The 70,689-nt window shown below is 49.3% G+C and overlaps 2 protein-coding genes and 1 pseudogene across 2 annotated transcripts in view; all 3 read left to right on the top strand.

Moving 5' to 3' along the window:
* The window catches only part of Dnah8 (dynein axonemal heavy chain 8), a 252,532-nt gene extending 249,670 nt beyond the window's left edge, over positions 1 to 2,862 (top strand). Inside the window, 1 exon segment of the mRNA XM_047558191.1 lies at positions 2,575 to 2,862. Within this exon segment, the coding sequence (XP_047414147.1) occupies positions 2,575 to 2,862 (288 nt within the window).
* A 16,786-nt stretch (positions 2,863 to 19,648) lies between these two features.
* On the top strand, positions 19,649 to 19,732 carry LOC124989857 (uncharacterized; annotated as a pseudogene).
* Positions 19,733 to 22,474: 2,742 nt separating this feature from the next.
* On the top strand, positions 22,475 to 55,166 carry Glp1r (glucagon like peptide 1 receptor). The gene is made up of 13 exons (XM_047558844.1): positions 22,475 to 22,571; positions 29,796 to 29,892; positions 30,748 to 30,855; positions 37,682 to 37,800; positions 38,097 to 38,203; positions 41,994 to 42,147; positions 42,689 to 42,848; positions 47,390 to 47,450; positions 47,896 to 47,965; positions 48,068 to 48,156; positions 48,521 to 48,659; positions 49,718 to 49,759; positions 54,999 to 55,166. The coding sequence occupies exons 1-13, from the start codon at positions 22,494 to 22,496 to the stop codon at positions 55,164 to 55,166; spliced, it is 1,392 nt and encodes a 463-aa protein (XP_047414800.1). The 5' UTR covers positions 22,475 to 22,493.
* Positions 55,167 to 70,689: the final 15,523 nt, after the last annotated feature.

The raw sequence follows: 70,689 nt of genomic DNA, 5'->3' as shown, positions 1-70,689 counted from the left end.
CTCACAGAATCACCCAGGGCAGCAGAGTAGTGCTGAGGGCAGTAGAGACCACCTGGGTTAGCAGGCTGGATCCAGTTCCAGTAGCGTCCCTTTGTCTTTGGGACCTGGGTGGAAAGATGCCTGGGTGGGGGAGGAGTGGGTGCTCCCTTTGAGATAAGCAGGTGCCGCCCAGACCCACCGCTCAGATGCTGCATTGCTCAATTAGCTTAAGCAAGTTCTTTGACTTTTTTGTGCCTTGACTTCTTCATGGTTCACTGAAAGAAGTTGTGGGAATTTAAATGTGATCCTATAGGCTTGGTGCTGGAGGCCCCCGCCCCCATAGATACTCATAAAACTTATTTCCCTTTCTCTGGTTTTCATTTCCTCATTTGTCCAAAAAGGGAACTGGATCAGATGATTCCAAGTTCTAAGTAAGTATCTGGCCATTTGATAACAAGGATCATCTTTCCTCCAGTTTCCAATAATGTGTTCTTTATTTCTGTCTGACACCTCATCCCCGAACACCTTGAACCTCTAAATTTCCATCAACCTTTCTTCAAGGTAATTTAGGTTCTTTCTGTGACATGACTCAGAAGATTCTTCCAGCTTCTTCCCATTACACAATCCCAAAGTCATTTCCACTTTGCAGGTCTTTGTTACAGCAGAGCCCCTACTTTTTGGTATCAAAATCTCTGTGTTTCCCAAGGCTGTCACAATAACATATCACAAACCAGGTGACTAAAAACAACAGAAATTTATTCCATCACCGTTTAGGAAGCCAGAAGCCTGAAATTGAGGTGATGGCTGCATTGGCTGCTTTTAGAAGGAGTCTCTGAGGGAGAATCCTGCTCCATGCTCTCTCCTAGCTTCTGGTGGCTGGTTGCCCACAGTCTTGGCTGTTGCTTGGTTAATAGATGCATCCTGTCAATCCCTGCCTCCAGTGTCACAGGCCTTCTTCCTTATGTGTATCTCCATGTGTCTTCTCTTATAAAAATATTAGTCAGATCAGATTTAAGGCCTGCCCTAACCCACTAATGTCCTAATCTAAACTAATTATATCTGCAAAGTATGCATTTCCAAATAATTGCATTCTGAGGTTATTAGATGGACATGAAGTTGGGGGTGACACTCTTTATCTGCCACACCTTCTATGACTTTATAAGGTCCTGAGATTGAAAGAAACTTAGAGTGGGATAAAATTCACTGTGGGCTGGTTCCTACATTGCTCATGTAGATAATTATCAACAGCCAAGTTAACGATGGTAACCACATAGCCTGGTTTTCTGGGACTGTCCATGATTTTGCTGTGAAACCAGTGGCTTCAGTTTGTGGTTCAAAAATATATTCCTCATACACTAACCCACATAAGGGGATTCCAGAAAACACTTTGTGACTAATCTTGTGGTACTTCATTATGATCCACATTCTCTTCTCAATACCGCATCTTCTCTGGAAATGGAAAAATGGTCACCATCTTCTACATAAATGTACTTTATGAGCTTGCATGTTTATTGGAGCTGCCTGTGATTTCCTCTCAGCCTTTCTTTCTTTCTTTCTTTTTTTTAATGAATACATGTTGTTTGGCTCCCAACTGCGTGCAAGATAAAGTTCATACTCTTCATCTTAGCATTCATACTCCTCCCTAGCCAAGCCCTGACTTTTAACCTTTGAACCTTCTGTTGAACAGAATGGTTGGGCATCTCCACCCATCCTGCCTTTCTTTGTATCATTGCCCCTGCCTGGGATGCCTGCCTTCTGTCCTCTGTCTTTCCAAACGCAGCCCACCCTTGAGGGCCCATTTCAAGGCCATCCCTCCTACAAAGACCTTGGAGCATTCCCTCTCACGGTGACCTTTCACCTCAGAAGTCCCTGCACTTGCTCTCAGAACTCTTCATCAGGTAGCTCCAGTAACAAATATGTGCAGCTATTCACTTCAGGTCTTTGCTTAAATTTTTTTTCCTGTATGTTGTGTCTCATCTCCCCGATTAATGGCGAGGACCACTAGGATAGGTCCTGTACTGTAGGGGAGACACTGGGGAGTATGTTCAGACACAGGGAGAGCAACTCCCTCACCTGGCCCCTTCACGCCCCTGTCTGTACCACGCCCGGCCTCTGGGGGCGCTGTGACTCTCCCGCTGGCTGTGCAATCGCCCTTCTCCCTTAAGTTGAGGTTAAGCCTCGGGTTGGCTTGACCAGCTCATCTGAGATGCACGCGACCTCAGCTCCAGATCATTTGCCCCACTCCCTCCTTACACCGACTTAAACAGGACCTTTTGGAGACTTAGCTTCCCGTACAGGTGATTTGACACCACCTCCCTGCAACACCCACCCAACGCCCTGCACCCCAGGAACAGGAATATTTCCACAGTGCCAGCCTCTTCATATGCCACAGAGGAAAATCGGGCCCAGTGTTTCACTAATAGGATATTCCCAGTGGTGCTTTCTTCCTCTGGTAGCTTTTTAAGACTGGCGTATGTTTTCTTTCCAAACTGATGAAATTTATAACACTAATGGGTGTCCATCTTGCAGCACCTAAAAAAAAAAAACAAAAAACAAAAAAAAAAACACCTATTCCCTTGTGCTTGACTCCTGCAGGAAGGTGTGTATATTTATGGGCTGTACATGGACGGAGCGTCCTGGGACAGACGGAATGGGAAGCTCACAGAATCCACCCCCAAGGTGCTCTTCATGCAGCTGCCAGTGCTACACATCTTTGCTATTAACTCCACGGCTCCCAAGGACCCCAAGCTGTACGTGTGTCCTATTTACAAGAAACCCAAACGAACTGACTTGACCTTCATCACTGTGGTATATTTGCGAACTCTGTTGTCCCCGGATCACTGGATCCTGAGAGGAGTGGCCCTTTTGTGCGACATCAAATAAGTTGGTTTCCACCTGCAGAGGGCACCAGGAGCCTCGGGGAGGGGCCATGTGTCTTTCCTCCCTGATAACTGCTGGATTCCAGTCTGAATTAAAAAGTCCACGTTCTTCCATTGCTTGTGTTTCTTCTCATATCAATATTCAAAAAGCGGATTCTGAGTTCTTGCTTTTTATTCTAGGAAATTAAAGTCATTATAATTACTTTTTTAAAGATAAAATCCTATCTTCATGTTAGAACACTTTGGAAGGTTTGAATTTTAAAAACCAAAATGAAGTGTTAATATCTTAACATCCTAAAAGGAGCCTAGTAGATGAAAACTTTTCCCTCCAATTTAAGCCATTTTTCCTCAAATAAAATTGACCTGTGTCTGGGGCTTGTGCTTTTGCTCTGGGCTCACTCTTCCAGTGCTTGTGAAATGGACCCTGGAGGGGCCCAGCGGTGCCCTTCAGGAGTAGAGCTGGGTGGTGTGAAGTGTTTGAAATGGAAAATCCATGGGGATGGCTACTCTTGTCACTGGTTTTAATTTTACTTAATATTATTTTGTTTTAGTTTTTCAGTGCTCTTCAGGCTCAGGGAACTCTGACTCTGCAGTTCTCCCTCCCCACCCCAATTCTGCAGGAGATAATGAAACACATTTCTAGGCAGCAAATGGAGAAGGAAAAACAAACTCCATCAAATGAAATTAGGTTACATGCTGAATGTCTTAAAAAGCAGAGTCTTTAAAAAGTGAAGCTATTTCTTACTCTGTAGTTAGTCTGAAACTCAGTATGAACCTTTATTTCCTGCTAAAGGAAATTGTCAATTTAACAAAACAGATGGGTCCTATATTGAATGCTCATGCCGCTTCAGGATACTGAAGAAGTGTCTCTCCTGGTCTTCTCATCTGGAATCCTTTTGCCTGCCCCCAGCTACAGTCACCAACTTCATTCCCTCTGTCCTTCTGCAGGAGGGGAACGTTCCAAGTTGCTGTGTTCTCTCATCCTCTGTCTTCCTGATTACAGATACAGATGGTAAACACATGAGATAGCCTGGCAGTAGCCCAGGTTAGATATCCAGGGAAGTCATAGTCTACTGGTTTCCAAATAGTAGAAAACCTGTTATGAAATTCAATTTGTAACAGTGGCCCCTGGTATGCTCCTGAAATCAATTTAATGTCAACACCAAAGAACCTTTAAAAAATTATAGCAGTTTAAATAATAAAGTAGCCACTCCCCCACCCCAAGTGTTTCAGCACTTCCCATGGCCAGTACATACACACGCCAAAGCAAAGGTGGCATTCCTGAACAGAGGCTAGAATTTGGAAGCATCTGCCAGTCTGGGTGGACACAGGAAAGTCAAACACCCTGACGCTACAGTGAACCAACCTGCAGCTCTAATATAAAACACAGGTTTTATTCATATTCCTTGTCCAGTTCCTAAAACAATTGAAGGCAAATGCATAGTCTATACCATGGTAGGTTTTTAGAGAATCATGGTGAGGTTCAATGTTTTCTAATGACTTGGGAAGGATTGGGGAAAGAGATGGAAAAGATGTGAATCTAGGCAAAGGTCATTGATCAGACTACTTAAGGTCACACAAGTACCATTTCCTGGGAGCTCTGCTGTGGCTGATGATTTTGCTCTGAGTCAACACAGGTTGGGAGGGGGCAGGAGGCCCAGCCAGATGAGCATCTGGCAGTGCCTCAAAATGGTCTTCTTTATGGTGGGTACTTCTCAGCTACCCATAGTTCTGCTCAGAACTGGCTGAGACCCAATTCTGCTTTCTTCCTCTGGGCCTAGTAAATGGTTTCCTTAGACTTTTTGAGGCATTGAACTTCCATAAACACCATAACCATGTTCTCTGCAAAATCGTTGCTCTTTTACTAATTACATAATTTGCCACACTTGAGCAAGGGAGACCTGGTGAGCATAAAAGAACAAAGGACAGAGGACGAGATGGGTAAGCCAATTGAAACTGGGAGAAAGGGAGAATGATTTTTCCTCCTTGGAATCAGTCCACATCTTCTCATTGTGTTCTCAGCAAAATGAGCAGTGAGATTTATACCTTCGTTGATTTAAAATGTTATTTAGTTTGGATTTTACGTAAAAATAAGACTGGAAGAAAAGTGTCTAGAGATGTAGCTTCTCAAAGGGATGGATCTTGTGGGTGATGTTGCATCAAATAAGCCACACTCTCTGCCAGCAGAGACCTCGGGTGAACAGAGGTCATGGGTGAAGTTCATAGAATTAGAACTCAAACGTTGAGGGATGAACAAGACAAGGTAGCATTTCAGTTTCATAGATGTTAATAAGACAGTAGGTGTATGTCCTAAGGAAGGGAGCTGCATGAGAGAGAATATAAAGATAGGAAACTACAGGGAACGTACCGAGACAAAAGTCAGACCAAGCCTTTGGTGAGTTTCCATCATCTGGAGCATCCACTGCAAACACAGTGCCCTCAGTGAGCTGGCCTGAAATAAGAGTTCGGCTCTATTGCCCACCCTGTCACTCAACTTGCTCAATGGCTTCTGCCTCAAACTATTTGATGTTTCCTAAATATTGCACACACCATCACCTTGTGCTATTGCCTCTCAAAGAAAATCCCCTTGTGTGGAGCAAATGGAAACTTTGTACATGGCTAGAGGCTGTGTACAACAGTACAACCATTTTGAAAATGGCCGGGCAGTTGCTTAAAAGGAAACCATATAGCTACCATATGACCTAAACATTTCACTTTTAGCTGTTTACCCAGGAGAAATGAATCCCTACAAAGGTTTATGTACAAAGTGTTTACAGAAGCTTTATTTGAAATAGCCAATAGCCAACAACTGGAAACAATACAAATGCCCATTGACAGGTGAATGGATAAACAGATGTGGTATATCCTTACAAAAGAATATTACTCAACAATATAAAGGCACACGGACACATGGATGAGTTACAGATAATTATGTTGAATGAGAGAAGCCAGACTCCCCCCCACCAAAAAAAGGTCATAATGTGTGATCCATTTATATAAAATTGTAGACAGTGCAAACTAACCTGTAGTGAGAGAAAGCAAGGGATTGCCTGGGAAGAGGGGGCAGGAGAAAGACTGCACAGAGGCAGGTGGACAGCATTTCATTCTCTTGATCATGGTTAAGATGATGGTTTCATGGGTGTCAAATTTAACAAGTTGTGTAATTTAAATGTGTGCACTATTTTGTACTTCAGTCGCACCTCAATAAAGCTGTAAGGAAAGCTTTTCCCATATCACCTGATCTTCCTTCACCCTCTGTGAGGACTTCCATGACCCTCTACTCCTCTTCTAGGCAGAAGGTGAATTGCAACTGAATTTAGCAATTTTATTCTAGGACATCTATCTATCCCCCCACTTTATAGCAAGCTTCTGGAAAATAGAATCTGTCTTTTGAAGACCCCAATAAGTAGTGACAGCATGGAAGAATGAATGAACAGCAAGTGACCCAGTTTGGCTGTAGGCAAAGGATGGGGAAGGAGGGAGTGTCAGGTGGGAGGCATGTTGGTAGGGTCTAGAATACCACAGATGCTGGGGAGCCATTGACGGTTCTGGACTGCTAACGAAATGAAAATGGATAGATCAATATTCTAGACCAGGCAAGATGGCATGAGGATGGAATAGAAGTAAGAGCAAGTTATTTGAAAGATCGTATGGGAGGTGTAAAATTTGAGGATTCAGAAAACTGAGTTGAAATGTATAATAGTCTAAATGTATAACAGGCTAAAGATACAACTATTTATAGCCTAGGGAGTCTAGTTGGAACTTTCTGCCATTAAAACTTGAAGGAAAGATCTGTTTGCTAGCCAAATGCTTCTAAATAATTGCCAAGGTCTCTGGAGAGGATTCCAAGGTCTGTGAGCTCACTGATGCTCACAACGCTATCCCTGGTTCAGTAATAATGTGTGGTGGGTATGTGCTGGGCACAGGCCTAAGCGCTTGGTGGGAGTTACTCCACATGTTCCTTATGCCAACCCTGTGAGGTCAGTGCTGAGGCACAGAGGAGCTCAATGAATTACTTGCCCAGGTTTTCAAGCTAGTGAGTACCAGAGCTGGGATCTAAACCCAGGCTATGTGGTCCCCATCCAAGCTCTGATGTGTTCTGCAAGACAGTACTGGGTTTTTATAACCAGAGTTCTGATGGCATGGATCTCTAAAATGCATAATGGTGCACAGAAATAGTACATCTGTGTTTCTCTGACTTGTTAATTTGAGCAGCTTTCATTATATGAGCAGCTCTTATTATATGAATAGAAAGGGTAATGAACATAGAGGAGAGACTATAAACCAATTATCAGCATTTGTATGGTGTTGAAATAAATGTATGTTTAAAATTCAGGGACTTTGAAGAGAATTAGTGGGTTCATTTTAACACAGTTTTTTTCTGGGCTTTCTGGAATGTTCTGGACCAGCAAGTGCCTGGTCTGTGTAACTGGAAGGAGTGTGACTGCAGAAATTAGCTCTAAACTCCAAGTGAGAAGACATAAATCTAGACCTGGGACACAGGCCTCTGCCAGGCTGTTTCCTTGTCCACCTCCAAAAGAAGAAGTAATTAAAAATGTATTTTAAAGAACACAATTCAGCATGAGATAAAAGAGCTCAAATGTGTGAAAGAAAAATCCACTATCCTAAATGAAAAAACAGGTTTTGGAACTATGGAGACTCTTAATTTTAAAAGGTCAAAAAGCCACTCACAGTTAAAGTAACTCAGTGACTTTATCCTAGGTGTCTAATAAAATCTTCAATGACTTTTTTCATAATGCTTCTTAAAAACTATTAATAATTAGACTAATCATAAAGAGTTCAAAGATACAGCAGCTGACAGGATACCACGACACTCTAGGAAAAAGACCTGTAGCTTGAATCCAGGAATGTGCGCTAGTATGGATGAGTCCATCAAGGACTACCTGGGGAAGGGTTTTAGACATTGACCTGTGTGCCTTTTCTATATTTGACAAAAATTATCCAGTGTTTTAAATAGCTATTTTGCTGCTGTGACTAAATGGCCTGACCAGTACAATTGTAGAGGAGGAAAGGTTCATTTGAGGCTCACAGTTTCAGAGATCTTAGTCCATAGAAGGTGGGCTCCATTCCTTGGGGCTCGAGGGGAGGCAGATCCTCAGGGTGGAACAGTGTCGCAGAGGAAGCAGCTCACATCATCAGGAAGCAGAGAGAGACTCCACTCTCCAGATGCAAAATATATACCCCATAGCCACGCCCCAATTCCTACCTCCTCTGGCCACACCCTACCACTTTAATTAATCCCATCAGGGATTAATCCACTGATTGGGTTAAGACTCTCACAACCTAACCATTTCTCTTCTGAACCTTCCTGCATTGTCTCACATGTGAGCTTTTGGGGGGCACCTCACATCCAAACCATAACATCTTGCTTCCTCCCTCTCGTATGGGTCAGGTTCTCTGGAAACAGACTGAAACCCAGGTTTGTGTGCAGGTTCCTGGAAAGAGCTCTTGGGCACAGCTCTGTGGGGAGTGGAGGAGGCAGGACAGGACAGAGGGAGCTGGGGGTCAGCAGAGTCACAGCAGACTCCCTCAGGACTGAGCAATGGCATGAGGATGGTTCCTGGCCAGCTGCTTCACACCGGGGCCAGGGGACCCGGCTGCAAGAAGCCCATGGATCGCAGCCACTCTCTCTGCAGCTGAGGACAGCCTGGGACCTGCTGGGTAGTCTGGCGGTACACAGCAGCCATGGCTCAGACTTCATCTTCCACGTCCCTTCGCTCTTTCTTCTCATCTTCTTTCCCGCCTCTGTTGATTTAAAAACTAACCCTGAACATGTTTTCCCTTGCTTCCTCTTCATACCCTCCTTGGAGATCCTAACAACTTAATCGAGAGCATTCCTGACCTCTGCACGCAGACTCCATATGCCTGAAATGCAGAGAACTTTCCAGAATGTCTGAAGTGGGGAAAGAGGCATGAGGCACAGGTGATTTCTGTCACTTCTGAGAGGCTGGGGAAGAGGAGGTCCCTGCTTGAGGAAGCTCCTGACTAGAGAGATTTTGAAAAGACCCTAAAAACACAAACACAACCAAAACCTGAAAACCTCTCTTCTTAATTGCTATTTTTCACAGAACCACAAATTCCCTAAGACTCTTTGAAGGATAGAGCTATAGTTTGCCGCAGAAATATTACTTTCGTACCTTTACTGCATGGGGAAAAACTCACCAACACCATTGCTTCTATCTTCTAGCATCTGGCTTAACTGCAAAAGGGACCCCGTGGTCTTTGAATGCTCAAAACTTGATTTACATACAAATCTTCTGAGATGCGTATGAAACTTTGGAGTAATGCTGGGAAAATAAAAATGTTCTCAGGGCACCCTGAATCGACACTAATTCCTTATAAAAACTGTTGGTTTATAGACAATTACCCTAACCCATTCCATTCTACCCCAAAGCAGCCAGCGCACCAGGGGCTCACAGTTGGTCGCATCTCTCCAGGGCTGGCAAGATCAGTCTTCTTGGGAACATGGCAAGTGGCAGGGTCACAGAGTTACAGTTGTTTCTTTATAAGCAGTTTTAATTGAGCAGGTGTCCCCAGGCAGCAAGGAAATGCCTCCTCGCTTCACACATGGATTGTGCGGGCAGCTCCCGGCTTCTCTCGTTCTTCCAAGAATGAGACTGATTAATTAAAGCACCCTCCTCTCTATTTCCAGGTGAAATCTTCATTTGACCTGATGCAAACATTCAACGCTCGAGCCTCTAATTTCCTGGCACCTTCACAGCTTCTTCAAGACGGTGATTATGAATGTGGGGGCTCATTTCCAGTCTCCCAGCTGATGAATCCATGGGTATCTCTGTCACCGGAACCCCAGTCTCTTCCAACATGTGACTGAGGGTTTCAACCTGTGTCTGAGGGATAAGGACATCTGTCATTTGTGGTTTCAATGTATGCCTTCCTGAATGCAAAGCCTCACTTTTCTATTGTTCCTCTTCTATTGTCCCCAGTAAAGGACATCCGGTGTCCCATCATGATAAATCCTGAGAGGTTGGCAGGCAAATAGAAAATGTTCTTCTCTCCCTCTGCCTCTCTCTCTCTCTCTCTCTCTCTCTCTCTCTCTCCTTCTTCTCCCTCCCTCCCCCCTCTCACTCTTCCCTTGTTTTCCCTCTTTCTCTTTCCCTCTCCTTATCTCTCCCTCTCTCTCGCCAGAGCTGAAAACTAGCTGTTTGGCATTTAGCTAGAATACAACCAGAAGCTCTATTATGTGTCATCCCCTCTCCTGGGAAAGCAGTCACTTTTAGTTTTTTTCCACGTTCATGGAATTTTTTTTTTTTTTTACAGAATAGACTTGCCCTTTCTGCCTGGTCTGTTTTCTCCGAAAGCTGGTGCCAGTCTCACTGCCAACAGCAGCTGTGGCATTCCCTGGTGGGTTCCAGATCCTGAGTTCCCCTCTGGTCCCTCCTCTACCCAGGAAACCCTGGGCCTTGGGACTGCTAGTCTAGCAATGAGCTGGTGGATTTTCTTGAGCAAGTACCTTTTTTTGCTGGGCCACTGGGTCTCCGAGGCTCCTGGAGGGCAGGGCCTGACAAAGAGAAGGTTGTGTTCCCACTCCCCACTTGCTCGTTTTATTCACCCCAGGAACCCCAACAAGGGAGAGTGGGTGGCCCCCAGATCCGCAGGGCTTCTCTCTCAGGGCCGGTCTTCTCCATTCTCCTCCTAGCTCCAGAGGAGGGACGTGCTCTCTGAGGGAAGCAGAGGGCACAGGTGGGAGGGACCAGGATGCTGCCAAGTCTTTCTCATGACGTCCAACAGCCTCAGAACATCCAGTGTTGCAGGGTGGCAACACCAGAGCTACTTGCCACCTGTCCCCCTAAATGAAGTGTGTGAGCAATTCTGTCTTTGGGGGAAAAGTCTGGACTCCTTTAACACTTAGAGTAGCCTTCACCCCCAGCATCTTTCTGGGAAATGAACTTGACGGACACATAATGCATGGCATTGCCCACCCAGCCCCTGGGGAGCTCAGGCCACTCCTCACTCCATTCTCATCATCCATCCTGTGATGTAGATGTCTCTAGGTCAATTTATGTATTAATTTGTCACTTGGTGCATAATATTTAGCACTGCGATAAAAAACAAATAAGCCAATCCTATGAGGAATTGATTTTCCCTTCCACATCTGTTCATGAAGACATAAATCTAAAGTTTTGCTATTTTAAAAGCTTTCAATGCAAATATAATCTAAAATTGCTAGGCTTTGAAGTTGGGCTTTTCTGTCAAAAGATGTTTATAGACCTGATCCCTGGAGCCTGGCCACTCATCTTCTGCCTCTGGGTTCCAAAGACATCGATCACCTCCTGAGGTCTGTTCCAATTCGTTGCTACCAAATAAGGTAGTGTCCTGTGTGTGTCTCGCACACGGCAAACTCTGTACCAATCTTCAGGAGAGACGTAAGAGTGGCTAAGACATGGGCCCTGCCCTCGGGCACTTGGGGTAGTAGAGAACATCAGCTCTGCACACATGACCATGTAAGAAAGTGGTCACTGCCCCAAAGGTGAGGTGCTTGGGGAGCACACGGTGGGAAGACTTGACTTTTCTTAGGGAGGATCAGGGAAGACCTTTGGAGACAGTAGCATTTAGGCTGAGCCATGAAAGATGGGTAGGATTCGCCCCAAGGAAATAAGAGAAGAGCACCCTACAAGGAGGGACAGCAGGTCAAAGGGAAGTGAAATTAAACCATGGCAGAGTCTGTTTGACTGAAGCACAGGACATAGGATGGTGACAGCTGGAAAGGAGGCGGAGAACATTGTGGGCATGACCATGAGGATTTCCCTAGGTCGACTCTAGGTGGCATGTGGTAGTTTTTAAAGCTCCTTTGCATGTATTATCCCATTCAATTTCCATAACAGTTCTGTAAGTAGGCAAAAATTACATAGATTTTTTTAAAAAGTGAGACTCAGAAAGTTAAGGTGATCTGTGTTGGGGACAAAGGCAAATAGCAGAAGAACCAGGAAGAGCACTCAGTTCTCCCAGCACCCTAAGCAGGGCTTTGCCTCTAAGCCATGAAGTTGTAGGGAGTCTGCAAGAGAATTTGCTTTGTAGAAACTTCTGGTACAGTGTGTGTGCATTTCTTGTTTGTGGGTTTGCTTTCGGGTTGAATTCACTGATTTGTCTTGTGTAAAGACATCACATGTGGCCACCCCTGGATATTCTGCAGAGGTCAGTGTGTTCCTGACAGGGAGACTCAGGGAAGAGTTCCTTTCCAGATGCCAGAGCTACGGGTCTCAGATATGGCATCAAAGGTGTCTTTGGCAAAGCTGGCAGAGGTGTAACTGTCATCAAGCCCTGCCCGCAGTAGCGGCTTTCTGGGCAATGCCAGAAGGTCAGACATGAGGTACATTAGCATGGAACTGCACTGTTGTGTCACCATGTGTGGGTCCATATGGAACTTACTGTGTTTGTCCTTCAGTAGTCCAGCCTCATCAGAGTAATAGAGAGTATGGCAAGATTGTTGTCCTGCAGATGGCACTGGGTACCTCCTTGGGCCACTCATCACTTAGACTGGCAACACTGTAAGTCCCTGACAATCAACCTGAACCTGGTCTACCAGACAGCCGCAGTCTGCTTTTGCACAAGCAGGATCTTTAGAACCTTGACTCAGGAAATGATCTCAAACACCTTGATGGGCAGGGAGAAGAGGTAGATCTTCTGGGATTAGATCTTCAGGTCCTTGACGTGGCAACCTGGTTCGCTATTGGGAACTCATTCCTCACCCTAGATTTGCTTCCCCAAGCTCTGGGGCTTGAGCCTTGGTGTTGAACATAGCCAAGACCCGAGCCACAGCTGTGCAACAAAATTTCCTCCTGGTCTCGTGGCCTCCCCTCCTAGGGTCCCAGGGTGCTCCAACCCCTCCAACAGCATTGGCTTCTCCAACTTCTGCTGTCTTCTCATAGAGGTGTTTACATTCTCCCTGTCACAAAACTGCCAGGTTTGGAATTATTTCTGTGAGCCCCCTCCCCCTGAGGAGCTCCTAGATGGTGGGGGATGGACGTTTGAGCCATTAGGTGCTACAAAGCTTTCATCAGCTTTGTTTGCCATCTCGTTTGGCAAATGAGCCAGAAACCAGAGCATTGTGGAGAACATTGGGGGTGAGGACTTTTAGAACAGGGAAGGAAGTGACTCTTGAGCTGGGAAAGAATGTGGCAGACTGGGTCCTTGCAAAACGACCTTACTGAGCAGAGCCACAGATCCACTTGAAACCAGGTCTAGAAGGTAACAGGGAGGACCAGAGCTTTCCTCTGGCCACAGGCCAGCCTCAAATTTGATGCATTACAAGTCAAACAGGACTAAGAGAAAGGAAGGGGATGAGAATGGAAACTACTGGGCTGTGATCCTGTGATAGGGTACAAGACATCTGCCAGTCCAGTCCTAGACTGGAGTCCTAATTCCAGCTGGATGACTCCAGGCATGATGACCACTGAGCCCACCTTCAGAACCTCGGTGCAGTGGTGGTACCACCTGCTGAGAGAAGGTGGCCTAGAAACACTCCAGCCTTTTGTTTTGCATTTGTTTTATTTAGGAGAAGAGAGTGAGTGGGTCATCAAATACCTTTTATAGGGGATTTGTCCTAGGGAGACAATTTGTCCTGGTTGTCCTGGTTGCCTGAGTATAGTCACTGAAATTGAGCAAGACGAGGAGGCCCAGAGATCAGACTCAGCCTGTTGCCAGGGGTTCTGCCTGCCCCGGGAGTCTCCCTTCTGTGACATGAGGGACCATGACAAAGTTTTACAGTGACCTTTATTCAACCTTAAAGGTCATCCTTCGTTCCTGAAAACTGGTCACAGTATCCCCAACTCTGGTACCAGAGATGTTATTTTCAGAGAAAATTCCAGTGTCCCCACGGGCCCCATTTCCCCTCCAGGCTGGTTTGAGGGACACTGCGAGGAGGGGAACTGCGGGTGGGCCAGTTAACGCACGTTGGTCTGAGGAAACATCTTATTTTAGACTCAGGTTGACGTTGGTTGGTTTCGTTTCTCATTCTGGTCACAGTGGGTTTCTCAGCCTTGACGGAGGTGCTGAAAGGCTACAATGAGAAGGCCCCGCGTGTCACTTCTTTTTCATTTGATTTCCAAATGTGTGAGATTTGGCACGTTTTCTCTTTACCCCTGAGAGCTTCAATTCTGGGAAAGGGCAGTACAGGCTCTGTTGTAACCAACCCCTCCTCAGCTCCCCACCTTCTTTCCAGAGAAAAAGGCAGATGGGTGAGGAACACAGGGGGTGAGGAAAAGAGAGGGGTAGGTGGACAAGACAACGGAGGCTGCTCCCTGCTCCTAGGTGCCATGATCAGAGACCTCAAATCCACTTCCTGATGGACAAAAGTAGGAGGGCAGGGAGGTGGGGATGGCGTGAAGAGCCATTCCCTACACAGAGGGACCTTCAGAAGCCCTCCGCCTGGTCTAACCAGCCTCGCCCACAGATGCTGACTCGGGGTACATGCCAGCTGTGTTTGTCAAAGTAGGCAAACCACAATGACAAACAGCCCTCCAGTCTCAGCGACTTACCACTCTCCCATCCAACATGGGCCTATAGGAGGCTCTGCTCCTCACAGTCATTCAGGGACCCAGGCTCTTTCTGTCTTGTGGCTCCACTGTCCTCTTGGTATTCTCCACCTATCATCTGTGTCTGACACAATAGATACAGCAAGAGAGTGACAAGGAGGGCCACGTGGGTGGCCTTATGAGCCAGACCGGGAGGTGGCTACATCACTTTCCCTCACACTCAACATCAGGGAAGACTGGGAAATATGGTCTCAGTGTTTTATGGGTCTAATTGTGGTCCTCCAAAAAGATATCATGAAATCCTAACTTTCAGAATGTCAGAATGTGACCTGATTTGGAAATAGGATCTTTATAGAGATAATCAAGTTAAAGTGAGGTCCTTAGGACAGACCCTAATCTACCATGACCGGTATTCTTATTTGAAGGGCTATTTGGACACAAAGAGACATGCACAGAGGAGAGAGAACAGGAAGAATGCTATCCACAAACCAAGGAATGCCTGAGGCTACTAGAAACTAGGAGAGCACAGTAGTGCTAAAGCTGCCACTTACTGAGACTGACTTGTGCCCAACTCTGGGCAGGGGATTTCTGATTGGCAAAGCAGTCAGTGGGGGTTATGGAGTCTGTGGATAGATTGTCTCCTTACAGTTCTAGAAGGAACCAACCCTGCCAACACCTTCATGGCAGACCTCTAGCCTTCAGAACATTAAGTGTCTGTTGTAAAGCCACTCTGTTTTTGGTATTTGTTACGGCTGCCCCAGGAAACTAAAATATGCTGTGTGCCCAGGTTTGCAGAGTATGTTCGGCTGTATGTTCTTATCAAAAGGGAGAAAATAGAGCATTCTCAGGGTAACCTACCACTCTCCCTGATGGGTGCTTTCTGGCTCAATGACTGGTGCCAAGTCCTACTCCCCTGACCCGTCCTCCCCTAGGCTTTCTCTCACCTTCTTCCCACTCCTGACAGTAATCCCTCCTGGGAGAGAATAAGGGAACCCTGCTTGCTGCTGACTGGGGTCACCGTGTGGAGGAGGGAGAGGAGCTCTACTGTTCCCACCTCACTTTTTCCTCTCCCTCGGTCCAGAGCTTCTCAAACCCTGCCAGTATTTTCCTAAGTAGCCTTAAGCAAATCCCCAGATGCTTGTGGAACTCAGTGTCCCTCCCTGTAAAGTGGGTGTGATTGCACTGACTTCTCTCTCAACAGAGGAGTCCACTAGAAAATGATGCTGTGACACTTTGGAAATACAGCATGCTGCATCCACCCAGGAGAGCAATAATCACTGTAGCTCAAGAGGCGGTAAATCTTCCCCGCTGACTACCCGGAGTTGGAAGGGACCCAGCACCTGCTGAGCTCAGCTGGCTCCATGAATGGGAAGAACGAGAGGGGCAGGGTGCCGCGCTGGAGGAGGGCCCTTTGGTCTGGCAGGCCTCCTCCCCTGTAGACCTGCAGGACCTGGCAGTGACCACCTGGGCAGGAAGTGGGTACTGTGCCAAGCTCCTGGGCATCAGCCTTGCAGAGACCTGGCAGCACGGCTGGTGCACCCACAGCAAGGAAGACAGAGGGTAGCACAGTAGTGCTAAAGCTGCCACTTACTGAGACTGACTTGTGCCCAACTCTGGGCAGGGGATTTCTGATTGGCAAAGCAGTCAGTGGGGGTTATGGAGTCTGTGGATAGGGTCAGGTGGGTCTCCATCCTGCCTCTTGTGGGCTATCTCAGGCCATCATGGGCTTGTTTCTCAACTGCTCTGGTCCTCAGCATCCTCATTTGTCAAATTGGAACAAAAATGATCCTATGTCAAAACCTAGTGTCACTCCCAGGAGCTCTGGGTCAGGTGAGAGGGCAGGGATCATTCTTCTCTGTGGAGAGAAGCAGGACACAGAGGGGTAGAGCCCTTGCCTGCAGGGACATCTTCCTGTGACACACTCTGTCCCCAGAAGCTGCAGCAGCCAAGTTCTTCTGCAGAGAGTGGATCCTGGGCAGCGGCTGCCATCTTTACCTTCTCCCAGCAGCTGAACTTCACTCTATCTGGTGGCAACTGGGGTGAGGGTGCTGGCGAGCATTAAATGAAATAACACACTGTGCTAGTTAGATTTTCATCACTGTGACCAAAATACCTGACCAGAACAACTTAGAGGAGGAAACATTTATTTTGAACTTGTAGTTTCAGAGGTTCAGTCCATGGCTGACCAACTCTATTACTTTGGGCCCAAAGTCAGGCAGAGCAACATGGCAGAAGATATGGTGGAGGAAAGCCAGGAAGCAGGGAGAGGTGGGTGGGGAGAGCCAGGGGAATGAGATGTAATTCCCAAGAGACCTACTTTCCCAAACCATGTGCCACCTGCCAACAGCTACCACTCAGTACAGTAATCCTTTCAAATTATTAATCCATCAAATGGATGAATCCACTGATTAGATTACAGCTATCATAATCGGATAATTTCTCCTCCTACATTAACACAGGAGCTTTTGGGGGATACGTCATATTCAAATGATAACATATAGAGTCAAAGTGGATCAGAGTTGGGGTTCAAGAAGTAGTAGTATTGTTTTCATTTTCATAGTTATCATTAACACAGTTTAGCAAATAGTATTCCATTTTCAGGTCTTGATGACATTACACCTGTAACAACTTTGCCACAGCCACCTTTGATGCCATATCCAAGACCTGTAGCTCAGACATCTGGAAAGGAACTGTTCCCTAAGTCTCCCTATCAGGAACACACTGACTTCTGCCAGAATATCCAGGTGTGACCAACATGCAATGTCTTTACACAAGAAAAATCAGTGAATTCAACCTGAAAGCAAACTCACAATCAAGAAATGCATACACTCTGTACACGAAGTTTCTAAGAAGTCTTGAAAAGCTCCTAGGACAATGCCTGATGTGAGGCAAGTGCTCAGGAGATGTTGGCCCTTGTTCATCTTCCCATTTTTTGGATTATGAGACAGGTTTAGCAGATGTTAAGGATGCACAGTAAGGAATTGAACTGAACTTGAACCTGAGACTGTCAGACTCTAAGATCCATGCTTAGATATGTTTGTAAACATGTGTTGATACTAAGCTAAAAGACGACTCTTTCCCCATCTTCACATTCAGAAGACAGATGTGATGTTAAATTTGGGGAAGTAAATGAGTTTCCCAGGGACATGGAGCTGGGGAAGAAGCCTGAACTACGTGGGCAAGAGACACCTGTCTTTTCTGGCAATTCCCCCTCCTCTCCTCTGCCCCTTCTTTTCTTCTCTGTCTCTCCTGTTTCCTCTCAAGCAAGAGATCTGTCCTGCCCACTGACCAGGTCTTGCTGCTGAGGACAGGGAGGGTGGAGTGGGCTGTTTGTGGACTGAGTAGCATCCTTTCCAGAGCAGTGCACAACAGCTGCTACTGTTCCCATGGAGCTGAGGGGATCCCACCTGAGTCCCCCGGAGAAGCCTTGGGCATGAGGATAAGAGGCAGGACCTGGAGCTCTGGGCTGTAGAGGAGTGAGCCACCAAGGAAGATCTCCTGAGACAGAAGCAGGGAGGAAGCCCAAAAACCTCCGGGCTGCTACCCATCCAGCTGCCCATAGTGAGCTTCTTTCTATACCAGCTTTGGGAACTGGTGGACCTGAAATGAATGCCAGGTCTGCTTATTTCTCATCCCTGAGCCTCAGTTCCCCGCATCCATAAAATGGGCATATTAACACTGGCCCACGGTAGTGGTGACATCAGGGCCCACCCATGGAGCACTCTATGACACCTGGGGGCTCAAGAAGTAGCTTTTGTTTCATTTGCACTGTTATTGCTAATACAGTGTAGCAAATGAATACCCTGCAAGTCTGTTCTTGGGGAGCCATCCTTTCCTCTGCTCTAGGGGGCCTGAGTGAGGAATCTTGAAAACAGTGTGGGGAAAGGAATATTCCAGTGCATACTCTGTCCTCTTTCCCAGTTCAGTCTTCTCTCATACCTTTTTGAGCACTTACTGTGTGCCAGGCACTCACCAGACACTTGGATTGACACGTTTCAATTGTATCATTTCTGATCCCCTGCCATGTGCCAGGGGTGGTGCTGATACAGGATATCCAGAGATGAACAAGATAATCTTGCTTCCCAGCCAGGCATGGTGGCGCATGCCTGAAATCCCAGCAGCTTGGCATGTTGAGATAGGAGGATCACAAGTTCAAAGTCAGCCTCAGCAAAAGCAAGGTGCTAAGCAACTCGGTGAGACCCTGTCTCTAAAAAAAATACAAAATAGGGTTGTGAGTGTGGCTCAGTGGTTGAGTGCCCCTGAATTCAATCCTCAGTATCCCCCACCAAAAAAAAAAAAAAAAGAATAAAAAGGAAAATCCCCCTTCCCTCAAGAAGTTCAGCCTGATGAGAACAGGGACAGAACATGGAAAGTGCTTCAACCTATTTCATTTATTTGAGACAAGAATCAATGATCACCTACTCTGTTCCAAGCACCACGCTGGGTGCTGTGGGTATAGATGAGGCCTTGCCCTCAAGGGCTCCGTATCCACAGGGAAACAGAAAATAACCAGCAGAGTGATTGTTTCATAACACTCCCATCATTTCATAATTCCATAGCATCCTTATGTAACTCCAGAAGATGGGCTTCTAAGAAATGGGGGGAGGTGTCATGGAAAGCCTCTAACTGGGGTAACCCTTCTAGTGAGGTTCTGAGTATAGACAGAAGTTGGGGAATCCTGGAGGAGAACCATGTTTAGGGGAGTCTTCCAGAGCTCTTGCTGCTGACAGGAGCATCCATGGTCCCTGAAGCGTTGTTGAGGGGCAAGGGTGAAGAAAAGTCTGGAGAGTAGGTCATCTGAGCTGGGTCTTGAAGCATGAGTAGGAGCTCAGGCAGGAGAGGGGGAAGAGATAAGCTGGGGTAGATCCAGGCAGGCTCCTTGGATGCTAATGAGTTTGGAAGACTTGCTCCTAGGAAATGGGGACAATAGATGGTCTTAGGGACAAGGTCGGATATTAGTTTGAGAAAGCTAATCCACTAGGAGAATGGGTGAGGAAGGATGGAGAGCAATTACATTGTTATAAAAAAAGAAATCTGGCTTTGAACCTACTCCTACTTACCTTACAAGCTAGGGAGACAAATCCTCCTAAATGTCCAAAGCACAACTTTCCAACAACTACAGGATATGGCCATGGCACCTACTGTCATCTAGCATCCCTAGAGACAAGACCAGGAAGTGCACTTACTAGGGACAGACCTGGGCTGTGCTGAAGGGTAGCATCCTGGCCCGCCCAGAGCTGTGGTCTAAGGAAAAGGAGACAGCTAGAATCCAGGACCAGCTTTGCGCAGTGGCAGTATCGTAGCCAATGAGGTTTATCCGAGGCGCAATTATTGCTAATAGAATCCAGGACGGTATATGCTGAGAGGAGAGGCAGCAGCAGAGCAAACTCACAAGATGTGAAAAAGAGAGACCAGCCCCTCTGTAACTAGATACCCTCACACAGCCTCTGTCTTCAGAGGGGAACTCCCCGGAAGCAGATCCTGAAATGAGAATGTAAGGACAAAAATTAAAATGGCTTTTTATTTGGGGACTGACCCCAGGAAGCACTAGTCCCCTGCTGATGGACAGTGAGACAGGCAGGAAAAGGAAGTCAACACCTGGGGCACCGAGCGGGAGAGCAACATGGGAACCGGGCGATCTGGGAGACAGCAGTATATACCTCTAAGCTGCCTGGTCCAAGAGGCCAGGAGCTGGGGTACTTGTCCTTCCACTTCTGTCCATCCATGGCTGACAGACGCTCCCAGGAGTGCTTGCCCTGCACTGGCAGGACACACAAAAAGTTCGTCCCCATCAGAAAAAACCCCTGGTAGAGAGAAAGTGGCCTTTTAAGAACTTATCACAACAGTGATTATCACAATTGTAATATAAATGACTCAATGCTGTAATTACCCATTTAATCTCTCTCTCCTGCATTAGAACATAATATCTGCAAAGGTAGGGATGGCATTACCTCTATATCCCCAGGACCTTGCTCAGTGTGGCACATGGCAGGTGTTCAATAGATACTTGCTAAATAAATGTAATAAGGAGGTTGATAAATTTATGGTAAAGACCCTGAATACTCTCTTTTCTTCCTCTCTCCTCTTCCCCCTCCCTATCCAGAATGTAGCAGAGTTTAAAAATTCTTTTTGACTTTTTTTCTTTTTTCTTTTTTGTCTTCCTATAGAGAGCCGTAGTTTAAATATGGTTTGTCCCCTCCAAAACACAAGTTGAAATTATATTCCCACTATGAGATATTAAGAGGTGGGACCAGGTGGGACCTTTAAAAGGCGATAAAGGCTCTGCCCTCATAAATAGACTAAGCCATTCATATAATTACTGGATTAGTGGGTTAATGGGTTAATGGATTCTCTGCAGTGAGTCTGCTATTAAAACCATTTTGGCTAGGTGTATTGAGAACTCCCTATCTCTTGCCATGTAATGATCTGAGACACTTCAGGACTCTGCCAACAAGAAGGTCATCACTAGATGCAGGCCCTCAATCTTGGACCAGAATTATAAGCCAAAATAAAACTCTTTTCCTTAAAATATATCCAGTCTGTGGTATTGTGTTATTAGCAACAGAAAGTCAACAAAGTAATAAAAGGCCCAACATTTAACTGTGCCCTGTGCTTGGAATAATGGTTACTTTCCCAGCCTCCCTCACAGCTGGGAGGCCATGTGACTAAGTTCTGACCAACAGACATGGAATTGATGACTGCTACTTCCAGGGTATCTCTTTCTGGGTAGAGGTGTACCCATCTCCTTCCCTTTCCTCTTTCCTGCTGGCTGGAATTTGGGTACCATGGTTAGAGCTGAATCAACTACTTTGATTCATTAGGTAGAAGACTTAAACCAGAGAACAGCAGAAGCTAGAAGATCTGGTAATCCTAATGATGAGAGAGCAGACACCCCAATCTCAAGTTCAGCAGCCACCCCAATCTCAAGTTCAACCTCCAGTCTTGCTTTGCATAAAAGTCCTTTTTTACACCATCATTATTTGGGGTTGAGTTTTCTCTCCCTTGCAGCTGAACAATTTAACTCTGAGTAATACACAGAAGGTGGCTGTTAGACTGACTTCTGTAAAGAGGAACGTACAGCTATCCTCACAAATTCCTTTTCCCTTTTGGAATGATGCAGACATGCCCCATGGCAGGTCTAGGGCTGGGCACTGCCACACTCGTGGTTGGAACAGTGGCATCAATGTTCTTTGATGAGGGGATCCTCCTCTCCCATCTTTCTCCATTTTTCAAGGGAGTTTCGAAAATTATACCAGTCCCTCTGAGCATGCACTCCCCACTTACATGCTGTAAGAGGGAACCCAAGAAGCTATGCCAGCTCTGCTGCCCCGTATTAGGTACGGGGGTAGAAACAAATGCAGGTGAGACGCAGAGTCCCCACAAAGCAGGGAGACAAAGATAGAGAAGACTCATGGGCACACATCACCACACCTGCGCGGGGGGTTATAAGGGCAGGCACTGGGGCTGCAGGGAAAAGCTTCGGAGCTCAACCGAATCCCAGTAGATCCACCTGTCGTTGTCTCTGCATCCCTAACTCCCCAAGCTTGGCAGTCCTGGGCCTGCCTGGAAAACAGCCTGGGAATGAGAAGGACTTGGGGAAGAGGTGGCCGGTCTACAGGGATCTTTCTTCCTAGGCACCGCAGCACTGGGGATAGACTTTCTAGAAGAAATTTGCCAGGCGGTGTGACCTTGGACTAGTCCCATCCGCTCCCCGATATTGATTTCCTTTGGGGTTCCCTCAATGTGTGTGTGTATGGCGGGCGGTGATTCTCCTTAGTTGGGGAGCCTGGAGGCGCCGGGACCCGAGGGTGGGAGGCGGTCCCGCTTGTCGCTGAAAGCCGGCCAAGCGCACCGCGGGCGCTCAGAGCTGGCGGCCAGGCTCCTGCGCTTCCTAAACCCGAGGGCGCTCTCCGAGAGCTCTGCGCGGGGTCCCTCCCGGCCGGGACGCGGGCTGCGGGGCGACCCGGGCCTGGGCGGCGGGGGCGGAAGCCGCGGACCCCGCCCGACCCCTCCCGCGGGCGGGGCGGCCCCGCGCCGGCTCCTCCCCCGGCGCCCGCCCGGGCTCAGTCGCGGCGCGCGGTTCCGCAGGTGGCAGCGATGGCCCAGTCCTGAGCGCCCCGCCATGGCCGGCGCCCCCAGCCCGCTGCGCCTGGCGCTCCTGCTGCTCGGGGCGGTGGGCAGGGCTGGCCCCCGCCCTCAGGTGAGCCCCGGGGACCCCGGCGGGGAGGGGGAAGGGCCTGCGGGCGCGGGGACTCGGCAGGGGCCCCCGGACTTGAGCGAAACTCCCTCGCCGCAGGCGGGGAACCGAAAGCCTCCCGGGGGGAGTAGGGAAGTTGCGTGGCCCAGGTGGGCCCTGGACAAGGGACGACTCCCCTCACGCTAGCGAGGCGCCCATTCCTCGCCACCAGGACCCCTCTGCCAGGACACCAGCTGCCCCGCAGTCGCCCTGCGCTGACTTCTTCGCCGCATCCGTGTCCTTCTCAAACCACTTTCCCAACTCCTTCTCCTCTTCAGCCCGTCCCCGCAGCCCTGTCACAGCCCAGTTCTCACTGCGGACCTTCCCCACCCCCATGCTGGACCCCTGGCCTGCGGTGCGTCCCCTACACTTCCGTCCTGTCCTCGGGGCAAAAACCGTGAGAAAGCTCCTGGAAGGCTGAGAAGGCCAGGGTGTGGAGACCCAGCTTGTTCCCTTGGGCACCAGACCCCTAGAACTGCCTTTGACTCATGGCCCCGGGGAACCTGCGGTGGTAACTTGTCCTTCCTCATGACCTCCCAGATGGGACTTGAGTGCTACCCCAGCTCCCTGCAGCAAACACAAGAGGCTCAATGATCCTTCAGAAACACTCAGCCCCCCAACACACATACTCTGCTGACACCCATTCTGATGCCCCTCATAGATAGACCCTGCCAGATTGCATGCTGGGACACCTCACTGGTCAGGAGAGCAGGTCACAGGTGGACCCTTGCAGTCTCCTCTCTGGCTCTCCTTGCCCTGTCTGCCCTCTCTGCCCTCCCTGCCCCAGGCCCCTGCTGTGGAAGGAGGTGTTAGCTGCTTTTGGAGAGGGCAGTGTCCAAAGATGCTGGAATATGCTTGAGCGGAGAGGAGACACAGGTTTGGGTGGCCTGTCTTGGGACAGGGAACACTCCCCTCTCATCACCTCCCACTCTTACTCCCAGACCTAAAGAACTGAGATCTTAGGGAGTGGGCCTCTATAGTCTTGAAATTTGTCCCAGAATAGTAGAAATGCAGGTGGGGGGCCATTGCCTTAGTGAGAACAGATGCCAATGCTGACTGAGAATCCAGGTGTGGGCAGATGTGCCTCTCAACTAAGGTGCCAGCACCTTTTCAGCCCCTAAATCCTTTTCTAGGCTCATTCCCTCCCTCTTTCTATTTCCAAGAGCTAATTACTGCCCCTGGTCCCAGGAGAAGCCCTCTCATTCCATGACACCTTCCTCAGGACTTCCCAGCCAGGCTGTGGCTTTCCTGGTGAAGTCAGGATCTTTCCAGGCCAGAACTGCAGACTCACTACCTATTCTCTCTCATGTTTACCTCCTCTTATGGGCTGGGATAGGATGGGATGGAATGGGAGGCTCTGTTTCCTGGTCCCACCTTGCTGCAGGCCAAGTTTGCAGAATTTGGTTTGGATGAGAAAAAGAGCCAAGGAAAGAGAAAGCGTCCATGGACTGGCTGTCTCCTCCCCAGCTCCTTTTGCAAAGGCATCAGGCTCCCTGAACCTGCCCTTTCCTCTGATTCCCCTTTCTCCTCAGCCCTGGGCAATAACAGGACTGGGGTAGCAGAGAAGGAGAGGAGGCACCACTGAGCAGAGAGGGTGGAGCTTTGGGGGGATGCTCTCACTGTGGGCAGCAGAGATGTGAGCGACACGCAGCTTTGAGGTCAGCAAGGCTAGTTACTCCCTTATGTCACTGACGGAGGGACAAAAGCTCAGAAAAAGAGGGTTCCCTGTATAGTGGCCCTGCAGTTTAGGAGCAGAGAAGGAAAAAAGGGGTGGGGCCTGGTCCCTTTCTCCTAGGGACTGTGGGGAAAATTAAGTGAGCCTCTGAGGCTGGAGGCCACTTCCCTACAGGTAGACGGTGGCTGAGTCAACTTCTGATAAAGGGGACCTAGGCCCCTCCTTCGTTGTTCCTGGGAAGAACCACTCCCCTCCCCTGTTCCTCACCTCCCCAAGACCTTCCACAAAGTACTGGACTCAGAGGAGACAGGCAAGCCTTTAACACCCAAATTAAAACCAGACAGGACTGGGTTCAGATATCAGGTTGGCTACTAGTTGGTGATCTTGGGTAGGATATTGGGCCATCCTGAACCTCAGTGTTCTAATTTGGAAGTAGAAATGACAAACTCTATCATATAGGATCAATGAGAGGATTGAGGAATTGGCACCCTGAAATGGCTACTTTAGTCACCTGGGAGTATTGACCTGTTTGTCCTCTGGAACCTGGAAGTGTTCCCAGGGCTAAGAATAGGGCCTGGAGAGGGGTCTCTGCACTTTACTGAAAGGCAGATGGGGTCCAGAGCTGTACCCTGGTCAGTGTGGACTTTGCCTTGAGCTAGCCTTCCTCCTGGATATGGACCCAGTATGGGGGTCAGGCTGCAGCGACCCAGAAACTCCTGCCTCCAGAGCCTTCCTCTTAGGAAAAGCAGACCCTTCCTTCCCTGAAGCCTGTGGGGCCAATTCCTGCATGTGTGTCTGCACCTACGTGTGTGTGAGATACAGAGAGGGGTGCAGGATAGAGGTGGCTGCAGAGAGACAGATGGGGGAGAACCGTGTGAACTGTGCGAACCCCTGTTTCTCTGTGTATCTGTACGTGAGCCTGTGTGTGACCATCTGCCACTCTGTGAACAGCAGAGTCTAACATATAATTGGGTGCCCGACAGTGTGTGTTGGTGACTCTTGTTTGATACTTTGTCTGTGGGAAGGTCTCTGAGTGTGTGTGATATGCTGTTAAGTAAATGGGTGTCTGTTGGTATGTGTCTGTGTGTGTGATGGAGGTGGGAGTGTATACTTGTGGCAGTGTCTCTGTGGGCCACAGTGTGGGTCAAGTATATCAGTCCAGAAGCTTGGGGTGTGTGCATGTGTGTTGGGGGCATGTGAAGGTCCCCGGCAGTCTGTGGGTGATTATGTGTGTGGAGGGGAATGACCCCATGTCAGGGTCTCAGCATTAGGCATGTCCTTTAGGGTGTGTGTGATAATGCGTGGAGCGTTTATCTGTGCAAGGTTTCTTGCACTTGTGAGATGTGTGTGCTGTTCGCCTCTCCCTGCCCTTCTGTTCAGATACCTTCAAGAAAAAAAAATGGGGACAAAGAGATAGGGCTCTGGCAGCCTCACCCTGCAGGGCAGTGATGGAAGGCATGATTTGGGCTCTGGAAGGTGGCAGGGAGGAAGGACAGGGGTCCTGAAGGAGATGCCAGGGAACCTGAAGGGCATACTTACTTCAGGGCCTCCAGAAATTTGCCTTTGGAGCCCTCTTTGCTCCTTCTGGGAGGCCCCCCTCCCTCATATCTCCCACCTCAGTGGTCCTGAGAGGCTGTGTTTTTTCTCTCTCCTTCTCAACCCAAACGGTTTCCAGAAAAGGAAAGAACCTGTTCACATATTCACCCATTGCAGCCAGGTTTAGAGAGGAGGACCTTCCCGGGCCTTGGGAAGCCTGTCACCTGAGGGTTCCATCCCTCCCATGTCCTTCCTTCTGCTTTTCTTCCTTCAAATGCTGCCCACTGGCTCTGGGCTTGACAAGGCCCCAAGATTTTCATCTATTTATATTCAGTAACTCTGAATAGGATACAATGCCACTTTCCAGGTGAGGAAACTGAGGCCTCAAAAGATTAAACGTGCCACACATTGATGGACAGAGCTAGGATATAAACCAAGGACTTGTGACCCTCTTCCCATTCTCATTCCCACAGACCACACCATTCCCTCCTGACATTCCCTTTCCTGTCTCCTGCTTCCTCTCCAAACTCCTGAACCTGAGTGATCCCCCTGCTTATTGTCCCCTCTAACCCTCTCATCCCTCTCAGAGGGATTCCAAGCAGCCTGGAAGTCCTGATTCTAAAAATTGCCTGCCGGCCCTTACTCTGGCCCTTCAGGTCCCCACTGCTGCTCTGCTCCTGACTGCATTGCTGTGCTGTGAGGGGCAGGGACACCTGCATTGTGTCCTCCCCACTCTCCAGATGCCTCCCCAGGCTTGGAGCAGGGACTCAGATGGCAGGAGGAGGAAGCAGGAGGGAGAAGTGGGCAGGACCTCTCCCTCCCCTATAGTGCAGGGAGCCCCAGGCCTTGCCCAGTTCACTTAGCCATCGGCCGTGTTTGCTACTGGAAGATGTCACTAATTAAGCAGAATAACTGCTCTTTGGACATGAAAATATATTTGTTTCATCTTTCTGGGAGTGTGCTGATTCTAGAAGGAAAGGAGAAATAGGGCCTCCAAATCCAGGAAGCCAAACCTACCTGTTCCACTCTGCTGGACAGTGGCCATTGACTGAGCCTCTCCCGGTGCCCGGGTCATTCAAGGCATTAACTCAGTCCTCACGATGATCCTGGGTGGGTAGCAGTGTTATCATTCCATTTTGCACACATGGAAACTGAAGCTAGAAGTTAAACTTGTACAAGGTCACAGCGAGTTTATCGGGGAGCCAGGATCAGGCTCACGTCTGAGCCCAAAGCCAGGACTCTCCCCACTCCACTGTGTCTCCTGGACCTGTGGCACTTGTTGGCCCCTCACCTGGTCTCACCTGGTCTTATCCCAGGTCAAAGTCTTGTACCTGTCCTTGTGCTTTCTGCCTGCCCCAGTGTAGCACTAACCCATAGCTCTCCCCACTCGCCAGAGCACAGATCTTCCACCTCTGTGCCTGGTCCCTGCCACGCCCTCCTGAAGTGCCGTCCTCCTTGCTAACAGCCACCACCGTCCCTTCAGCATACCCCCACCTCCAGAGCTCAGAGTCACCCCAACCAACCACTCCAAGTGCTTCTGGGAAGTCTCTGTCATGTCACTTGCCCTGCAAAGCATTTGACTCCCACCCCCAAATAGCCCTTGACTCTCTACAGCCAGGCTCTAGGGGGCTCCTTGTATTCTCATGGCCCCTCCACACACCACTACCTAAAACCTGGCACACGCAGGGCTTCCTGTAACAGGAGTGGAAGAGGCCAGAACTCGGTGGTCATTGGTGCAGAGTGTGTGTAGAGCAGGGCGGGAATGAGGGCTGAAAGGCATTCGGAGATCCTGAGCCAGCACGGGGAAAGAACAGGACATCCCTATTGCTGGGGAGCCCCACAACTGAGGGAGAGGCACAGCCTGTCCTCAGGGAACCCCAGTCTGAGGAGACAGCCCCACCCTCAGAGAGCCCCAGTCTGAGACATGTAGCCTCTTCCTTGGGGACCCCCTGTCTGAGAGAGACATGGCCCTGTCCCAAGGGACCCCCAGTCTGAGGGAAAACAGCCTGCCTCAGGGAGCCCCCGTCTGAGGGGATGCAGCCCGTCCTCAGGGAACCCCTGGTCTGAGGGGGTGCAGCCCGTCCTCAGGGAACCCCTGGTCTGAGGGGAAACCTAGCCCCCAGTTCAAGGGACATGTGGCCCCACTCTCAGGGAGCTCAGTCTGAGGGGCAGATGCGGCCCAATTCTCAGGAAGCCCTAGACTGAAGATAAGTTCACATCCATACTTGGCTCAGAATAGGTGGGAAGGCCACCTCTGTTTGGAGCTCCTTGGGTGTGGGTGACCAGGCCTGCTGTCCTGCAGGCAGGTGCTGGGCTCCGCAGGCCTCCGTCTCACTCCCTGCCTAGACATACCTTCTGCCCCGTTCCCAGCCGTGACCTTGCTTCCTGCCCATTTTCCCCTTGGAAACAGAAATCAAGGGGGCGTTCTCCCTGTCTCTCCAGCAGCAACCGCTGCCTCAGCTGCATTCAGGGCCAGGAGGGAGAGGGAGAAGGAAGTGGAGAGGTGGGCTTTATCCGCCTGGACTTATTCTCAGGAAAACCACGTCACCCCCTCACCTGTGGCTAAAACTCACGCCGCCATGTTTACTGTTGGGATATTTGCTTTCGTTTTCTTCCCTCACCCCAACAAATACTGTCAATCTTTGCCCTCAGAAGAGCCCTGTTCTCCAGGGCGTCCCCCTGGCAACCTCAGCACACTGCAGGAAGTTACTGGGGCTCAGAGCAACCCTGACCCCTTCTTGAATTTTCTACAAGGCTCAGGATGCTGAGTCACATGTTGGCACCTGTGACTTTTGCAGAGGTGTCTTTTAAACCACCGCTCAGCTCCTGCCAGGGCAGGACTACCCTTATGCCAGGTCTGGTGTGTGCTTTGGAGCACTGTGAGTCAGGGGCACCCGCTTCTGAAATGCTTTAATTTCAGCCCACATGTACATTTTTGTGATTTCAAAAAGTGAAATTTTGTTTTAAATTATGTATAGACCCTGAATTTTATGCAAGGGGCTCTCTGGTCATTTTGGCAACTACAGCCTCACAATGAGGAATCTTTATAATCTTTAAGGCTGTTCAGGAAAAAAAGTGAAAATGATAAAACACTCCAGCCCCAAAGGCAGTGCGTACACACACGCACCCACACACACACACGCACACACACACACACACACCACCACCACCACCACCACCCGCAAAAGCAGACGTGCCGAAGGGCAGTGCTGGGGGAATGGGCTGTGTGAGGTTCATGTCCCCCACTCACAAGGAGGGGCCCTTCCATCACAGGCTGGACTTTAGCATTCTGGAATCTTCTAGACACCTTCCCCTGTGTCCGTTCAGGATGCCTCCTCGTCCTGGTGGACAGCGTTGGGCTGCGTAATGGATCTGCATCATGTTAGAGGGTAGCTCTGGAGGGCCTGTAGCCCTCCTAGGTCAGCGACTGGGTTTTGAAGGAGGAATGCTCTGCCGGTCTCCCCGAGTGTCACCGCACCCCACACCCTCAGTGCTCAGCGTTGTCACCGAGCTGGGGAGCTCCAGGTCTTGGCCTTAGCTCCCTTCCTGAGATGCTGGGTGCCGTTGATTGAGGCCCTCTCCCACTCTGTGCCCTCTTTTAGAATGACTCAAAGTGCAGGAAGCCTCCAGGTGGGCTGAGGAGGCAGAGGGAGGTGGGGAGCCCTAGGCAATAAGGCAGCCCTGGCCCTCAGGAAGTCCCTGTCCGAGGCCAGGACGTGAGGACATGACTGAGTCACACACACTCTGCTCCCCTTCACCTGCCATCCCAAGAGTCCCTACTACCTTCACGGCAAGCCCCGAAAGAGTACAGATGAGGAAGGCTCCCTTGTTCCCCCCGTTCAGAGGGGCCATTGCCTGGTGAGGTCTGGGTCTCTCAGGTCCCCTAGAGATCAGAAGCCCAAGAGGGTGGGAGCGAGAAGGTAGGTGAGGGGCTGGCTGGACCCACCAGGTCCCCATCTCTGCCCTTTCCCCTCCAGGGCGCCACCGTGTCCCTCTCCGAGACGGTGCAGAAATGGCGAGAGTACCGTCGCCAGTGCCAGCGCTTCTTGACGGAGGCTCCACCTCCGGCCACAGGTAAGTCCAGGTGGGCCTCATCCTCAGAACTCTCCCCAGCTGACGCTCCGAAAGTGGTGATGGAGCCCAAGTTCACGGTTGGGTGTCATTTACTTCTCTGGGATGTCACAGCTGCCCTGTGTCCCCAGCCCTTTGCCAAGCTGTCCCCTCACCTGAATGCCTTTCTGCCCCCTTTCCACCTACCCAGAACCCAGCTCAAGCACTTCCTTCCCCCAGGGATCCCTGTCATCTTTGCCCAGTCGCCCGTGCTGGGCTGTGGGTGACGGTCTTAGCTGTGTTATCCTCCCTTCCTGCCCAGCTGCAGCCTCTCAGAGAGGGACCCAGCCTTTCCATGTCGTATCCTCCTCAGCCCCTGCTGGCCTGTGCATAGGCTGGAAGTCCAACAAGCGCATTTATAAGAGTAAATATTGCAGGGAGTTTGTGAGGTGGTTTAAAGAGCACAGTATCCTGGTCAGATGGGCCTGGGTTCAAATCCTGACTGTGATTATAACATGGTAACCTGAGAAAGGTTTTCTTAGCCTCATAAGCTACTGTTTCTCTGTGATCTGTGATGGGTGATCTAAAAGTGGGCCTATAGGGAGTGTTTATTGAGCACTTACTATGTTCGTGTATTTACATAACACACAGTCTTTATCCCCACAAAACCCTATGGGGTAGGGGATACCCCACTTTACAGAGAAGAAACAGGAACCAAGTAACTTGCTCAAGCAGCTTGTTCCTGCTGTGTGGGAAAGAGCGTGACACAGTAAGCACACAGCAGAGGTCAGTGGAGAGTGACCTCCACGCTGGGGAGAGGTGGGGTGCTCCAGGACTCGACACTGGCAAGGACTCTAAGATGATCCCCTCTGCCCGCAGGCCTGTTCTGCAACCGGACCTTTGATGACTATGCCTGCTGGCCAGATGGGCCACCAGGCTCCTTTGTGAATGTCAGCTGCCCCTGGTACCTGCCCTGGGCCAGTAGTGGTGAGTCTTTCCCTCCCCCGTGTCCAGGAGGCCAGGGAGGGGCACTGCTTCCTTTCCTCTGAGGTGCAGCCCTCCGCCAGAATGTCTGCAGGCCCCCCAGCGAGTGGTCTCCTGCCTTCCCAGAGCTGGGGGGTGGGGGTGGTCAGTGGTGGGTGTCAGGACGGCCTGAAGTGCAGCCTGGGCCTGAGGCCTGTGCTAGTGAGCATGGGGTGTGAGTTAAGAGAAATGTGACCCCTCCAATCTAGTAATCAGGGACAGGGACAAGTGGGAACAGATCCTGGGAGTGGCGGGGATACACAGGTGTCATTGCTCTGGTATGAGTGTGCACGTGCGTGTGTGTCGACAGGTGGCCCCTACCTGGTTGGGACACCTATCCACTTCCTGATTCTTCAGGGGCTCACAGGAGCAGTGAGCAGGGTGCTGACGGGATGGTCCACTGGGCTTTCCCCAGCTCACTCCTGCCTGCAGGGGAGATTCTGACCTGGGAAAGATGGAGGGAAGGTGAGAGGGTCACTGGTCCAGAGACCTACAGAGGCTGCAGGGGACACTTGACTAGGAGGGGTAATTAATATGCCCCCTCCTCTGTCCTCCATCTCAGCCTCCCAGGCTGAGGCACCACGGGATTCAGGAGTTGGTCTCCATGGTCTCCATAACAGAAGAGGCCCCTCTTATCATAATAATAATAGCTGGTGTTTATCGAGTACCAGCCAAGTCCTGTGCTAAAAGAGGGACGTTTGTGTAGTCTTTATAGCCATCCTGTGATCATGCTTGTCTAGATGAGGAAACTAAGGCCCCAGGAAGTTTAAGTCGCATGTTCCAAATGAGGTGGTAAATGGCAGAGCCTGGATTTGAACTAGTCCCTGCCCTTACCCTTGTGCCAGGAAGGCCTGAGCTCAATAGCAAACACTGGCCCACAAGCAAGAGTGAGCGAGAAGTGAGGCAGCGGGGTGCCAGGGACTTCCTGGAGGAGGTGGCCTGGCAGGGCCCGATGTGAGCTTCACCTCAGCAGAAGAGACTGAGATCCAAGGAGGCTGCACCCTCTCCCTGAGGCACACAGAGATGCACAGGGAGACAGGCCAGGGAAAGAGGCAGGCACCTGGGGAGGACCAGGAGTGTCTCAGTGGCCCTTACACAGTCCTCTTCACTGTGGCCTCTTGTCAACACTTTACCTACATGAGCTTCTGTCCTCACAACTCTCCGAGGCCAGAACTCTGCTTACCCTCTCATTTTCAGATAAGGAAACTGAGACTCAGAGATGCTCAATGGCTTTTCCAAGCTCACGCAGCTCGGGAGCAGCAGACCCAGGATCAGTCCAGGAGGCGGGTGTAGAGTGTCAGGCTCTCACTGGGGACGCTGCTGTCTGGGCACACCCTCGGGCAGGGCAGTGAACTTCCCGCCCTCTTCCCACGAGCCCTGCAGTCCCCTGGCTCAGCCTGTAGAGGGCCTGACTAGCGGCGTGGGCAGAGCGAGTTCCCAGACCGCTGTGCCTGGATTTGCTTGCTCTGGAGGTGGGTAGAGTCAGGCCACGGGGATGTGGGGAGCATCGCAGGTCCTTGAAAAAACCATGGCTATTAATTTTTCCCACCCGCCCCACATACCTGCCTGACCTCCCACATTGCACACACATTCCCTGTCTCTTGAAGATTTGGGACTGCTGCTGGGCCAGCCTCTGCCGGGCCTCTAGACCCCAGGGAGCCAGGCGCGGGACAAGGCCCATCACTCAGCACTAAGCGCCCCCAGCTCTGCCTGCTGCTTGTGGCTCCATCCATCACCTTTAATTTTATTTGAGCAGGAAATAGGTCCTGGTGGTGCCCGTTTATGAGCGAACACGGTTTTATTGCTTTCTCCATGAAGATAACGGCCTCTGCACAGGCCCCCTGCCAGCCTCCTCCCCCTCCCCCGTCGCCAGGCTAATTTACTCCCTTTTTTGACACTCGGAATCACCGGCTCTGCCTCCTCTCCCTGAGTTAGGGACCCGCAGAGACACCCACCAGGCTCCGGCAACATAATTGCTGTCTCTGGCCTGATGCTCCCCAACAGATGCTGGCTGCCTGATCCCATCCCAGGCATATGGGGAGGGGAAGGGGCAGTTCTGGAGCTTTCTTGGGTTGGCCCAGGCAGCAGCCAGTGAGAAACTTCACAGTGTGAGCTGGGGTTAGGGAGAAGGAAGACATTGTCTCATGCGGGGCCCTGGCAGAAACCATGCTCAGCAGGGGATTGAGAGCGAATTCAGTGGCAGGGTCCCTTACACAAGCTGGGCAGGGCTAAGGGACCAATAAGGCATATATGAAGCACCAGGAACTAAAACTGTGGAAAGCTTTGGCTCCCCTAGACCTGAGCAGCAAGGGGCAGGAGTGGGACGGGGATCCCCACGACAGCTGGGGCTGAGATGGGAAGGTCACCAGCAGGGCTGTGGCTGCAGAGGGGAGAAGCCACTGCCAGAACTTCAGAACCAAGCAGGAAGGACTGCTGTCCTGTCTTCTGTCAGCGCCACCCATTGGTCAAACTCAGCAGAGGGCCAGGAGCCCAGCGACACCAGCTCAGGGATCAGTCTTCTGGGGCACAGAGCAGAGCAGAGGAGTGGGCCATCTGAGAAAGAATTAAATTCCAAACAATGACCAAAGCCCCGCGCTCTGTCTTCGTGAGGAGCCAGGGTGCCTCAAGACCTTTAGGGTGTGTGAGTGTGTGGAGAGAAGCGGTGACTTTCACCATGGGGCTGAAGCTGTCAGCCCAGCGGCCCTGGCAATGGTGCTGAGGGAGGTGGAGCCATCTTCTGCCTGTGGTATGGTATAGGGATGACTCCCAGGGACAGGTGACATCCTGGCCAGGCCTGGCAGAATAGGCAGGTACAGAAAGAAGAAGGAGGGCCCTTCACAGAGGGAGGACATTCAGGCAGCACCGTGGACTTGGGGCCACAGTGCTGCACAGTGTCCCAGGGAAGCCGGCCCAGTCTTGAATTCTGGCCCTTCTGATTGAGCACCTGGGAGCTGGGGTGGTGCAGAGAGGGTAGGTGCAGGCGTGGAAGAGGGGGCGCTGAGGAGCGCCGCGTGCGCCAGGATGGTGAGCTTCAGAGCCCGTTGCTGCCCCAGGGCCTTCAACAGCCATTCACCCAGCAGCAGCCGACCTAATGCCAGCCTCATTAGCTGCCCCTCTCCTGATTTCTACCTGTTTGTTAGCTTAGTTCTAATTATATGAGAGTCATAAAATGCTTTTAAAATAGCCTATCACTCACAGTTCTTAGAAACTCTGGCAGGTGCCTCCCCTGAGTAATGTGGAGCCCAGGAGCTTTTACAGCAGCCTACGGTTGTCAAGGGGAGACTGAGGCACGAGCTGGGCCCTAGAGGTGCTCTGGCTGAAGTGGTGGCAGATCCTTCTCTGGCGTTTTCTGAGTGGCAGCAGGGTCTCCACTGTGACCTAGTGTTGAAGGTCAGCTGTGCACCATGCACTTCACATACTTTATCTCCTGGGAAAGTTGGTTCCCATTTTACAGATGAGGAAACTGAGATCCAGGGAGGTGATGTGACTCACCCAAGAGCCCACAGCTGGTTGAGGGCAGAACCAGGATTTGAACTTGTGTTGGTGGAGTTGGGAACCTGGGCTCGTTCTCGTAAACCCTGATGCTCCATGTGACCTTACCTGCCAGTTTGGGGAGGGCCCGTTCCTTGCCTCTCTGAGACTCAGCATCCCCATCTGTATAATGGGACCCAGTGGTCTTTGATGGCTGCTTCTGTTGCCAGGGTGTGGGAGCTAATGGATTCATGAGCAGCTCTCCACAGCCCTGAGTGCCCGAGTCCTCATGGAAGGGTGGCTGTTAGCTTGATTACAGACGCCGCAGCAGTTTCCGGGAGGGGAAGTGTTTAATTGGGGGTATTATTTCCAGGCCAGGGTCTGACTTAATGAAATATCCCTGGGCCTCCTGGCACGCAGCTGCCTGGTTGCCTCCTTGTGTTGACAAGACGGAGCCAAGCCCTGGCTTTAATTGACCAGCTCCTCCCAGGTCAGATAAAGCCGGGCCGATAAGCAGGGCCATGTCCAAACCAGCCCACCTCCAAGCCAAGATGTGTGTCTGGGGACCATGGGCTCAGACAGGAACCTGCCCTGGCTTTTAATATTTGATGCTAATGAAGGATAACTGACAGATGCACTTGCACAGGCTGACTGAGCGTCTCAGGGACACAGCAGTCCCTTGACTCTGTGCCAAGAATGTACACATCTGTGCACACACCACTTCCCCAACCCCCCAGCTGGCCCTGAACAGAGGACCCAGAAGAATGCAGGCTCCCCTGGGGCCGCAAGGGCGAAGAGACCTGCTGGCATGATCGACATTGTTGGCTGTTAGCAGCAAGTTTGGCTGCTAACTTTTGTCCTCTGAAAGCAGAGAGCTAGAATCCTGACTGCTACTTCTAACTGCCTGATCTTGAGCAAATCACTGGACTTCTCCGAGGCTCTTCATCTGTAAAATGGGATTGACTATGTCTACCTGCACAGGTGTCAGGCATACAGCAGGTGTTCAGAAACCAATTCTGTGAAGGCATAGCCTGCAGAATAGGCTCTGACACCTGTTCATTGCCCACGGCGTCAGCTCAGGTCCCCATTACTGCTCTTGGAGGTATCTACAGCCAAAGACTGGTTTTGCTACCTATCAGGTGACTTGACCCACAGTAAAGAATTTCTGGCATCCATGCAGCAGATAATAGAGGCATTTGGGGACCTTAGAGGAACCCTTCAGATCAGTGCCTCTGCTTCCCTGCCTTTGCACGTGCCTGATGTTGTTTGTAAATGCTTTAGAGGGCTCTCCAGTGCCCCTCCACTGCTACTGCTGTTCCCACCACCAGGAGTTCCACCATTAGATTCCAGGTTTTCATTCGTCTCCCAGGTGAAGTCTCTTAAAATGCAGGTTGTGCTGGGGATGTAGCTCAGTGGTAGAGCACTTGCCTATCATGTGAGAGATCCTGGGTTCAATCCCCGACACTGTAAAAAATAAACAAGTAAATAAAATGCAGGTCCTTCCAGAAGGAGTAAGGCTGCAAGTTGATTTGCATGTGATAGTATCAGATAAATTCTGTCTCCTAAAGACAGACCTGGTCCACCCTGTGTTCATGAAGGAAGAGGAGAGAGAGCAAAGAGCAGGGGCTGCCAGGCTGGGCAATGGGGGTGAGTGACAGGGAAGGACAAGGTCCAGTCAACAGGCCCTGCTGGTACATAGTCCAGACCCTGTGCTAAAGGTCTCCTAGCCATGTGACAACAGCCTTAGGATCTGTAAAATAGAGCCCCTGTATTAGAAGGCTGCCCTCCAGGCCCTCGAGGGACACTCCTCAGCACACACATGTTCACAGACCTCTTTTTACTGCTAATCTCTCCACCTGAGCACTGACCAGCCACTTGTCACCCAGGACCTCTGGTGGCTTCTCCATTCTCTCTCTCTCTCTCAAATTGTGCCTGCCTCACACAGTTCAGGAAGCTGATCTTTTAAATCTTCTAGGCTTTTGGAATTTAAAATCTTTTAAAATATGTTCCCAGCCAGCTTCCCTCCCAGATTGCTGTGTTAACTCCTCTGTCCCTTACCTGTTCCCTGGCCTGGTGCCAGACTCAGGTTCCCTGCAGGCAGGTGAGGAATGAGGTGTTTTGTCCTAGACACAGGAAAGCACTCTCCCCACCCCACATCAAACCTGGGGCCACAAGCCACCTCCCTGGGTGGGGTTAGATGGACCATGGGACTTGGTGGGGATGCTTTTAGCACCTGGATACCCAGGTGGGATGGGAATGGCCACAGGTGATGTCCCTCTCCTAACCCTGCTAGGCCTCTTTTATCTCCTCTGGTTTGTGTTTGTGGTATGCCTTTCCAAGGAGTTTTTGGGTTTTTTCTCATGAGAGCCTTGATTCCCTGACCAGGGACTGTGCCTCACCCCCAAACTAGGAGCTACCTGAGGGCAGGGGCTAGGTCGTTCCCTTCTCTCGGACTAGGAGATCTCCAAGGGCTATTTCTATCCCCAAATACGACTAAGGGTTACTTGAAGTAGAAGCTTTCTCTTCCCCTTTGAAGGGAGAATTTCCAAGGGCAAAACCCATCTGCACCTGGAGACTGTGTGTTTCCTTTAGATCAGGTGGTCTTTGAAGGGAAGTCTGTGTCTCCTGTATCAGATTGGGACTTCCTAAGGGCAAAGATGTGTCTCACCCTCAGTGAGGAATCACTGGGACCTCTGCCTCAGACTGGGTCTCCCCTGGGAGAATAGAGCTATGCCTTCTTAGACTGGGTCTCCTTGAGGACAGGGCCTTATCTTTCCTCAGACTGGGGTTCTCTGAGCACAAACTTGTCTGTCCTCAGACTGCAGCTCACTGAGGACAAACTTTTCTCTCCTGGGACACCCTGAGGTAGGGGCTGCCTCCTCTCTCTCAGGAGTTCAGAGCCTCAGGGTCTTCAGTTTTCATAGGATCTGATGTCCTCAAAGAGTCTGAGAGGGAAATTGGGCCAAGTTAGAAAATCAGAAATCATAGACGGTGACTGTGGTAGGGATTTATCTCATCTCAGAGATATGGGTTCATCCCACTGTGTCCCCTGCTAGCCAAGAGGAAAAGCTGAGGGTGAGCCTGGGTGACCCTCACCTTGGTGACCTACTGTCCCATCCCTGGACCATCATGGTTTATGGGATGGGATGAAGGTGAGTGTGTGTGTGTAGGTGTGGGTGTGTGTGTAGCAGGTCTGAGTGCAGTATTGTCTCATAAGTGGAGCACGGATGACCTTCAGGATGGGAAGGACAAGGGCCATCTAGCATTGGACAGGCTGCCTGTCTCCAGGCGGAGGCTCAGCGGCCCTCTCCCCTCCCAGTGCTGCAGGGCCACGTGTACCGGTTCTGCACAGCAGAGGGCCTCTGGCTGCACAAGGACAACTCCAGCCTGCCCTGGAGGGACCTGTCGGAGTGTGAGGAGTCCAAGCGAGGGGAGAAAGTGAGTTTAGGGGCGGTTCTGAGCCCAGGACCCAAGAAGCAGGGCCTCCACTGTACAGAGTGGGCCCCTGGAGGGCCTGTCTGCTCATCTCATGCATCCCCTACCACACCATCTGGGGCCTTGGAACTTTCCAGGCCCTCTAGGGCTGTCTCCATAGGTTATCTCTTTCATGATTCTGGGATCCCCAGTGGGGCCTGCCTGGGGCCCTCCGTCCATCCTTACCCCCTGGGGAGGAAGTATGAGGAGTGAGGGGGCAGTGGACTGCACCACTCTCACCGTCTCCCCGCCTGCTCCAGGGCTCCCCGGAGGAGCAGCTCCTGTCCCTTTACATCATTTACACGGTGGGCTACGCGCTCTCCTTCTGCGCCCTGGTCATTGCCTCCGCCATTCTCCTCAGCTTCAGGTAAGGGGGCTGGGACCCCGGGAGGGGGCTGCTTGACGCTCACTGCCCCAGGTAGAGGAGGGGAACTCCAAACCAAAGCAGCCATGCAGTAGGCCCTTCTCTCTGGAACTCTGGAGAACATGAGATCGAAAACACAGGACAGCACTGCGTACTCAGCCTGATCTCTGCTGTGTAACTATGTCCATACATACTGCAAGAAAGAACCCTCCCACCTTAACAGCAGTGGAAAATCCTGGGAATCCTCTCCATTGAGCAGGTGGAACTTCAATAACCAATAATTCAGTGTGATTTTAGGAACAATCTTGGTGATCCGAGATTCTGCTCTTATGGCAGTAGAAAAGTTCTTCCTTAGGTCTAACCTAGATGAGACATTCCTTCTAGACTAGGAGCTGGGGAGCAGTTTCCTTCCATTCCCTCTGGATACATCAGGGAATCTGGGGTCAGGGACAGGAAGACTTATGAGAGTGGGGACAACTCTGAGGGCAGGGACTTCAGGACACCAGCCAGTAGGAACAGGAAATGTGGTATTCCTTCTTTTGCCCCCAAGTCACCTGGCACAGTGCTGAGCATACTGTCAGTGCTCAATAAATGCATTCACTGAACAAATAGTCTACTCTTTTATTATGAAGCATTTCAGAGATTCAAAAGTACAGTGATGAATGCACTCCCTGGTGACCATGTGACCCGCCCCTGGCCACCCCCACCAGAGGAAACCCCTGGCTGTACCTCTTAAAGTTCCCACTCATTTCCTCATCCTTGTACCACGTTTCAAAGCCTTTGTAAAAATATACAGTCCAGCTTTGTGTATTTTCAGTAGTATATTGTGCATATTCTTCTGCCATTTTTGTGAGATTCACATTAGTACCGGTCATTCTCCAGCATTAATTTTAACAGTCATTCTGTATTCCCTTGTTGTAACGTGCCTTATTTGTCTGGTATCATTTTAATGGATAATTTTTTCGGAATTGCAAACCTCACTTTGATGGGCGTTCTCACCTATGACCCGTCGTGTGTTTCCCTCAGGCATATAAACCAGGGGTCGAACAGCCCAGCCAAATACCACTTGCTTCTGCAAATTTAGTAGGTGGTATTAAGTTTCTCTTCAGAGTAGTCATTACCAATTTGCCCTCTCACCAGTAGCAAAAGAGATTCCTTTGCTTAATATCCTCCCCAATATTTAATATTATTAGAAATTAAATGTTGCTAATCTGAAGCGTGTGAAATATCTCATTATGATTTTAATTTGCATTTAATTTTTAGTTTGAGTCCTGGAAAGATCAGGCATTTTTTCATGGTTTATTCTATGAATTGATTGTTCATATCCTTGACTGAGTTGTTATTGGTCTATTTGGCTTTTTCTTGTTTATTTCAGGCACTCACTGTTCTGGATACTAGTCCAGGATATACCCTCTCTGAGTCTGTGACTTGTTTCTTCACTCACTGTATGGTGCCATTTATGCACAGAAGGTCTACATTTTAATGGAATGAAATTATTCTACTAATCATTTCCTATTGATAAAAAAATTTATCAATAAATGTTGTCAATTGATAAAAATTAATTTTATCACTTGATAAAAATGTATTCTTTTCCAAAGACTGAATTTACTTTATGCTTTTCTGTAAGAAATCTTATTTCACCCTAGAGTCACAAAGATAGTCACCTATATTTTCTTCTTAAAGTGATAAGAGTTTTGCTCTTCCCTATGGTTCTCTGATCCACCTGGAACTTATTTTTATGTATGGCAAAAATCAGGGACTTAATTCCATTTTTCCACACATATATATAATTGATTGCTCAGTACCATTTACTGATAACCCATACTTTCCCTCTTGGTTTGCAATGCCTACTCTATCATGCAATAAGTGTCTATAAATTTGCAAGTTGGTTTCTGTCATTTATACTCTTTTCTATTGGTTTGTTTATGTGCCCTGTCCCAAAGCCATGGTGCCTTATCTCCTAAAGATTTATTAGAACTGGGCACAATGGCACGTGCCTGTAATCCTAGTGGCTCAGGAGACTAAGGCAGGAGGATTTGTAATCCAGCAAAGCCAGCCTCAGCAACATAGTGAGACCCTAGGCAACTTAAAGAGAGACCCTGTCTCAAAATAAAACAAAATATAAAAAGGGCTGGGGATGTGGCTCAGTGATTAAGAACCCTGGGGTTCAATTCCTGGTACAAAAAAAAAAAAAAAGATTTATAAGAACTCCTATTATAACAGCAACTGTACTTAGTGGTTCTTTAGGAGTTCTGGACTATTCCTGGCCCTCTGCTCTTTAAAAAAAAATTTTTTTAAGCAGGGATTGAACCCAGGTAGTGCTTGGCCACATCTCCAGCCCTTTTTTATATTTTGTTTTATTTTGAGACAGTCTTGCTGAATGACTTAGGGCTTCATTAAGTTGCTGAGGCTGGCTTTGAACCTGTGATCCTCCTGCATCAGCCTCCTGAGTCACTGGGATTATAAGCATGTGCCACTGTGCCCAGCTTCTTTAAAAGTTTTTAAAGGTCCATAAAAAAAGTTGATGTTTTTATTACAACTGCACTGAATTTATTGATTAATGTGGGAAGAACTAATTGACTCCTTCAGTTCAGTGTCTCTTTTTATCCTTAAGTATGGAATAGCTAGGTGTTTCCATTAAAGATTTCTCTAATGATTTGAAGTAAGTTTTATGCTATTCTCCATAATGATCTTGCCCACCTTCTTGTTAGACTTATTTCTAGGTAGTCAATTAAAATACTATAAATAAATTAGTGTTTAAATTCACTTTTTAAGTGTTTGCTGCTGGTATGTGTAAATGTATGTATTGGCAACATTGCTAAACCCTCTCCTTGTTCTAATATATTCAACGCTCTATTGGATTCTCATGAAGATAATGTCATCTACAAATTACGACCATTTTGTTTATTTCAAATTCTTGTTCATTTTTTCCTCTTGTCTTATTTTAGCAGCTAAGATCTGTGTACATATATGGAATAGAGGTGATGATAGCGCAGGTCCTTATTTTTGTTCCTGATTTAATTTTTTATTTTTTAATTAAAAAAATTTTTTTTTGGTACCAGGGATTGAACCCAGGGACACTTAACCACTGAGCCATATCCCCAGCCCTTTTTTATATTTTATTTAGAGACAGGGTCTCACTGAATTTTCAAGTCCCTTGCTAAATTGCTGAGGCTGGCTTCAAACTCATGATCCTCCTGCCTCAGCCTCCTGAGCCACCGGGATTACAGGTGTGAGCCATCGCGCCTGGCTGTTCCTGATTTTAAAGTAAATATTTCCAGAGTTTCTCAGTGAAGAATGTTTTTTCCAGTTGGATAGATAGCCTTTTTCACCTTAAGAAATGCCCTCCTAGTTTCAGTTGGCTACACCTTTTTACATGAAGGATATTGACCTTGTATCCAATGCCTACTGAACTCCTTCCAGGGGCCTAGCCCTGCACTGCCTGAGTGTGCAGACCAGAGGCATTTAACACATGGGCCCTGCCATGAAGGAGCAGAGTCTCCACCGGGGAGACTGATGTTCACACATAAATCTCTTTGCCACGCATGACTGTATGAGGGAAGATGCTGCAGAGAGGCGGAGGGAATGTGCTGGGAGGAGCGGGCAGAGCTGAGGCTTCCTGGAGGCAGGACTTGAGTTGGTCCGGAAGGGTTTTCCAGGTGGTGGGGAAGAAGGGCCTTCGCAGAGGAAGGAAGAACTGGGAACATGCCCTGTGGTGTGGTCCGAGAGCCGGGTCTCGTAGAGCAGAACAGTTGGCCACCTTGCCAGGGAAGGGCCCTGCTTTTTCCCTCAGACACCTGCACTGCACCCGGAACTACATCCACCTGAACCTGTTTGCCTCCTTCATCCTGCGGGCGCTGTCCGTCTTCATCAAGGATGCCGCCCTCAAGTGGATGTACAGCACGGCCGCCCAGCAACACCAGTGGGATGGGCTCCTCTCCTACCAGGTGTGTGGGGTGACCAGGAGGCGCCTGGGGGCGGGAGGAGAGGGGTGGTAAAGCCCTGCTTCTCCCACTGCACCTCGGCCTGGGACAGGGAGGGCAAGGGCCGCCCAGCGTTCGCGCTCAGGGAGTCCTAGTCCCATGGGAGAGGCCGTCCATTTTGGGACCTTCCAGTCTGATGAGGGAGGAGTCTCATCAGAGACCCCAGTCTAAGGGTGGAGACCCTGTCCCAGGGAGTTCTTAGGCTGGCCAAAAGGAGTGGTCTCTGAAGACAGATCTGGGTTTGAATCCCACCCTGCCACCGGGCGCTCGTGCTGATGAGCCTCTCTGAGACTGCCTTTCCACTGGTGGGGCGCTCTCTCCATGCTCCTCCCCTGCGGGCAGGAGGGTTCACCGAGCTAAGGAGGACGGAGTTCTTGGCACTAGTCCTGTCCAGAGGATGTGAGCTTCCTCATCCTGCACTGACCATGGCAGGGCAGGGAAGGGTGTCAACGGGCCTGGCAGGAGCAGGTCCACAGTCCTCACTGGACCCTTCCTCTGCCCCCAGGACTCCCTGGGCTGTCGCCTGGTGTTCCTGCTCATGCAATACTGCGTGGCGGCCAATTACTACTGGTTGCTGGTGGAGGGCGTGTACCTGTACACGCTGCTGGCCTTCTCCGTCTTCTCCGAGCAGCGCATCTTCAGGCTCTACCTGAGCATAGGCTGGGGTAAGGCTCGCTGTCTGTCATTCACCCCGGGCCTGCAGCATGGGGTGGGAGACCCTGAGCACCAAGGGCACAGGCCAGGGGGCATAGGCCACTGATTAATCCTGGGCACAGGACCCCTTGCTGAGGGGATCACTAAGGCACTGCAGGGGATTGTGGCCCCCCACTCCACGACATACCTGTTGTAAAACTGTCCTCCCATAATGGAAATCTCCAACCCCATCTGGCCACCTACCACCTCTGCCACAACCACACAGCTGTTGAGGCCACTGCCCACAAACCCCTGCTGCAGAGGTCCTGTGGGCAAGACCTCCACACAAGTCCATGGCAGCCTGAGGCCCTGAGGGCAATGGCGAGTCAGGGGGCCTTGAGGTGGGGAGGGGTCAGGAGGGAGGGGCCTGAGGGGGCGGGTTCTGCCACGTGATGAAGAGGCCGGGTCAGAGGAGAGCCATGGAAGCGGGTGGACCGCGGATGTGCCTGGAGCCCAGCTGGAAATGTTCTAGCCAAAAAAGTTTGGCAAGAACCATCGTGTCTTTTTTTTTGCTGGAACATTTCTGGTTGTGCTTCTGCCTCTCGCCATGTGGGATTATGATGAGGGGCAGGGTTGGCATTCAGCTGGGGGCTGGGAGCCCTGTGCCACCAGGAAAGCTCCTGAAGTCCCTTCCTGGAGGAGGCGGAGTCCAGCGTAGGCCCTGCCATCGTACCTCCAGTCTGCGGGGGGTCTCTGCGCATTTGGCGTCCTCACACCTCCCCACCTCAGCTTGACTGTCCATTCACCCTTCTTGGTTCTTCCTTTACCTTCCCCCAGATGCTTTGGCTAGTGCTGCCCAGGACTCCAGCGACTTCCCAGCCCTGCCCCAGCAGCCTCCTCCCAATTTTCTCCCATGCTGGTCCTGCCTCTGAGCCTTTGCAAGTCTGTTCTTGGTTCAGGAATGTCCGGGGAGCACCCTCCCAGGGGCTGCCAGCCCTGTCTTCTGGAGGCTGCCTCAGGCTGCTGGGTCCTCAGGGCTCTGTCCTCCCAAGCCCTTGGCCTCCCTGCCCTGTCCTGACGGCATTCATTTTTGCTGGTGTGCCTCAATCCCATCGCAGAAGAGAAGCTCCAAGGAGGTTTCAGTGTGACTAGTGTCTTACAGACACCAAAGCCTAGAGAGGGACACGGACTTAGAAGAGCAGGCACTATTGCTTGGGCCTCCTGACTCTTGGGATGCCTGCAAAGGGGTCTGCAAAGGGGTGCTGCAACTCTTCAGTCCCCTACAGACGCCTCAGCAGGATCAGGCCTCTGTGCGGGTGGCAGGTAGGCCTGACTTCCAGTCACAGATCCCTGCCCCTCCCTCATCCCCCCTCCCCCAGGACCCTCCCACCTGCACCCAGGAGGCCCTTCTCTCCCCTCCCAGGCTTCTTCATCCTGCCTAGCAGTCTATCAGGCAAGGGCAGCTGGAGAGCCCTGCGGCTCCCTGGCGCGGGGGAGGAGGCAGGCATTGAGGGCCACTCAGGGTGGGGGACTGTGTTTGTCCATTCTGGGAAATAGCATCAGTGCTGTTAGTGCCTGTCACCATAGCGACCCAAGGGCAGGACCAATCAAATGGAGGGTGTAATGTGTGCAGCGGAACAGGGTGGTTGGTTGGGACTGGTGGTGGGGTTACACAGTGGAGGTCTCTGCATGGGAGGTGGGGGAAGCGGCCCTTTTCCTACCATCTCACATCCTAGCTCAGGTCTTAGGGTGTGTGGAGAATGAGGGCAGGACCAGAGAGATCCCCTCCCTAACCAGAACATCTTTCACTTAAGGACTTGGGGTGGGGAGAGGCAGAGATGGACAAAGGCAGAGGAACAGAAGAGAGCGAGCGAGCAGCATTCACAGAGAACTTGGACTCTGTTGTGATACCAGGAGGCCTGGCCTAAGTTAGAATGCTCAGGAACAACTTTAGGCTTCGTGGACAAGCAGAATTAGAACTGGGACTCCAGGGTAGTTTGACTGAACCTCAAAAAGACACATCAACTTCCACCATGGTCTGTGAGCAGTTGGGTACCCCTGGAAAGTGCAGGGGAGGGAAGGTGAGTGAGGATGAGGAGAACATCACTTCTCAGAGCCAGTTCTCCGTGTCTTAATTTGATCTTTTTATCCCTCAGTCTATCTTGGTTTCTAAATGGGAGAGAGATGCAGCCAGCCGGGACTGGGCAGCGTTTGCACATGGCGGGGCTGTGCTCTTGCTTTTCAAAAAGGCTTTATTTGGGAGATGGTAATGGAGGCATGAAGCTCACCAACCAAGTCTGGCTGAGAACATGAGGGAGCTCCCGCATACTGGAGCAGGGTCTCAGAGAGAAAGAACAGCAGGTGACTGGAGATGCCCAACAGGAAGTTTCTGTCTGTGTGTTTGACTCTGGGAGTTGGCCTGCTCTTGCCTGGAGAGCCACCCTGCCCTGGTTGATTCCTTGACTCATTCATTCATTGGTTCTATTCTTACTGAAGAGCTTCTTCATGGCGGGGCCCACACTATGTTCTGGGGCTGCTGGAAGTCATCCCCTTCTTTGTCCACTTTCAGGAAGGTCTATTTTTATGTCATTGTGGATCCTGAGGGTCTAGTTTGTGTAAATGTAAATGGGCCAGGAGAAAAGGCATGATGAAGAGGCCTTTCCATCCTCCATCCCTGCATCATCAGGCTCAGTAGATCTGACACATTAACTGCTTAGTAGCTGCTATTGTGTGGACATCAGCAATGAGGATGTTGATGATGGTGGTGTCCATGAGGTGGTTCTGCCCCAAAAACATGCTCTTAAAACTACACATGTACATACAAGGACCCTGCTACCACCACACACCTCACTACCCACACCCTTACCCATCTCCGATGCCCGTGTCTCACTTGAGAGCTGCATTGGTAGAGACGTGCACGAGAGAGTGGAGAGAAAGTCTTGAGAGTGATCGGAGTGCATGTGGGATGGCAGCCCTGGACTCTCGTTCTGTGTGCTTCTGAGCTCCTGATCCATCTCTCCGATGGTCACCTAGGGATGGATAATCCAATTTTAAATTAACCATGACAGATTGAGCTCTCAGGGTGAGTGAGACCTGGGCTCTACCTTTAAAGACCTAGAAACCAATAGTATTAGTAATCCTTTGTTATATAATGAATGGATCTATACCAATGACTCCAAAAATTAGCTGCTTAAAACAGCAAGCAATTATCATCTCACAGTTTCTGTGCTCAGGAATCTAGGTTCAACATATCTGGGTACCCCAGGCTCAGGATTCCTGACTGAGATTGTTCAAGCTATTGGTCATGGTTGCTGTCATCTCAAGGCTTAACTCAGGGTGGAGGACCTACTTCTAAGCTCACTCAGGAGGCTGTTGGCAGGAGGCCTCCATTCCTTGCTGCAGGAGCCTCTCTGCAGGCTGAGTGCCCTTGTGGCATGACACCTGGTTTCGCCACAGTACACGATGAGAGAAAGAAAGAGCCCCAGACAAGCTGCAGAGTCTTTTATAGCCTAATCTCAAAAGTGACATACCATCACTTCTGCCATATGTTATTAGTCACACAAAACAATCCTGATGTAATGGGGATTATACAAGACCATGAGTACTATGAGGTAAGTCACTGGGTGACATCTAAGAGGCTGTCTACCTCACCAGTCCGTCTCAGCTGTATTAGCTTTGCATGACTATAATGAAATACCTGAGATACTTAACTTATAAAGAGAAAAGAGATACTTAACTTACAAAGAGTTAGGGTTAGGGTTAGGGTTAGGGTTAGCTCATATTTCTGGAGTTTCCTGTCAAGGACTGGGCAGAGTCATTGCTTTGGGCCCCTGGTAGGGGTACTGGATGGCAATGGAAGGACACATGTGACTGAGCAAACTGCTTACCTCATGGCCAGGAAGCAAAAGGGAGAGGCTGGGTAGGCAGGGGGCCCCAAAGCCCCTTCGGAGATAGGACCCCAGTGATGTAAGGCCCCATCTCTTACAGATTCTGCCACTTCACACTCGTACCACCCTGGGAACCTTTGGGGAGGCTTGCCCAAGCCGTGGCACTCAGCTGAGCGGAGGTCTCAGTGCTGTTGTAGCTGCTGTTGCTGTTGTAGGCTGCAGGACAGTTAGTTGGCATGTTGGTGTCCAGCCCAGGGCTTCTGTCTGTCCTCTAGGCTTGTGCCCTGAGCAGATGATAGGCATAGGGAACAGAAAACTGAAGGAACTTCCGGTGCCTGAAGGAGGAGACTGAGTGGGCCATAGGATGAATCAAGGAAGACAGGTGTGCCATCCAGCTTGTCCTCCCCTCTGCACAGCCCTGTCCCTCTGCTCCTGGGGTGTGCGTCCCAGTGTCTGCGTGGGAGGACCTGTGAAGGCCTCCCTGAGGAAGAGTCCAGGGCATCCACGGAGCTCCTACTCCGCCTCCATTCTCCCACACACCCAGACCAGCCTGGACCGTGGGTGGGGGCTAGACAAGGAGCAGGGTGGGGTGGGAAGGGTCTGGGCAAGGAGAGGCCCCTGGCCATGCGTGGCAGTGGCTCTGGCCTGCCAGCCCCTCTCCCCTCTCCTCCCCTCTCTCCTCTTAGGTGTTCCCCTGCTGTTTGTCATCCCCTGGGGCATCGTCAAGTACCTCTATGAGGACGAGGGGTGAGTGTTCTGCGCCAGGGGCATGGTGTGCTAAGATCCCCATCCTCAAAATCCACGGGATTCCTTGGGCCCTGGAGCTATGGGAGGATAAACAGAGGGACCAGGAGCTTAAAGTCTGAATGCGATTCTCTAATCCCGACTCCGTGCCCCTGCCGGTGGTTGGCGTGGTGATGAACGGTGCGGGCCCATGGGGTACCTGGTGCTTTCCTGCAGGATTTTTTGTCGTTTTGTGTGTGAACTGTCTCTGTTACTTTGGGTGTGATGCTGGGTATACACAGGATTGTGCAGAGCTGTGAATATTTGTTTGGGACTCTGGGTGTTTCTCTTTGTGTGACCATGTATTTGGGACTCTGTGTGTATGTATGTGTATGTGACTGTGTGACCACATATATCTGTGGGCCCCTGAGTCCAGCGGGGTGCATCATGTGCCTCCTCCCTCCCCCAGCTGCTGGACCAGGAACTCCAACATGAACTACTGGCTCATTATCCGACTGCCCATTCTTTTTGCCATTGGGGTAAGTGATGGTGTGTAGGGAGCGGTGTGGGAGCTATGGTGGGCTGGAGCCAGGGCAAGGATGTGAGGAGGGTCCCCAGCCACCTGCCCACCTGCTCTGCAGGTGAATTTCTTCATCTTCATCCGGGTTATCTGCATCGTGGTATCCAAACTGAAGGCCAATCTCATGTGCAAGACAGACATCAAATGCAGGTGACATAATCAAGCTGGCTTTGCTGGGGCCCCTCAGCCCTCACTTCCAGCAGAGAGAGATACTGGGATGCTTAGGAGCCTGGAGTTGGGGTTAGAACCGCTTCTCCCTCCAGGCCTCACCTAGGAGCCCCAAGCCTTTCCTTCACCTTGTCCTTGGGCAGCCCCTGGGCTTTTCAGGGAGTTTGGAGGGTGGGTCTTGATGGCTATTCCTCCCTGCAAGGCAGCCCATCCCAGGGTATTTGTAGCGGAAAAGTAACCATGACCCAGATGCCAGGTCCTGGCAGGAAGAGGGGAGGGCACAGATGGGGGAAAGAATCTGCATGCAAGGTCCAGGGTAACTCCAGAGGTCTCCCCCTCCCTCCAGGCTTGCCAAGTCCACACTAACACTCATCCCCCTGCTGGGGACCCATGAGGTCATCTTTGCCTTCGTGATGGATGAACATGCCCGGGGAACCTTGCGCTTCATCAAGCTGTTCACAGAACTCTCTTTCACCTCTTTCCAGGTGACTCTCAGCTGGGAAACTCCTAGAATGGGGGAGGGACAGATACAGCCTGCATCATGCAGGTGTGACACAGGCTGAGGCCTTGGGGTGACCCCTCCCCAGAGTAACTTGGTCAGATCAGAGCCAGAGCCAGTATCCCCAGCTGTCCTGACATGCTGACCAGTCTTTTCTGTAAGTACACAGGACAAGAATCCTTCTCAGGCTGGGCATGGTGGTGCATGCCTATAATCCCAGCAACTCAGGAGGCCGAGGCAGGAGGATTGCAAGTTCAAAGCCAGCCTCAGCAAAAATGAGGTTCTAAACTACTCAGTGAGACCCTGTCCCTAAAGAAAATACAAAAAAGGACTGGGGATGTGGCTCAGTGGTTGAGTGCCCTTAGGTTCACCCCCGGTACAAAAAAAAAAAAAAAAAAAGAATTCTTCTCAGATGCTTCTGTGCATCCAGCCTGACCTCATAATTGCCATCTTCTGAGTGGCAGGCACCCTGCCAGGTGCTTCATACTATAGGGCATTTAATCCTCCCAGAATGCAGACTACCCCCATTCGACAGAGGAGGAAACTGAGGCTCATAAGTACTAAAACAAGATTTACAGGGTCATCTGGTTTTAAAAAGAGAAGTGACCCTCTTTGCTAGCATTAGATGCTGCTTCAGTGGTGTAAAAATTTTACTGACCCCAGCCCCTCGAGAGTGTTATAGGATGTCTACAAGCACCTGGGCCCACACGTGTGCATTTCTGTATGCGTGCATGTGTACACACACAAGTGGAACACAGTTCTGGAGCATTGGGTCTCCTGAGTGGGCTGGGTGGGGAAACTCGCCTTGCTTAGAGGCAGTGTGCTTCCTGGATCCGGTCTCCTCTGGAGAAGGGGCGTTCGCACTTTTGCAGATCTGAGCCTAGAGCCTCTTGTTCCTTCAGAAAGGGAGTGGAAGGAACCCTTGTCAGTCCCTGGGTCTGCCTGGGCTGCCTGATTTGAAGAGGGAGATGTCGGGGCGGAAGCCTGAGGGCACTTCCAACGGGGGCCTCCTGTTCCTCCTACTGACTTGCCTCTCCTTTCCAGGGGCTGATGGTGGCCATCTTATACTGCTTTGTCAACAGTGAGGTAAGGTCTGAGGAGGGATGTGGGGTCCCCCAGGCCGCACCACTGGCTTGTCTGGAGTTGTGTGATGGGGACTCCCATCAGTCTTTTCACTGGAAACCCCCCATTCATCCCCTAGAGTCGAGGAGGCCTCTTGCCTGTATATTCAGTTTAGTGCTTGGCTTACCTGTATTCTTCTCTCCCTCTTTCTCCCTCCCTCCTCCTCCCTTATCAGATGAGAGCTTGGGGAGTGCCCAGTGCCACTTAGGGGGTCTCCTGAGTGAATTGCTGAGGTGGGGACTACTCTGTTCCAAGGTGATTAAACACACACATGCCCAATCCACATACTTGGACTTTAGTAATCACTATCTCATTTAATTGACACCCCTCTCCCCACCAAAAAAAAAAGCCTGCCAAAATTCTGATGTCAACCTTCCCAGTTCCCCCCCACACACCCCGAGAACACTGAAAGTGAGAGAGTGCCGGGAAACTGCCCCAGGTTTGACCTGGAAACAGTGGCAGAGCTGGGATTCGAGTTAATTCTGACTTAAAGAAAAGAGCATTGGTTCTGTACTATACACAGGCAAGGGCTCTGATGTTCACTGGGAAAGGGGGACTTTCTGAGGCTGGGAGCCTTCAGCACCCATGGAGTGGGGAAGAGGTTCCTGCCGACCCCACGCCTGCAGAACTGCAGCCCTCCCTTCCTTCTGGGAGGTCCTGGAGCTCCTGGGAGGAGGCGCGTGTCTGTGGGCACCTGGGAAAGACCTCTTCTGCCAAGGTGCCTGGGTTTTGTCAGAGCAGAGCAGGAGTGCCCTCAAAGCCATCAAACTGGGCATCAAAAAATGCCACAGCTCCTCCCCTGCCAATTCCATCCACAGGGGAAAATAAACCATAGTCACAGGGGCAGCTCCAGGGCTCCCTGGGGAAGTAGTCACAAAACTATTAACCCTGGGCTGGTGGGGATAGGGACACAACTCTCCACACATAATCTGGGAGGAAAAGGGAGACTTTGTTAACTCCTGGCCATTCAGGCCCAGGTAAGGGTTTGTATCTATGGGCTCAGGATACCCAGGGACAGTGGTCCTCAAAGACCTGGGGTCCTTTATGTGTTCTATGTCACTGAGCCCAGGATCCCAGAGCTCAAAGATCTTGTGCATTAATACAGACTTGTCTTTTGCAATCAGTGTGAGGGATATGCAGGGGACAGTAGATATTTCAAGGAACTGTGAAATGACTCAAAGAAGCAATGTGAGATAGCAGAAAAGATGCACTGCTGTGGGCTTCCAGGTCAGACCTCTGCTCTATTCCAGGCCCATCACTTAATGAGCTGTGTGAATTTGAACTTCCCTATCCTCATCTACAAAACAGGGGTAATGATGCCTACCTCTGGGAGCCCTGGAGGATTAGGTAAATAAAGTCTGAAAAAGAAGGCAAGTGGGGAGCCAAGAATAAGGCTCCATCAAGGCCAGGTGCTGAAGGCCCACCCCCGCTCCTCACAGCCGCTGCTCGGCATGGAGAAATGTGCACTTCGTCTCCCTGATGCCCAGTAACCAGAGCCAGTCTCCGTGATTCCCAGAGACTGGGACCTCGGACATTTTAGACGACACTGCAGAGAAAATGAGACTGGGTAAAAGGGAGGGGAAGAGACATGCCCTGTCCCTGAGGCCTCCTCCAGCTTCCCCTGAACTGGCCTCCTATGGTCCTGGAGTGCGTGGCCTCCCCACCTCTAAACGCAAGGGGAACCAGTGTTTTCTAAGTTCTTACTGCTGATATGGTGCTCGGGTGCAGCCAACCCTGTGCAGCAGGTGTTATCTCCATTTTTCAGATGAGAAAATTAAGGCTCAGCAAGGTGAAACGAGCAGCTCCAGTTCAACAGCTAGAAGGTGGAAGGGCCAGTGGGCTGGGGGCAGGGATCCTACTAAGGCTCAGGGCAGGTGGAGCTGGGGATGTGGAGGTAGCACCAGGCGAGGGGTGGGACATAAATGGAGCTCTGGCTGCTTCTGTGGACAGGCCACAGAGGGCCCCCAGGTTCAGTTTGGAGGGTGGGCCAGGGAAGGAGGGTATAGAGGACACTCAGGGATCCATCCAACAGGCCCAGAACCCAGAGGACACAGCAGCCCTGCTTCTTGCCCACAGCCGAATTCTCACAAGGAAATCCTTAGAAGTTGGCCCAGCTCCCCAAGGCACCTTCCCTTCAGGGATGATTCTCAGCCAGCGTGATGGGTTCTGACCTGCACTCTGGGCCTTCACATTCCAGCCTGGTAGTGAAGTGGGGACAAGGACAGGGCAGCATGTACCCTGTGTGGGGATGAGGAGCAGAGGCCCGTGAGGAGAGACTGAGACTCCCTACTGCACCTCGTCACCTTCACAGTTCCAAGTCCCACTTTCCACTTCTCCATCCTCTGTCCCCGTAGCCACCCTATGGCAGCATGATTCCTGAAGCCCGGTCCCCACACACATGTGCTCAGCTTCCCCACCACCGCTGCAGTCCCTCCTGGGCCCCCAGCTGTGTCCCAATTCTCCACTCTGTCCCTGAGAGCCCAGTCACCTAGGCCCCTCCCTCCTCACCCATCATCCACCGCTGGCCCTGCTTTGTGAGGAGGGCACACATTCCTGCTCTGCCCTTGGCAAGGAACTTGAGTCCCCAGGGTTGTACCCAGTTGGCAGCCTGGCTACAGGCCCCATTGACCTCTCCCTTAGGCTCTGTCACCCAGGACTGGAGAATCTTCCTTTCAGTCACCACCCAGTTCCTTTAAACCCACCCAGAGACTCCTCATGTCCTGGTTCTTCTAGGCACAAGGACAGACATGTCCCCATCACTGGGCCACAAAAAACACGTGTGATTGAGGTCTCAGTCAACAAGAGCTGTTCTCCAGATCCAGGGTTACCATGGCAATGCCAGGTACTCATGACCCGAGGAGAAAAGATGGCTTGAGCATTGGCCCTGTGTGACTCTCCAGGCCTGTACTGACTGCTGGTGGGCAGGGGTGGGGACAGGGAACGGGAGAGGAGGCCTGGAGATGGTTTAGCTGGAGCCCATGTCTGAGAGCCAAAGTGAGGTAACTCAGGAGCCTGTGACCTCCTGGCTCTGGACTACCACACTGTGTGACCAGGGTAAGTTATCTTGCCTCCCTTGCCTTGTGTAGATTAAAATGAATCCAAGTGTAGATTAAAATGAATGAGCTTTTCTGATTCACCCCAAATCCTGAGCCAGGCATGGTGCTTGGCCAGAGAGGGTGCGCTGAATATGCCCTGCACGCAGAGTTCAGAGGACAGGGAGGAGGTGAAGTCAATCCGTGCAGGAGGCTGTGCCGGGGCAGGTGTCCAGAATTGCAGTCTTTGTTATTTCCTTTTCTTAACTGAGTCACGGAAGGAACCTGATGGTAGATGCCCATTTATTACACCAGTTCCTGTGGCTCATTTAAACACGGGTAACGAGCACCTGCAGTCTCCTGGGTGCTGTGCTTGCTGCAGGGATGCTGGGAGGAGGAAGATGTGGTTCTGCCCTCCAGGCGCTTCCTGAGAAGTGGGGAAGAGACTCAGCCAGGGACAAGCAGGACCTCCAGAACTGTGGTAGGCAGTAGGCCAAGGGTGGGCGACCCGGCATAGCGGCCAGGCTGGATCTAGGCTCAAATCCTGCCCAAGACACCTGGGGACCACTGAACTACTCTGCACTCCATTCCCTCACTTCTACGTGGGAGCTACTGGGCAGGCTTGACGTGAAAGGGGACCAAGATAATCTATGGAAAAGCTGAGCAAGTTGTTACGGGGGTCACCATGGAGGTTAAGAAAAAGTGCTGAGGGAGATGAGGAAAGGAGATATGGCATGCCAGCACTGTCAAGTCCTGCTGGTGTCTGGTGTCCCTGCGGCCTCTTCAGTCTCTGAGGTGGCTTCCCGTGGGTGTGCCTCCGTTCACTGTCTTTCTCCCCACTTTCCTCAGAGGAAGTCTGTGAGACAGGATTGGCCTTCTTGTGGCTGCACAAAGGGAGGCCACCACTGGTCGCAGGTGTCCCCATCCCAGCTGTCAGCACCCAAACTCTGTGGGCAGGGAGCTGGCGCAGCGCGGGGCAGCCTCCTTCCCTCCCCCACGCAGGCCAGGGTTCTGGGATGCTGCCCGGGATTCCGCACGCCATGCTGGCAGGCAGGCTCCGGGCGATCTCAGCTCGACTCTGCACAGCAGAAGTTCTTTTAAGGGATGGCATGCAGCCACGTCAGGCGTCGTGCAGGGCTGAGCTAGATGAAGGACAAAGGAGGGGGAGCGGAGGGGTTTGCACTGGGGCTGGTGAGGGGATTGGCAGAGAGCCCCTTACCCACAGCTTCTGGCAGCTGGCCCTACTGGGACCTCGGGCCTGAGAGGAGCCTGGGCTCTAGACTCTCCCATGTGGGAAGATGGGCTGCAAAGGTGGAAGACATCAAAGCAGCTCTGGAAAGCAGGAACGCTTCCCAGAAGAGCCGTCAAGACCATCAGAACTAGCTGGGCAAGTCCCAGAGTTGTGGGGCCACAATGGGGCTGTAGCATTGCCACAAGCCCTCAAGGAGTTGGGGCTCCACAGCGTTAACTGCCCCAACAATCTAGTCCCCAAACATAAGTCCTCTTTGAGGAGGTCGTTCTGATGGGGAGGCTGTGGCCCAGCACAATGTGGATTCTGGTTGACTGAACTCACCTGGGCTGGCCGCACCCCCAGACTCACTGCAGTCTCCCTGAACAGGATTGGTTCACAGGCTGAGAAGCCCTGGTCTGAAGCTTGTCTCAGCCTCTTGTTCCCTTCACTCCCTCCTCCTGGGAGGGGTGGGGGCTGGTCACAGCCCTCCGGGAGCTCAGAGGGTCTGCTGGAGGCACCCTGAGGGTCGGGGTGCGCCATCCTCCATCTCCCCTTCAGTCGTCCACGCTGTGTTGGAGAGCACGTCCTGCAGTCAGATTCCCTCCTCTCCAGTTCTCTCCCCCATTGCCACTCTGCCCGCATTTCATTCAATAATACTGTGATGGATTGTAAAAGGTACTTAGCAGAATCGCAGAGTTTAGAGATGGCAAAGACCAATTAGGTCATGAAGCCCATCTCTCTCCTGAGGAGCGGCAGAAAATAAGAGACAACAATAAACAATTTTATTGGGATATTAATTTAGGCGCCCGGAGGCCTTGACTTGTGTCTCTTAATATAATGCAGTGGATTTTTTCCCTTCCCCACTAATGTAATAATGGGGCCATTTTGTGGACAGTTGGTTTGCATGATGGCTTTTGTTCCCCTCCTTTTCCCATGGAAGGTCCAGATGGAGTTTCGGAGGAGCTGGGAGCGCTGGCGGCTCGAGCATTTGCACATCCAGAGGGACAACAGCATGAAGCCCCTCAAGTGTCCCACCAGCAGCCTGAGCAGTGGGGCCACGGTGGGCAGCAGTGTGTATGCAGCCACCTGCCAGGCCTCCTGCAGCTGAGACCCTGCACCGCCCTTCCTGTGGTCCGTGCTGCTGGCTGGATCATCATAGGTGGGAGAGACCCTCCCAGGGACACGTGCACATATACCTCCCTGCTTTCTCTCCCCAAACCCATCAGACAGGCAAATGGGCAGTGTCTCCTGGGACCATGGACACATTTTCTCCGAGGAGAAGCAGCCTGCTAATTTGATCACTGTGGCAGGAGAAGAGGAAAAACGATTGCTGGTCAAATGAGGAGGATTTCTTCCTGCTAAAGCCACAAGGCCCTTGGGGTTCCCCCAGACAGAGCAGCAAATCAACCCCAGACTCAAACTCAAGGTCAATGGCTCATTAGTGGAACTGGGTCTTGCAAGGGGAGCTGGTTCTGAAAGATGCCAGTGTGACCTCAGCCAAACACAAAACTTGGTGATGTGAGCCAACTCTGCTTGCGTCCACTTGGGGTCACCGCTCTCATCTGCCTCCTCATTAAGGCCAGCTCTTCGTGTATCTGGGTTGCTTGTTTCCCTCGTCTGTCCCTTCACGTCATCACCCAGTTTCTCCCTGGGGGCCGTGTTTGGGCCATCGGCAGCAGCTGTCTCTGGAAGCAACTGAGTGGTGTTGAGAATGAGCACCGAGAAGATGCCCGAAGATGGCTTTTGCTGGGCCCCACTTCTGCCCTGGGTACTTGAGCTGCTGGATGCCTGCTTCTGCCATCCCCAGAGAACCAGGGCAGCTTACCACCAGGAAGCCTTGCCCTGGCTATGAGTTCCCAATTCTGTTCCAACGATGTTCAAGGATTCTCTGGGTTCATCTAGGGACACGTAAGGAATGTCCTACTGTGGGTGTAATGACCTGCCACTGCCAGGAATCCAGAGTGCTGAGAGATGTGTTTCCCCCACCTCTCCATGGAAATGCTTTCTATCTGTGACCAAATTCTGATCTTGATTGGGAGTTTGGGCACACCTTCTAACTTTAGGGGTGTGACCAATAAGAGACGCTTCTAGGGAAACTAAACTTCCCGTCGTTACCAGGGAAAAGCAGGCTCCCTCTGCCTTTCAGATTCCCCCACTTGCATATACTTTATGTCTTTTTCTTTTCATTGCTGTGACTAGGCTCTGTGTGCCATTGTGCAATTCTGATTTCACCCACCCAGTAGAAATGAGAACTGCATCATGGGTGCGATGATGCTGGGGGTGGCGTGGGGTAGTAATTTATTTGACTCCCCCACACTTTGAGCTAATTAATGTTTGCCTGCCTCATCCCATAAATATGACCAGCAGAAGGCTGTGGTGAGAAAGCAGACCCTCAGAAGCAGTGCAGAGACCCGACAAAAGGGGGACAGCCATCCTAGGGAGGTGGGCAATGGATATATGGAAGCAAAGGAAGTTTCCAGAGCAGAAGAAAACCCCTGGAACTCTGAGCCTCTGAAAATGCCAAGGAAGGGGCTTTGGATGGAGTCTCTTGAGAGCTGATCTTTCCCTCTTCCTCCTGTTTAAATGGGGACCCTCCCCAAAACTTACACCAAACACATTGTTCTGTGCTCCTCAGAGAGGCATGTGACATGCAGGGGAAATCATGGGACATAAAACACATCAAGCAGAAAATTTCTTACACTTCAGCTTCAGTGAAGTGTTGTGTCTATATTAATAGGGAAGTGGAACCTCAGGCTAAAGAAGGGAGCCATGCAGACAGACCATGTCCTGGAGCGAGGTAATGGGGTTGGGGAGGACTTTCAGCTCCCTCAGAGCCAGGGCAGGCTTCCAATGGGCACCTCTGACTTGCTTTCTCTTTGGGAGCCCCAGGGAGGTGAGCAGCAGCGAGTCTGGCGTGGGATGCAGCTCCGGTGCAAGTGTTTCAGTTTGGGATAAACCAGGTGATTTTTGAGAATCATTATTACGCAGTGACAGAGAAAATGATAGATATAATCTGCCTGAAATACATTGTTCATGGAAGAGATTGTGGGGGAGAAAATGCTTAATTAAGGAAGCTCAGACAATTTAATTTGAACTGTAAGTGAAGTTCTTTCCCCAACTGGAACTGGTGATTCTTGGCTTCAGGAGGCTCATCACGCCCCCACACCCCAAGGCTTTTAATGGTGAGGAAGTTTTGTTTTGTTTTGTTTTTCACAGATACATACTAGATACCGAACTGCAAAACAATTTTCCTTCCAAGACCCTGTAGTATTTCTTAATATTCATTTGAATGGCACTGCACTCCCTCTGAGCCATTCCCAAACTTGCCTAAGCTAAATATAGCTCCAGCAGGTCTGGGAACCATCGAATGCAATGTACTCTGAAATTCCGCCGGTTGTTTACATGCCTGGTGCCATAAGTCTAAGTCTGGCACTTGCTGAGAACTCTCCTGCCTGCCTCTGTTCTGGGGGGCTGTTGCTGACCGGTGGGCGTAGACACTGGCTTTGAGCTATGCAGCCTGTGAAATCTGGTGGCTGTTATGAACGGTGGCTGACTTCAGCACTCTGGCCAGCTCCCACAAACTTGGGAGGGGCTTGTGTCCGGTCAACAACTCTTGGCCATTTGAGCCTTTGAGCAGATAAATCACAACTGCACAGTCACTTACACTGCAAAGTTACCTTCCTTTTAAAACGACTCTGAGTTTCTGGCATGGCTTTGATCGCCTCAATGCTCCTCACACCGAAGATCACATTCATGGAGTTCTGAAGACTCAGGGCAACAGAGATGTCAAGGATCCCTCCTGGCTGGATCTCTAGAAGTGAGGAGTGAGGCTTGTGGAGATGATTTGCCTGAGGCCATGGCGCCAGCTTCTTAGCCCAGTGAGGCCTCTGGGAAGGAGGGACTGGTGCAGAATACAAATGACCTTTCAAGATCTACTAAGTAAAAGCAGTGTTATCTGAAATTCCTACTGAAGAGGAAGCAGCAGCCAAGGTAGAACAGGTCAGATGGCGGCAGTGCCATCCCCTTGGTGGCTTACATTGGTGAGAGGAGGGGAAGTGTGTGCTTTGTAGATTCTTACCTCATCCATCCTCGTCTTAAAATGAAGAAACACATAGAAATGGCAGGTGAGCTCTTTGGGATAGGGGATCCAGCACCCTTAATGGGCTGGCTTTTTTTTTTTTTTTTTCCTGATGCATCTGTGTGTGTTTGAAAAGTTGTGCTTATGGTCACACTGAGTGTACTAAAAATTAACCTACAAGAAAGATTTGACCCTCTCCTGTGCCTTCTTAGTACCCCCTGATTTCAGAGAAGACTAGCAAACTGGGCAATTATAGCCCTGCAGAGATGGCACAATGCCACCAAGGACAGAGTCAGTTCCATACCATACCCTGAAAGCTGGTTGCCTTCATTGGTGCTGGCCATGTTTCAGCAGTTCACAGTTGGAGGTCTCCCCTCCCTTCTCACTCCCCTGTCTCTTTTGTCCACCAGGAAAGAGCAGTGTGTGTGTGTGTGTGTGTGTGTGTGTGTGTGTGTGTGTGTTTGCGCGCGTGTGCACACGTGCGCACGCCCACATGCATGTGTTTGTCCTGAACACAGCAGCATGAAGTTGGGAGGTGACGAATTCAGAATCATCACCCCCACTGTGAAGGTCAGGGGGCTGCACAGCCCAGGGCGGGGACGGCTGGGAGCCTAAGTGGTAGATGCTTCCTCTCCATGCGCAGACAGGGCTCCTATTATTGCTAATGCCTGCGACGTGCTCAGGGAAGGTAAAATATATTCCAAAGGTTTATTTTCCCTCTGCTGAATTGATTCTAATCTATAGTGCTGACCCTGCTTTTGGATCTTAGGAGGCAAACTATTAAAAAAAAATCATCAAATAAAATATGTAGACTTACTCTGCTAAGACAGTTATATGAATGGCATGCGTAAATATTCAGCAGAAACCAAATTAGTAACAACTCTTTTTTTTTTTTTAATTCCTTTTTCTGGCTGGAGTGAATTCCCCTGGGAAAGGAGAGGGCCCGATGTGGGAAATTTCTGCAAACATCACCATGCCCCTCCACTGCTACCTGCTGGCCCAAACCTGCCCTCTGGTCCTGGAAGCAATATTAAACAGTATAATTTCAAACACTTTACTTAGGGCCACAGTGGGTCTACAGTGTCTATAATTGTTTCTGCTCTGTCGATGGATACAGATTGGCAGGAAGCAGACAAACATAATTGTTTTCCAATAACTCCCCGACTCTCTTGTGCTTGGCCTCTGTCTGAATTGCTTCAAGGGTAGAGATCTCTCTCCTCCTCTTTGGCCATGTCAACCACTGTTGGGGGGACCTTGTCGAGCAGTGGCTGTGCTTTCCCCCAATGCACCCAGCCTTGCTCACTGCATTCCTCCCCCTCCCCCTGCTGCCTCAGGAAGAGGTGACCCTGCTGGCCATACTGCCAATGCCATTCTCTCAGCCATGACGCATTTAAGGTGCAGCTGAGAGTGAGGCGCTGCCCGGGCTCAGAATGACATGCCACATTCTGCACTCTGGGTCCGGGAGGAGCACTGCAGCCAGAGGCCTGGATCCTAACTTACATGGAGGAGAGGCAGCCTTCCCCAGGGGCCTGTCAAGCCATCAGTAATTAGTCAGGGTGGAGGATCTTGCATGACTATCATTGTGTCAAAGCAATCCAGGCAAAGAAAACGCGTATGAATGAGAATGTGTGAGAAAAGAGCTCCCACCCATAGTTTGGACCAAATAACAATTTCTGATCTTGGCCTCTTTGCCTGGGAGCCACTGGTGGCGCCGAGGAAAAGGCCAGCTTTGCCTTAGGTGGGGATTGATCTTGCCAAATGGTTCACATTTTACTTTCAAACCTGCAGTTCTCTTAAAGCCCCTCCCACTAAGGATAATCAGCACATCCTTAAAGCAGATACCCTTCCATGTCCCATTAGTTTGGGAGGGTTGTGACAGATCTATTTTTAAAATAAATGCCTAGAGAGAGGTGAGGCAGACTCTCATGAGGGACAGAGCTGGATTTCTATCTCCTGTGCTCATGGGGGATGTTTGCTCTTCATGAATGTTTAAAGAAGATCATTTTCATGCAATTTCTTAATGCGTAAATTCATGTAAAATATGACCTACATCGGTAGGTAGTGCATGTGTGTGGTGTATAATTCCTTGTACAGATGTGAATGGATGCAGGCTCTTTCCTAATTTGCCTTGTAAGTCAAATAAAAGCCTGCCACTATTGTGTCTCTCTTGCCCTTCCTTTGGGAGAAGAGGTTTTCTGCAATGTCAACCCAGGTGACTCTTGGTGCAGCGGAAAAACACAAAAGATGCCAATTTCAGCCCGGGGGGTGGGGTGGGGGCGGGAAACAACCTTTGTTCATTTCTCATATCGTGATTTTCATCTTCAAAGCACTTACCAAGTACTAATTTATCCACTACAGCCTTTATACAGAGACTACAATGTCATTTAATTAGAGAAGCTGGGTGGTCGAATGGCTTAGGCAATGACTGACGGCCAAATGGATGAGTATTCTAATTCCACTCATTCATTTGATCTCCCCTGTCTAAATGAACTCAGTCCATTAAATCCATTTAAAAAAATATGTCATAAAAGCACAAGCCTTGTTTACAAAGCAGCCCCAGAACATGAATGGAGCTGCTGTTTAGAGAGTCATCTTCAGGAAAATAAACTTTTCTCCAATTTAAATAATTGCTCGATCCCTGGATTTGCAGCTCACTCTAATAGAAAAGCAGAGGAATTTCAGATTCTCCCTAATTCTTCCACTGTTTCGATTGCCCCTGTTTGAAGATTAATGTTCTTATCCTAGGGTCTCCTTAAACACCCACCCCCACTTTTTAAAACCAGTTGTGGTCATTGTCTCTTTCAGTCCTAAGAATTCTTACTCTGAGAGCTAGTTACACAATCAGCCAGATCCTGATACCTGTGGGCAGAATATCTGCATTTTGATTTCTCTGCACCAGCCTGGCTTTCAACTTCATTCACTCTCCGATTGACATTCTCACCTTTGTGTGTCCTTCCTCTGCTGCTCTGCAGGAGCACATGGAGGCTTCTCTCCCCCTTCCCTCCCAGGAAAACACCTGCCCACGCCAAGTAATGGCCACCCCATTTCTAGGACAGAAGTACAGCCTCGCCTTCTGAGCTTGTGCTTTGATTGGTTTGGCTGACTGCAGCCTAGAGAGAGGGTATAGGGAACCAATTGCTCTGCTGTGTGGAAGCCCAGCTCCAAAGGGACCAGTGAGAACTCTTGGCTTCCAGACTCATGTCACGTGCAAGATAAAGCACAGTCCAGTGACTGCTGCCCCACAGATGGAATGATAGTTCCACATTGACTTCATGAAGGTGCTTGATTATGCCACGTGTGCAGCGCCCTATGGGTAGGGACCCTGTTATGGTTTGAATATGAGGTGTCCCCCTAAAAGTTTGTGTTAATGCAGGAAAAGTCAGAGATCAAATGATTAGATTATGAGCTGTGACCTAATCAGATCATCATACTTTGGACTAACTGGGTGGGAGTTGTGGGCAGGTGGGGCACTGTTGGAGGAGGCACTGGGGGTGTGCCCTGGACGGTGCGTCCACTCTTCTCCCCTCCTCACTCTCTCTGCTTCCTCGATGCCATGAATGGAGCAGCATCCTCTGCCACACTATTCTGCCATGATGTCCATCTCACCTCAGGCCCAGAGCAATGGAGTCGGCCATCTGTGGACTGAGACTTCTGAAACTATGAATCCCAAATAAACTTTCCCTTCTCTAAGTTGGCTTGTCAACTATTTTAGTCACAGTGATGAAAAGGTTGATTAAAACAGACCCCTCCCCCTTCACCATCTTCTCAAAATCCTATGCCATGACTGTGTGCCATGCAGGGTTTTCAATCTGTCTCTCCTTCCCTTTGTCCTTTCTTCCTTCTTTCCCTTTCTCCCGCCTTCCCTACCTATTCTCCCCAACACACACATAGAAAGAAAAACTGAAACCAGTGGGGTTTCCCTTGTCAGAAGTAGTGGCGACGGGGTGGCAGCCCGTAGCACAGCCTAGACCAGGTAGCCTGGGCAGCCAGGTGTTTGAGAAGATGTGAAAACAGACCTGATGCTGTGTGACGATGATGAGGAAGGAGAAACTGAGTGTCCCCAAAGCTGAGAAGGGGGTGGGGCAGGGATGAGGAAGAGGTCAACACTCAGGAGATAAAGGGAAAACAGCCGATTTTTTAAACGTGAAAAAGAGCTGTGGGAAAAGAGGACATTGCAGAGGTGGAAGAGAATTACATGTGGCAGGTGACTGTGCACCCAGAGAGGAGCACCACCTCCAGTCAGCGTTATTGACTCCTCCTTCCATAAATTTGAGCTCTTCCCCCGAAGAGTGCTCTAATCCCAAGCATGATGGATTTTTTCCTTTGGTACAAAGGCTTATTTTAACTAACACAGTGATTCTAGAAAGAGAAGAAGACCCACAGCTAGAGTAAATCCAACCAAACTTTTACTTTTCCCCCCACTGACCCCAGGGACCAGTGTCAGAATGAATTACAGTGTCCCACCTCATGTGGGGCCCCATAGACCTCAGAATTTATCTGTGGTTCAACGTCCAACCAAGAATACAATCAATAGCTGAGAATTACAAACGTGGAGCAGTCCCTTGCCAAGGATGGATTACCTGGGGAACGGTAACACCCAGAGAGGGTTGGCAGGAGGTTTTGTTTTCTGGTCTTTCTTTTTCTTTCTTTCCCTCCCTCCCTCCCTCCCTCCCTCCCTCCCTCCCTTCCTTCCTTCCTTCGTTCCCTCCCTCCCTTCCTCTTTCTTTCTTTCTTTCTTTCCAAATCTCTAGGGACAAGGACTTGAGGCTGTAAATTGTATTTACAGATGGCTTTTTGATCCCAGTGACCTAGGGTGGCATTAGAAACCCAGTCAGTACTTGGAAACAGGACTATACAAATTTAAAGACTACAACGAGAAGGCCATGATTACCTTTCAGATAGGTCTAATTTTCAACAATCTCTGACCATTATATGTGTTTCTGGCTAAAAAAGAGGCAGGTGATTTACCACCAGATTGTTGCCCTCTAGAAAGTTTTAGAAACTTCAAGATTCCTAGGTGATTGAATTCAGTTGCAATGAACTCCAACCAATTAGATGCCACTTGATCATGAAACCACCCTCAAAAGCTTTGTCATCGTCAACTCTGGTGTGGGACATGGAGACTAGAAAACCAAAATGCCACATCAAAGCCAGCGTATCTCATTCTGGTCAAGCTAAACCAGTGTCCTTGTGATGGCGCTCTTTGGAAAGGTACAGTTAAAAAAACAGATAAAAAGATATCTGCAGGCAGTCACATAAAAAATCGATGCTGCAATAAAATTGTGTTGAAATATTCTCACCTATCAAGAAAAACATCTGTAACATTGATGTGACATAAGGTTTTTACAAAAACATTGTCTCATAATTGGTAAAGATCATGAAGTCTGCCAACCAAAGTGGTGCCACAGTCCCGAAAAGATGCCACATCCTTGAAGTCTCAGCATCAGCTGCATGGCAGCTCCCCTACTCCCCTGCCCTGGCCTTGAGCTCTGCCTCTTCTTGGATACCGGCAGGTATCTCAAGCCACATTGCTGCATTAGTCTTGGTGTTGAGCCCCTCATGAGAAATACTGCAGCTCTTGAGAGGGTCTGCATTCATGACTCAGAGCCCATGAGGCATGCCTGGCTGCCCAGGCCCCACAAATGCCCCCGAATTGGAGTCAGCTTCACAATGACAAGTGGGGCTCATGCACCCATTGCATCAGCCACCCCATGGAGAATGGTTCTCTTTAGCTCCTTCCTTCTCCTCCTCTCCTCCTCCCCCTACCTTTACCCCTCCTTCTCCTCCTCCTCTGATTGAATCCAGGGGCACTCAATCACTGAACCACATCCCCAGCCCTTTTTATATTTTATTTAGAGACAGGGTCTCACTGAGTTGCTTACAGCCTCTCTAAGTTGCTTAGGCTGGCTTCGAACTCATAATCCTTCGGCCTTATCCTTCCCAGAGTGCGCCACTGTACCCAAACCTTTACTTCTGCCAAAAAAGGCGTGCTGCTGGAACCTGGCTAGCAAGCGCACCTGGGCGGGCAGCCCCTGGTTTATATACCTTAGGTAGCGCTGCCCTTCCCCTTGATTGGAGAACCCAGGGGTACAATCTATGCAAATGGCTAATTTTAGAATTGGGGTGGGCAAAAGGGAAGGGCTACTACTATGGAGTCAATTAAGGTTGAATATTGTATTTTGAAAATGAACCACCAGACTTTCTTACATTGCCAAGGAAGAGAGAAGGACGTGGAGACGTGGGGGAAGGTTGCTATTTTAGACCAGGTGGTCAGGGAGGACCTCTTTGATGGAATGATCTATGAGAGACTAAGGTGGAATAAGGGAGGAGATCCTAGGGTTAACTAGGGGAAGTAAGTTCCCAGCAAAGGGGAAAATTGGTACTAAGACCTTAAAGCAGAAGTTTATTAAATGTGTTAGAACAGGGGCCAGCAAACTATGGCCCAGCGCTTGGAGTTACAATGTTTTATTGGTGTACCCTTTGTTTACATGTTGTCTATGGCTGTTTTGGATCCTGAATGGCAAGGTCAAGTGGTCATAACAGAGACAGTATAGTTGAGAAAACCTATTTGCTCTCTGGTCCTTTATGGAAAGTTGTCAAATCCCTGTTTAAGATGAACATCAAGTAGAGTTGGCAAATGTAACTGGAAAAGGGAGGCAGGGGCCAGATCCCTTAGGGCCTGATAGGATAAAACTATCTAACCAACCAACCACCATTAAGTGAAAAAAATCAATTACAGAGAGGACTAAGATTAGAGGGAGTACAGATATGAATAAAGAATAGAATGGGGATGTTATAGCCCTTAGTAATATTAAATAAAACTAACAATGCAGAGAGGATAGGAGCTATAAGGCAGTGTGCACATGCTGATTTCTTTGTCTTTGATGGCCACAGGCTAAAATATATCATATAAGATTGATCAATCAAGTGATAGGTTGTAATTGTATTTAAAGATATAATCAATCAATTAATAAATAGAATTGGGTGTTGAGAGATAAGATTTTAGTGAATACTGCATAAAAGTATGAAGAATTAATAACTAATTTAAAGTTTAAAAGACAACTTTGGAACAGAAATTTAAACTTTTCACATGATCTAAAGGACACACACTGGCTGGGGCTGTAGCTCCAATGCAGAGTGCTTGCCTAGCACTAGCAAGTGTGAGGCACTGGGTTCCATCCTTAGCACCACATAAAAATAAACAAAGTCATGCTGTCCATCCTTAACTACAAAAAAAATTTTTTAATAAAGAAAAGGACACACACAGGAAAACAGACAAAACAACAAAAACCCAGACCATATAATAAAAGAAGCTGTATAAAGAGAAAGATAATAAAAATGAGCTTAAACAAACCTTTAATATGTGAGTTAAAGACAAGTCTTAAAAGAAAAATATTCTCATAACGGATTATAAAACAAAACCCAATTATTTTCTATCTACAAGCCGTATATACTCAACAAAAAAAAAAATCTCAGGCTGAAGCAAAAGTATAGACAGAAGTACCCTATGAAAATGTAAACAAAAAATAAGCAGGGCTCCCAATCTTAATATCAGACAAGGATGAATTCAGGGCAAAATGCAATAGAGAAAACAAAGAGGACTTTTTATAATGATAAAAGAGACCATCCAAAACAATGACCTAAAAATATGCTTCTTGTATATTCCAAAATTTTAAAATGCTTAAAAGAAAATAATATGATCATCTCATGAAAATCACTGGTAAGATATGAATGAGAAAATTAACAAATGGAATCTGTCAGCACACTGAAAAGAAAACATTGCAATCAAGGGTGGGACTTGTTCCAGGAATGCAAGGATGGCTTAACTTGAGTAAGAGTCTATAATATAATTGATTATATTAAATTGATCAAAGAGAAAAATCATGTGATTAATCTCCTTTACACTGAAAGAGGATTTTGTGAAATTCAAATATCTATTTTTAATTTCAGTGAGAAAAATCTTTTAATAATACAAGTACAAATGAATAATCTCTTAAAATATCTGCTTGTCTATGCAATCACTTTCCCCAAAGCCAGCAACATGCTTAATGAGAAAACACTGATACATGCTCATTAAGAACAAGACAAGGGTATCACTGACTGCTATTCTGATTTAACTTATTTCTGTGTATTCTAGACAATGTAATTAGAGAAAAAACAAAGAGGTATAAAAATTGGGGGAAAACAAACTAAATTTTACATGATTTTATGTCTGTATTTAGTTTTGGCAGTCCTGGGGATCATACCCAGGGCCTCACACATTCTAGGTAAGAGTTCTACCACTAAGCTACACCCCCATCCCTCATTATTTGAAAAGTAATTACCTATACAGAAAATTCAGAAAAATCAACTGAAAGACCATTAATAGGAGATTTCAGTAAAGGACTGTATGAAATCTCTCTCTCTCTCTTTCTCTCTCTCTCTCTTTCTCACACACACACAAATGCACACACCCCCACACACATCAACAAGCAGTTGGAAGAAATAATAGACGAAAAAGACCTACCTTACATTGACAGCAAAAAAATAACCAGGAATAAACAGGAAACGGTAAGATCGATATGAAGAAAACTTGAAATGCAACTGAGGGCAATAAAAAGGCTTAATCAAATGTCTAAACAAATGTCAGTCACGTCTTACTCTTGAATAACAAAATAAGAATTTCAAGAAGTTTCTTCTCATTAATTTATTCATACATTTAATGTGAAAACAATAAAAATACCAACAGTACTTTGGGGGACCTGGTCAGGCTAATTCTAAAGTTCATATAGAAAAAATAAACATGCAAGAAGGAGTTTTAAAAAAGAAAACTGAAAAGTAATAAAGAGGAATCTAGCCAATTCAGATTTCAAAGCATATTACATAACCACAATTTTTAAAAATGAGGTACTAGAATGTGAAAAGACTGACAAATCTATAGAACAGACCAGAAATTCCAAAATACCTAAGAAATGTAGTGTGTGATTCAGATGGCTTTTAAATTAGCAGGGAAGAGACGGTTTATTCAATAAAAGATGCCGAGATACCTGAACAAATACAGCTGGATTCCTACCTGTAACCTACTCCAAAATAAATACTAGGTAGATAAAAAACCTAAATATAGAAGAAAATGGAAGCATTGGTAAACATGGGAATTTTTTCTTTTTGCCATGAAGTCATAAAGTACATAAATTTGACAACAAAAATTTCCACATAGAAACAAAAACATAAACAAATCCAGAGTAAGAAATTGAGCAAAAGTATTTGAAACTCTTAACTCAAAGAGCCAGTTTCCTTTATTTATGTAAAAGAGTTCCTAAAAGAAATTCAAAAACTTCTGACAACTCAATGGAAATTGGCAAAGGATAAAATGATTCATGGATAAATACAAATGACCTTAAATTTATAGAAATATGTTTGCTCATAATAAGAGAAATTTAAACTGATACTATGAGGAGTCATTCTTCCACCTAGCCAATTGGCAAAACCAGAGCGCTGGACAGCCTGGTGAGCACAGGAGGAAACTGGCACTCTCAGAGAAGCTGGGAGAGATATAAAGGGACTTACTTCTATGCAGGGCACTGTCAATCAATGTTTTAAGTCACATATCCTTTGACAGTGACTACAATTCTAAAAACTCCCAGAGATATATCCACCTGCCTGGAAATGACACAGGTGCAGGGATATTCATGATATGTTGCTTGCAACAGCAAAAGATTAGAAACAAACTCAGTGCCCATTTAAAAAGGGGTTGTTTGAATTATAACCTATCCCTCCAGAAGTATACTCTAGCTGTGACAAGGAAGCAGCAATTCTGTTTGTGCTGTTAGGGAATAACTACTAAGAAATACAATTAGATTTAAAAAGAAAAAAAGAAAAAGAAGGAAAGAAGAGAGAGAAAGAAAAAGAAAAAAAGAGAGAGAGACAAAGAAAAGAAAGAGAAAAAGCTGAGCACAATGGCGTCTCTGTAGTCCCAGCTACTCAGAAGGCTGAGGCAGCAGGATCCCTTGAGCCCACAGCTAGAGGCCAGCCTGGGCAACTTAGTAAGTCTTCCTCTCAAAAGCAAAAGGTGCCCAATATTCCTTTCTGGAGTTTCCTTTCACAGATTCCTTTTATTTTTTCTTAACATCCAAGTCATCAGATTCGTCAGTTTTCTCAAGGCATGTTATTCTTATCTTTCTCCAGTTTCCTCTGACCCTCAAAAATGCCACCTCCTTGCCACCATCTTTTCTGGGAGTAGCTGGTCCCCCTTCGAGCTCAGCGCAACCCTGCTGTCTCCCTGCAGGAAGCTCCCCAATCCCGAATGGTTTGGTGTCCTGGGCTGAAGCGTCGGCCTCCTTCAGATGTCATATTCTCACAGTGCTGGCACACTGCACCAATTAAAGGGACTGTTGAAAGGTGAAATGGGCAGTTCCAGAAAGGAAACTGGGTGCCTCTGGCTTTTATGTATTATTTTTGATACGGCATCCCACGGCTGTAGCTGTCTGGTCCCTCGTTGCCTCCCCATTTGACCGTGAGCTGCTTGGGAAAAGGGTGCTGGTCTTCACTGGCCCCACAGGTTCAGAGCCCAGCACCAGGTCTGGCAGAGGCAGGTGCTCTGAGTGGAGAGAGGGGCCAGAGGAGGGATGAATGGCAGACTATACCCTGAAGACAACTTGCGGGTCTTTGAAAAATGAAAATTGGATTATGATGGTCCCTTACATAAAACTTCAAATCCACATAAATAAAACCCAAACTCCTTGTCTGAGAATACAGATCAGGTGGTGAGGTGCCTGCCTCACATGCACAAAAGCTCAGGTCCGATCCCCAGCATCACACACCTCCAAACTTCTAAAAGATAAAGCAAGGGGCAGAATTGTGACCGGGTGATATCTCTTTTTTTAGCTTAAAAAAGAAACAAGGGACTTGAAGCGTGGGAGAGCGCCTCTCACTATGCACCCCAGGTACTTCTTGATTTCTGAAATAGTCACATATAAATAAGTACAATACTTTATCCTTTTATTTATTTCCAGAATGTTCTAAAATGATAATGTGCTTCTTTTTGTAAAAAAAAAAAAAAAAAAAAAAGTTTTTTTAAAGAAAAACTTCAAAATTAAAGCACCTTTGATTATAGTCTTTGCAGTAGATCTTCATTGCTTTAACGTTATCTGCTTTTTCTCTTACTTTGGTTTTCAAATGAACAATTTGAAAAATAACAAACTTGTTGCCGCCCCCCCCTTAAAATACACCCATCTTCCTTTCTTTGGATCTAATAATCACTAAGTCAGCTTCCTATTTTAACATTTACGAACTGACTGGGGCTCTTAGTCTTTAGGGTGCTGGAGGTCGTTAGGGTGCAGATCCCCAGGGTTCTAGTGCACACATTATGAGTCACAGGTCTGGGCAGGGTCCTGAAATCTGCGTTTTAACATGTACAATAGGAGAGTCCCCAGTGGGGGTAGGGGGTGTGGGAAGGGGACTGATCACTTTTTGAAACGTCCATCTATGACTTATTGAGGAAACTGTATTTTAAAGTAAGAATCCTACATAGTACAGCAGTCCCCCTTAACTGTGGTTTTGCTTGCTGTGGTTTTACTCATGTGGTCAATACAGAACCAAAAATATTAAATGGAAAATTCCAGAAATAAACAATTCATAAGTGTTAAATAGCTTTCATTACAGTATGTTGTTATAATTATTCTACTTTATTAGTTATTGTTACTCTCTTACTGTGCCTAATTTATAAATTAAACTTTATCATAAGTATGTATGTATAGGAAAAAACATAGTTTATACAGGGGTCAGCACTGTCTGCAGTTTCAGGCATCCACTGGGGGTTCTGGGACGGATCTCCTGAGGATGAAGGGAGAGTAATGCATAGAATCTGGCATTGAACGTGCCTCTCCCTCTGCTGGCCTCCCACCACAAACTGCTCTCACCTTTCTAAGTTTCTGTATTGCCAGACACCTCATAATGTGGTTCCTTGTGAACTCACCTTGTCTTCTCTCTCAGCTTTTTGAGAATGAGATCCAAGTCTTTATCCAGCCCAACACTCCACAGTTGCAAAAGGAAAAGTGCATCAGAGAAACCAAAGCATTTAGTTCAAACTTTACTTTCTTTGCTTTACAGACCAATTTTTCTCTTCCAGCACATTAAGTTCCTACTCATCCCCACCCCCAGCTCCCCCTAAGCTGCAGTAGTGCCTAGGCTGCTAAGTCTAGGTAGGGGCGGTTGTTGTATTTTAAAATATGTACATAAATCACTTGTGGTAGCTTTCTATGCCTTTCCCAGGACCTCTGATGAGCGCTCCTCTGTGAATCTTAAAGTGAAAGGAAGGCCTGGAAAAGCAGCACAAGTGGTTCAGATAAACATCCCAGGACGTTTTCCACATTACATAAATTACCAAGTGTGATGCGAAGGGCCCCACGGGATATAGCATCAGCTCTATGCTTCCCCCTGGTGGCAAGATGTTCCCCCGCATCCCAACCCCACCCTTGCATGCAGCTGGTACTTAGTCACCCAAGCTTTGCAAGGGCTTCTTTGCTGTCCACAGGAGCACCAAGACCAGTGCACCTAAAAATATTTGCTGGTGTGT

Source organism: Sciurus carolinensis, chromosome 7, assembly GCF_902686445.1.
Source record: "Sciurus carolinensis chromosome 7, mSciCar1.2, whole genome shotgun sequence".
NCBI classification, from domain to species: Eukaryota; Metazoa; Chordata; class Mammalia; order Rodentia; family Sciuridae; genus Sciurus; species Sciurus carolinensis.
Note: the sequence above shows the minus strand (reverse complement) of the source record. Positions and strands in the feature narration are given on the sequence as shown.

What these genes read in the sequence shown, in the direction of transcription:
- Glp1r (XM_047558844.1), top strand. Translation starts at nt 22,494, where the DNA reads ATGGCCGGCGCCCCCAGCCCGCTGCGCCTGGCGCTCCTGCTGCTCGGG. An exon ending in CTACCTGAGCATAGGCTGGG is followed by an intron (nt 42,849 to 47,389) that starts GTAAGGCTCGCT and finishes CTCTCCTCTTAG; the next exon opens with GTGTTCCCCTGCTGTTTGTC. An exon ending in AAGACAGACATCAAATGCAG is followed by an intron (nt 48,157 to 48,520) that starts GTGACATAATCA and finishes CCCTCCCTCCAG; the next exon opens with GCTTGCCAAGTCCACACTAA.